We start from the raw sequence: 72,089 nt of genomic DNA, 5'->3' as shown, positions 1-72,089 counted from the left end.
TTTAACGCCATGAATCGTTTTATTAAAAAAAAAATATGTTCGCAAAGCTCATAGAGTCCGGGCGGCAGCATTGGACTTATTTCTTTCGAAATGAGGAAGGAGCTATCGTACGGTGAAAGGCGGACGCTATCGAGCCGTGCTGGCTGATTTTGTCAAAAATTGGACTGATCGAACAGACCGAGTACTCGTAGCCGCCATGGGCATTAATTAAAAAAATTCCATAAAATTATCTAGCAAATTATATTATAAAAGAAAAATTCCATTTCACAATATTTCAGCATTTTATTTTCAGTCGAAAACCTCCAAGGTAGGCATGAAATGCCGCACATCTCTTAACGAGTTGGCTGAGTAATTTCACCTAAAGGTAGTTGAAGGTAACTGTAGAGCGGATGAACTAGTGAGACTCGGCACAAAATTGACCGATGAGTACATAAGCAATGACATAGGGATACCCTTACAAGCATGCAAGCTACTTATCCCTGAAGAAATCGTAAGAGCAGCGAACGAGAGATGGAGTAATGAAACCACCTGTAGAATCGCCCGACAACTGTCGCCCTCTCATTTCAGTTTAGCATATTTATTTAGCATTTCAGTTAAGCACACTGATTTCAGTCATAACGGGGCACTGCCTAATAGGTAGACACCTCCCAAGGGTGGATGTGCAAACACATGACCTATGTAGGAGTTGTCTACTGTGCCCCTGTCCTGCTCTATCCAGACGTAGGCTTACTATTCTAGGTAAACAATTTTTTAATGAGTTGGACGATCTCAGTTCTGCAGAGAAATCAGAAATATTCTAAAATTTCTGGTTTTAGGAGAATCTCTCCTCGCGGCATCACAATGGGCTATGAGCTTGCATGTGTCCCACAGGACAACCGCTTCAACTTAACCTAACCTAAGAGAAATAAAAACACAAGCACGAACGAGTCAACCACGGGCACAGCAGCAGGGGCTGCTGGAGGCGCACGTAGCATCGCCAGTGAAAATTCAAATCTAATGTAATATGTTGCATGTGCCACTGTACGTGTGAGCTTTTTGTTGGGTTTTCACTTCTGATTGTGCAAATGGAACAGGGTCGCGCTGACGTGACAATAGCGTCAGCACAGTTCTGCGATAAGTGCGAGTACTCGGGCAAGTGCGAATGGATTTTCCACGTACGTGCAGACTTAAACGAATATCTACGCACCCAAATTGAGACACTTGTGGCACATAGTACATACATATATGCATTTGTTTTTGTGTGTGCAATTCCTGACAAAAGCCTATGTTACGACGGATACATATTTTCTATTTTGTGCTTTTAAATAATAGCCACACAGTGCCTCCAGCCCTCAATGATTTAGATACACAGCTCAAAACAGGTTGGAGGAAGTGTAAAAAAAAGTCATGACCCGTATATAGAATACCAACTGATGCATAAGTACCGATTGACTGTTGTAATTCCGCTACTTGCTACAAAACTGCGCACGTGTGTAGGTCGCCCACGCGGTGGTAATCACTTACAGCTGCTACCTGACTGCCAACTACAAACACGTAGCTATATACTAAGTTTGCGGGCGGCTGGTGATGCCGAGGGAGATGCGAAGGGCTGTAGAATGCATGAATTAAATACATAAAGGGTGATTCATTTAGTGGTATCGGATTTTAAATTGAAATAAAACAACGAAAATTCATATTAATTGGGTCCTGATTGATTCAATCTTTATTGTTTTTGTGTAGAGCCATTCATGACATTTGTTTTTTGAAGATATTCGGTATTTTTTAGGTGATTCGACCATCGACTTTGGTCGCTATCTCGTGAATAACTTTAGTAATGTTGGCTTCCAATGCCACAATCGAAGCGGGTTTATCTACAAAGCATTTAGATTTTATATACCCCCACAAATAATAGTCCGAAGGAGTGATATTACACGGTCTTGGGTGCCAATCCACTGGTCCGAGACGAAAGTTTAATTACTCACCGAAACGACGACGCAGTAAATCCATCGTATCGATGTTTCACGGGCACGCCTTGCTAGCGTCTTGTTTGAATCAAATGTTGTGGAGATCACGGGCTGCAATTTTCGGTGTCAAAAAGTCGTTTATTGCAGCGCGATAGCATTCACCATCCACTATTAGATTGACGTCAACCTCATCTTTGAAGAAATATGGGCCAATGATTCCTCCCGCCTATAAACCGCACCAAACGGTTGTATTCAATAGATGTAATAACTGCTCTCGAATGGCTTCGTGTTTCTCTTCAGCCCAAAGACCGCAAATTTTACTTATTGACATAGTCAATAAGCCAATAATGAGTCATGGACCTCATCGCTGAACACCTTAAGTTCGCCCGATAGCACGATGAACACTTTTCACAGAGCGTTGATTTTCGTATACAATTATACGATATGTAAACATTGTTGTGGCGTAAGTTTTTCTTTGATGATATGTCAATGAATACTGAAAAAAGTTATGTATTTAATTAGACAGTAGTCATGCTTGATATGTCAAAGAGACCCTATTAGAAAATGCCCCCAATCTCATCACCCTTTGCAGACATATAAAGACTTCAAAAGATCCTCTCTGGCCTGAGCATCAGAAGCTTACAAATGTATTAACAAATATAAAACGCGGACATGTGCCACGTGGAAATGATATGAGTGACTACAAAAAAAACATTGTTGTACGCATTTCCGCCACGCGCGCTATACTACAAACGTATGTGACGTGCCTTACCATGAATTTATTTATACACTCGTCAAAGTGTATGTGGGTAAACATTCTTGCAAAGACAACAATAATTGTCAGCCACAAATGTTCCAATCATTGCTGGTATCGACATTAAATGCGCCAACTTCATTGACTTCACTAACCGACTGAATGATGTACTTAAAGTGGGCACATACAAACATACGGTACATACATGTTGGGGATGCCAATTTTTTTTGATTTTTACGTTAACGGAGTTCTCGGAATCACGCTATTATAATCCCGAGATGCCGGGATCAACCCTGGGATTTAGTTATTCGTTGTTTGGCAAACAACTTAACTCGAGGAAATATCTTCATCAAAATTATTGGAAAAGATCTTCTACCATAAATAAATAGATAATAAATTTATTATTATCATTACTACTATTGGTTTATAATCAAGTTGGAGAAACCTCAGAAAAACAACTCCACAGCACTGCTGCTAATTTCTGAAGAGTTCCTGAAGGTACTCGAGGAAAAGCAGCACAAACTCCGTTTTGGCCTCAGGACGGCCAAACTTAATATCTTCCCCGCGTCTGGTGATCCGGATGGCGGCCTGGACGGAATAGGGGAAGTAGCTAATCACCTCGACGAACTACGGACATCTGCGACGGACGCGGTACCCGAAGCCAAGAGCTCCATGAAATTCTCGGAGCTTGGGAAGGCCATAAAGCAGGTGAGCATCCTTTAACAAAAGAGTTACCCTTACTCAGATTACCCTTCGCCACGCTAGTTTAGCCACCGATAACCTCTGTGTCATCTTCAGGAAGGAAGATTTAGATATCTGCCTGATCCAAGAGCCGTGGGTTCGGCAGTCTAAGATCATGGGCCTCCAGAGCAGACACTATGATCTTCTTTATGTCCAGTCGGAAGATAAGCCCTAGGGCTTGTATTTTCGGTTACGGTGTGGGACAAAGAGGCACAACAATTTTCTTCTATTCCCATCTGTTCTGCATTAGTCTCTACGCTTCATTCCAGATTAAATTCAAAACGCGCGTTTCCAAATCAAACAATCGTCTCCAAGTGTTCAATGGGCATCCTCGCCCAAAGCTGCCTTGGAGATTCTATATACTCGAAAGCGGCTCCTGTTAAGTCATCTAACTCCATTTTTTTCTGCAAATCTCAAGGAGTTTCAGGGTCTGCAGAGTTGTTCTCCACAGATCAGTATTCGAGATTGTGTTTCGTCAGAAGATTTTCAGGATTTTGCGAGGGCATCGATTAGTGAAAACTGGCAGTGCGTTTAAATCGGCCGCTGTTGCTTTTCACGTTTCACAGGCATAAAGTAAAGATGATTTGACATGGGAATCAAAGATCCTCAGCTTTGTGCGTGGCACCATAGCTTTCCTGTACGTAGGGAGCCTAACGTTGCTAGTTAGTTTCAGTAAAGCCATCCGCTACTTCAATGTTTGTATATATTTTGGTCTCGCTTCAACTTAAGCACTTTTTTACTTGTTGCCTTATAGCTCAGATTTTTCTTACGGGGGTGTGCGAGAGAACTCATAGCCATATGCATATAGGTATTTACATACATATGTATGTATGTACGTTAATGTAAGCAAATACGGCAACACATTATTTTATGTTTTTGCAAAGCTTTCTTTACGAGTAAATGTTTGTGCGAGTATATGCATATTTAACGCATTTTGCTTTGTCTTTCATGATTTCCGCACGACCGGAAGTTGTATTTGCATACAAGATGTACCTACTTGTACGTTCCGACGCCGACGATTTGCAGTTGCAAATGCAAAAACCATATGCGTATACAGTTATTTGTAAAATTGACCAGGAATTTTTGATGTTAGACAAAAGCAAAAAATCGTATTTCACTCTTTTTATGGAAGATTCAAATAAGATAATATTTTCTTGAGAAAATCTGAGATATACCCAGCTTGATTTCTGAACAATACAAGATTTGAGTTTAAACATATAAAAGTGGCGCAAAATTAATCACCCTATCTGAAGATTTTTAATTTTTGCAAATGGCTGTGACCGTCTATCATATTTGACACTTGTGAACTCGACAGCTGTACTATACAAACTGAAAAGCAATGGAGTGCGTAAAGGTTAAAATAAACATTTCCATCACTCAAAATATTTTTTATATACAATAATAAATAAAGTAATCTCATAAAGCTACAAAATTTGCAAAACAAAATTTTCAAACGAGTTAACTGTGACATTAAACTGCTTCAAGGAATCAAACATCAAAATTAATACAGATAAAACAATACAAGTAAACTTCACTAATTAAGTTTGGCAATTCCGACGTGCATATTGACACCAAAGCTAAATATCTGGGCAATACGATCGACTCAAAATTAAACTAACAGGAGCATATAAAAAACGAAATAAAGTAAAAATTATCATTTGAAAACAAAGTTCTCATTTATCGAACGACAATTGCAACGATCTGGAAATATGGAATTGAGGTTTGAGGCTTTTCTGCAAAAATTAAACCAAGTATACTACGATAAGTCCAGTCTAAGATACTTAGAAACATGATTGGTACATACCTAACGCAAATTTTCAACACAACCTTCATATCGATTCTATTGACGAGACAATACGAAGCGCTAGCTGAAGACACATAAACAGACTATTGACGCACACAAATCCCGTGTTGAAAAGGCGCTCAAATAAAGAAAAATATACCCAAAAACAGCTTAACCATCAAACAAACTGATGGTAGCAGAGGAAGAGGAAGGCCTTGGAAAGACCAGGTGGAGAAAGACTTGGCGCGCTGTGTTAAACTCGACTAAAATCGCGTAAGCGGTTATCGCGCCAATTAAGAAGAAGAAGAATCATATTTGTCATGGTTTGTTAGTCACTCGTTTTAAATGCTTTGAATTTTCTTCTAAAGGAACTAGAGAGCCTTAGCCCTCCAATATAACTCTCATTCCATCTCGTTGTAAATTAAATTACTTATTGTCTAATGACAGGTGTAATATTACGAGTATATTTTATCACATAAACAAGTGAAAAACAAGCTTTAGCAAAAAAGTTCTTTAAAAGTATTATAGGGTGATTAATTCCCGCCAACTTGTAAGTGAAAAATATTTTTTCAAATTTTTTTTCTACTTTTTTTGGAAGCAAACAAAAACAACAAAAATTGTAAAAAAGGTCTTAAAAATTGGGTGATTAATTCTGCGCCACCTTGTAGGTGAAAAATATTTTTGTTTTTAATTTTTTTCCTACTTTTTTTCCGGAAGCAAATAAAAAACAACAAACAAATTTGTGAAAAAATTCTTCAATTCTTCATTTTAGGGTCTTTAATTCTGATTAATATTTCAGAATAATATACAAATTCAACATTTTCCTTAAAATTTTATTTAAATAACTTTTTCGGGTAGGACTAGTAGTTATCGAGATAAAAACTCTTATAAGAAGGCATTTCTTTTGAATTTAAAATTTTTCTTTGCCAATAGCTTGGAAAATCAAAAATTTCGCAAAATTGTTTAGTACAGTTATTTAGCAACCCAAGTACTGCAAATGGAAGTGCTCACAAGCATGTGAGAGAAATTCAAAAAAAATCATTAGGTTTTTAAGGTTAGGTTTGGTTAGATGAGTTGCTCTTAAAATGAGTTCACTCAGTGACCACAACAGCACATTGGGGGTGTACTGGAAAGATATTTTCAGTCTTATACTTAAATGTTTTTAAACCATCCCAATTTTTTCGCAAATCCAATTAACTCTTTGAGTAAAGTTGAACCTTATTTGTCTGGTTGCTCGAAAACATGGTTCAACAAATATCTGCAGCGCATTTTTAAAATATGCTGAATGAACTCTAAGTCTCTTCATCACCTCTACACCCATCGTTATGCTTTGCTTCGAACGCCTATATCGCTGATAGTCGTCATAGTGCCGCTTGGATTCCAATGATCAGCTTTATGTCTACTTTTTAGAGTTTCAGTGAAATCGGGTTTCGTTTCTACTAAAGAGTGGACTAAAGTGAATATGATACTGTACAGATGTCTAAATTGCTGTAAGGAGCTATTCCAAGCAAAACTAACCATCAATTTCTTTTTTTAATAAATTTTTTACTGAATTAAAAAAATTGTTTGGGTGATGGAAAACTTTATTATAAATTTTACGCCCTTCATTGATTGTCTGTTTATATACTGATGCTGTCTAGTTCAGTGTGCCAAGTGTCAAATGCGAATGACATATGGTGCCATTTGCAAAAATTATATATCTTCTATTTTTTTTGCACCACCCTGTAGTCTCTTTTTCACATAGTTCTATCTCAGAATATATGTATGTAAGTTCCGGAACCCAGTACGGATTAAAACTGTGTTTTTGAAGAGAGTGCCATCTTCGTTATCCTTACATGCATTTCGACATTTCCGTTACCGATCTAAGATTCTTGTTTGCAAAAAAGTTGCTATGCCACCAGGCCAAATTGATTTTTTTTTCGTTTCCATTAAATTCCTATCTCTGATCATAAATTTTTTGTGCGACTGTACATCATAAACGCATACATACATAGGTATGTATACACATGCATACATACATATGCTTGCATTCGCATTCTTGTTCGTGGCATATGAGTAAGCACTAGCGCCAAATCAGTCATGCAGCAAAAGCTACAATGTCTGCAGTAACACTACCGCCGGCTTTTAATGGCCTTTTGCAAAAAAATATGCAAAACACATTTAACATAAATTAAGCAGAAGTTAAAATGCAACGAGATTCTTATTTGAAATTGACTTGGCAAAATAATATTTATATTTTCTTTTATTTTACAACGACTTATTTGCTGTTTGGCAAAGGCTAAGCATTCATCCGATGAACTGTTTCTGTTCTACAAAACTATGTTAATTATAATTCTGAGTTATTTAATTTTGTATTAATTTAATTAATTAAATGGAATACCCAGAAAGCAAAAATCAACATTTCCGACACCTGTTCCGATCATAAAACGATTCTCAATCAGCTTCATTCAATGGGACTTGCCTAAAAGTTAGGAGCCTGGGTGCCTCACGAGCTCAACGAAAAAAAAAAACAAAGAAAGTCGCCTTCAAATTGCTTCTCAGCATCTCGCCCGTCATCGGGCAACACGCTTTCATAAACAGCGCTTCTTGTACCGAATCACCACGAAAGATGAGAAATGGTGCCTATACATCAATATGAAGCAGAGAAAGGAGTGGGTGGATCCAGGAGATACACCAAAGGCGAGAGTCAAGCCGGATCTTCATCCAAAGAAGATCATGATATGTGTTCGGCGGGACTGGGAGCACATGGTGCAGTGGGAAATACTCGAAAAGAGTATGCCATGGTCAACAAGGTGTTCTACATTGCCCAGCTACACCTAGTGAATGAGGCTCCAAGAGGTCCAATGGAAGGTCCTTCAGCATCCGCCATATTCTCCGGACCTTGAACCGATTACTATATTTTCCGCTCCCTGTCAAACCATATAAAGGACGTTACCTCCGATAACAAAGAGGTCCTTAAAAACTGGTTCAAGAACTTCTTTCACACCAGACAAGGCGGTTCAACAAATTGGTCGAGAGGTGGAAAGAGGTTGTAAACAGCAACGCCGAATATATTATTGATTAACTTAGGACATAATTATTGTTTTTAGTTTAAATAAAAGTCTTCGGCAAAAACGCTGCGAGTTTATTCCCCAACCCAATACATTTAAATGACTATATGGAGATGCTCAGCAGTATCCGACTCACTGTAATAAATTTCGTTGCATATTTTCGATGATTTCGGTCCCTATTAAGGGCCTCAATCGATTGTTGAATTATTTAGTGAACAATTTTTGATTTAAAAAGAAATCAGCAGTTCTTCCAATATTTAGGTTAGGTTAAAATGGTTGCTAATAAAGAGGGCACACTCAACAAAAAAATCGTCCTTTGTGATACCATTGTAAAGAAGATAGGAAGGCTGGGAAGAAAGGAAAGAGGAGGAGGGGATGGCCGATTTACGGTGGTTTTAGTCTCTTCGGACTACTGATGAAATTTAATGTCCCAATCTTTACTTTTAACGCATTATTTTATTATTTTATTTTCTACACAAAGAAATTCAAAATATAATAGAAGTAAAAAAATGGTAACTAACAGTAGTTCAAAACAAAACTGGTACAGCGAACCAAAACAGTATTAATTTCTGTACTATCATCATTCTCTCTTTCGTTTAACATCTTCTACGTCCTGTAACCATCATCGCCGTGGACGGCGTTTCTTTCACGCCCCTTCTGGTTTCGCTTCAAAAACTTTTTGGTTCGTTCTTTCGCTGTTCATTCTTATGATACCAACGCGTTACATTTCGCCCTACAATTTCAGTGTTTTAGTTCGTGCTTATCCGTATACGGTACAGGGCCGAATATATTCCTAAGAACTCTTCTTTCAAATCGTATCAGTAAATTCACACCATTAGTTTTAAAGATCCATGTTTCACAACTGTAGGTTAGAACCGGTCTTACGATCTGCAGTTTTTGTAAATTAAACAAAAGCGTTGGCATTCAGTCGCCTTGTCTTACGCCGCATTTCATTTGATATTCTTCTGATATTTCATGATTCGTTATTATTTACGTGTTTGAGTAGATGAGAGTCATATTAATCACATTTATATATTTTTGAGGTATACGCAGTATTTTCAGGTATTTCAGTATTTAATTTCTTTATTGCATAAATAAAAATCTAAACTAATACATAAAAAACTAATAAAAAAAAAAATGGTTTTTAGGGATGGAATTCTTTATTTTGGCTTTACGCGCTCTATTGCTTGCCTGTTTGTATACTGCAGCTGTCGAGTTCACAAGTGTCAAATACCATTGACCTACGACATCATCTGCAAAAATTATAAATTTTTCGATAGGGTGATTAATTTTGCGCCACTTTGCATAACAAAAATCTTGCAACATTTTATAAAACAGTGTGCCTCCATTTTTTTTTTTTTTTTTTGAATATATTGAAATAAAATAGAAACTCGAACTATATGCGGAATTTTTTTGTATGTGTATGTTAATATGTATTTGTGTGAATTTTATTATTCCCAATCATTCGGCATCATTGGCGCATTTTTTTCATACAAATTTTATTCCATTTGTTATATACAGGAAATGCGCAAAACAGTCAAGGAAAACATTACAAAAAAATAGCGTGATTTTTTAGCAACTTCAGACTTGCACTTTTTATACAAATTTAAAAACCTATAAAACTTCGTACTAAAATTCTTTTTAGAAATTTTAAATAAAATACGAGAAATTAAGTTAAATCTGAAATAATAATATAATAATAATAATAATAATAATAATAATAATAATAAGCAATAAAAAATAAAAAAATTGTCAAAATATTGTTGTACTATCATTTGTCGTGGGCTGTACATATTCAGCTCTAAACGCTCTCACTGCAGCTAAGAATGGCAAAGATGATAGATTACTACGTGTGGCCAATATTTATGGTGAGAAACAAAATTGTGAGGGGAACTGCGGCTGCCGCGTAACGAGGGCGAATTCTGCACGATCATTTCGCTCACATTTTATATACACTCGTCCAATCAGTCATTGTCAGATAGTAAGGAAACAATTGTGCGATACTCTGTTGATGTTTTTTCGTATATCACTAACACATTCTTAGTTCTTTCGTAAACAAACGATTGTCATGACTCCGGTTACTTCAGCCAATCAGCTGATTCTTTCAAATTCGCTGAGGGCCAGTTGAGGTCTGTTCTTGAAACTATTTTCACCATGAAGGACGGGACTGTGCTGGTGTATGCATCACATGATTGCAGTTGTAAATACATATATATCATAATAACTACGACCTTAGGTAGGTAGGTAGGTCTGGTGGCAGCCAGTATGACACACTTGGACCTGTCTTTGGTCCGTTGTGATATCACTGGAACTTCTTTGTTATACTATGGGATCCCTTTTAAATTGTTCTGCGGCTTTTATAAGCGAGATTATGGAAGCTTCTACAATAAGCGTAGTATGGAATTCCCAGCCTTCTAGCATGGTGGCAATCCACGACCTTACATTATAAGCAGACTTACTTATAAGTACTTCAGGTGGTTTTCTTGGTAAAACTATTAATTTTCATCCAGCTCCAATTTTCGTTCACTCTTCCGTAAATTCTCCTTAAAAATTACATTTTTTTGGACGAAAATGTTGCAGTTGTTGTTAACTTATTCGCGGAATACTTAAAGGCGAACTTTGTTCATGTCAATGCAGACTCTTGCCAAGTTATTCTTCAAATATTGATTAACATTGTAATTTTGGCTCTTTAAAGCTATCTTCGGAAAATATTCATCATCATTATCATCGGTTCCTGTTTCTCCCCCTGGAGCATAGGGCCTCAGTAAAACACCTCCACCTAATTCTATTTTTTGCAAGAAGCTTGATTTCATTCCAAGTTTTTCCTGACGTTTCAACTTCCTTCTGGACGCTTTTCCTCCAAGATATTCCACATGGATTCCAGTGCTTGACTAAAGATTTCATTTGCGTCCTTGCGAAGCGTATGTCCAACCCACCTCCACTTTCGCAGTTTTATCATGTTAGCTACGGCTGGATCTTGCACCTCTCATAGAGATCGTCGTTATTTATGGTGTTGGCCACCACAACTTCAATATCCTGTGTAAACATCTGTTCACACAGCTTTGAATTTGGTTTTCTATCCAATTATTTGTGAGCCAGGTTTCCGATCCATACAAGAGTACTGATACTACATATTATATATTATTATATACAGACCGATATGGATGGTTTATATTTCAGTCCTTATTTGACGACTCAAAATTTTTAGATTTCTAAATCGGTGTGATTTGGACGCATAGCGATGATAACTTCTTCTTCTTCTGAGCTTTACAGTCGTTGGTGAACCATTGTTTCATTCAAAACCTTGCACCATCTGTATCTGTCTAAGGCTACTTCCTTCTATTTTTGCTTTCTAAGGTCATTGGGAAAATTATTGGCTTGTGATTCTTGCATTACTGTGAGACACAACTACTGCTGCGTTCTTTTATTCGTCACAACAAAAAAAGTATCTCACAAATACAAAACGAAATAGAAAATGTATTTGAAATTTAGGACTTCCAAGAAAAATATCCACAATCAGCCAAACAACAATAACAACCCAAATTTGCAGTCGTAATTCTGCTTTGATGCTGTAGAAATCTAATCACAGTTGCTCCGAACTGTTGTGTGCACAGTTGCTCCAAGGCGCACAATCACACACACACAAATAGGCACATACAAAATGCACCACATGCACTTGAAGAGGATGCAAGAGACATTTGCAGCGGTGGTGGCAAAAGTGGCAAGTTGCGACCCTCGCTTGCCGAGCAGAACGGACCAGCCTCTTCCGTTGCACTACGCACATTTTCAAACTCATGCACATCCAAACAAACATATGTACATGCATAGTAAACAATAACAATGCGAATGCGGTGCAGTACATCGATGGTGCAAAGCATTTCAAGTGCAACGGCATTTCGGTTGCGTCAGTTTGTATGTGCGCGCATTTCTTTATGTGAATGAAGAGGGTAAGTAAGAATTCAACGAAAAACGCACAAAAATAAAAACCCAAAAATGCGAAAGATAAATGAGAAAAGTAAAAATTACATTTATATTTTTATATACATAAGAAAAAACAACAACACAATATGGAATTAAAAACAAAAATAAATAATAATATCTTGCCGGCGTTTGCGCCCAAAGATGTACTGGAAGACAGAAGAAGCAGCAAACGGAGAAGTAGCTCAAATGTGGCAGCCACATAACAGCAGATGCAATAATTTCCGGTTCTGAAGCCGACGTAGCGATTAAGACAAGAACGACGTCAATCTGCTCGACTGAGCTGAGTTATTACGATTGAAGCTGGTGGCTGCTGCTGCTGGTGAAGGCGAAGGTGATGAGGGTAGTGGTGGTAGTTGGCAGTGAAACACCGCTCCCGTTTTAAATGTACTTCATGATGAGCTGTGCTATTTGTGTGTGTGTGTGGGGGTATGCATGTGTTTGGTTATTACACATGTCCTCTGTATTATCAGCTGATATTCTTGTTGCAGTTGCAACTGTTCGGCTTAACAACAGCAAACGATTGGACGTAGCCGCAATAATGAGACGACATTGCCACACGTATCTATACGAGTATACCTAAAGGCATACATACATACATACGTAGATATACATATATGTATTTGTGTATGCATGTCTAAGTGGCTCCTTTTTCGTTGCCGCCAATCAGCTCCTTTGTCGTTGTCATTAAGTGTCCAATTTATGACTAGGAAACCTAGAATTATCAACTTCAACGGCATTGAGAAGAAGAAAGTTTCTCACCTGTAATCGAATACATTAAAAATGGAAAGAAATCGACTTAATGTGAAATATATTAAAAAACAATTTTTTTTTTTAATTTTTTAATTTTTATTAGGTGCGCAACTAAGTTCTCGCTGTTTTTTTTTTTTTGATGAAAATACAACTTTATTCTGAAAAAATGGTTACAAGTGAATCATTGAAAGTATTGCCCATCGCTGGCTACTATTTTTTCCCTTCTTTTTGGTAGATCTCGTATACCATCGCGGCAAAACTGTTCATCTTTTGAGGCTATTCGCGGATCAAGCCATTTTTTCATGTCTTCATATGTATGGAACTGCTGATCAGCTAGACCAAGTGCCATAGATCGGAACAGGTGATAATCGTACGTCGCAATATCCAAAGAATATGACGGGTGCGGTATGATTTCCCAGTTCAGTGTTTCCAGGTAGGCTTTAAAGGATTTGGCAACGTGAGGCCGAACGTTGTCATGCTGTATAATTACTTTTTTATGCCTCTGCCATGATGGTTTCGCTTGGCTTTAACAGTTCATAATAAATAATACCAACTTGGTCCCACCAAATACATAGCATAACCTTCGCAGCGTGAATATTCAGAAAAGGCCGGGCACTCCCCATGACTTTCTTTTCTTTGGATTACTGCAATGAATCGATTTTTCATCACCCGTCACGATGTGATGAAGAAAACCCTTTCTATTTGGCCGCTGAAGCAGTTGTTCACAGGCGAAAAAACGACGTTCAACATCCCTTGGTTTTAACTCATTAGGAACCCATGTCTCCTGTTTCTGAATCATTCCCAAACCATGGAATCGCTTGGAAATGGATTGGCGGGTAACTCCAAATACTGAAGCAAGCTCTTTTTGCGTTTGACATGGATCCTCATTGAGCAATGCCTCCAATTCAACGTCTTCGAAGGTTTTTGGCCTTCCTTCACGCGGACGGTCGTCAACATTAAAATCACCGTCTTTGAAGCGACGAAACCAATCTCGGCGCGTTGTTTCACTTAAAGCAGCATCTCCATAAACTTTTTGTAGCTCTCGATGCGCTTCAGCCGCCGTATTTTTTTTGAATGAAAGAGGAAAATCAACACTTCCCGCAAATGACGATTATTCGGCACAAAATCAGATATTTTCACAAAACTAAAAGTATATGATACCAAAACAAAATCACTAATGTGTCGAAGCAGTTTGTTTCCCATACAGGGTTTGATTCAAAAGTAATGAGCCTTATTTTTTTTTTACGCAGTTTTATTTAACCTTTTGGCTTATACAACTAATATTCTGCAGGAAACATTTATTAAACTCATCCGCCGGAGTCGCGTTCACAGTTTTTTTGATCGCTTCGATGGAGTCGAAACGCCTCCCCTTCAGCTTTCTTTTCAGGCGCAGGAACAAGAAGAAGTCCGGAGGGGACAGGTGTGGGCTGTAGGAAGGGTGGGGAAGCACCGGAACCCCCATCTTGGCCAATGCAGAGGTGCAGAGGAAGGCGGTGTGCGCCGGCGCATTGTCGTGATGAAGGGTCCAATTGTTGACGAGGTCGGGCCGAACCCGGGCGACGCGGTTTTTCAGCCGAAGGAGCACTTCTTTGCAAAATGCCGCGTTTAAAGTGCTTCCTGGAGGTACAAGCTCCTTGTGGATGATGCCTCGAGAGTCGAAAAAGATGATCAGCATGGTTTTAACCTTGCCCTTGACCTTGACATGCGCGCCTTCTTGGGTTGTGCCACCGTTTTACCTGGGCACTGGACAGAGATTGGTCCCCGTAAGCCTCCTTGAGTAGCCCAATGGTTTCGGTACTCGTTTTTGTTAGCTTTACGCTAAATTTGATTGAGTAACGTTGCTCCAACGATCGCTGCATTTTCGCCACTGCAAAATCCTAACACACTTTTAAAACAGCTTTCACGCGCGGAGCGATGCTGACTGCACCGCTGTTGCCAGCGAACTGGGATCGATTTCTAGTGGATGGGGAAGGTCCAACGATCATTTCTTTTTGCCTTTCATTTCTGATTTGATCTGTGATGCAGTTGACTGGCTTCTCGAGAAGATTTTGTTTAATATTAAGCCCAGACCTGTTCGTAATTCGGAGTTTTTCCATGTTGGCCTCTCAAAATCTCTTTATGCTCAAAATGCTCACATTACTAGAGGCCTTAGTGAGTTTAATAAAATCTCTAAATTTGTTGAAATGGATTTTTTATCTACAAAACATCATCTATTGAATTCTTTGAATATTTATTATATAAGTAAGTACTTATAGTTTAATAGGACTTTTTTTTAACCCTTTTAACCTTTACTTAGCCTATAGGAATCTATTATTTCCTTGGCTTAACAAATAAATCAATTAAAATAAAAACTTGTAACTGCTCTAAAGTGTGTAAACAGTTAAAAACATACGAAACAAATTTCTTAAAAATTATCACTTCTTTCATCTCATCAAATTCACTTTCATTCTCACTTTTAGCCTCTTCATTACTCACCCATGTGGTATTCTATCATCTTTCATTACACTCACTCGGTGCAGTGGCTTCCATCAGCATGCAAATTGTTGCTTCTAAATAAATACGATTCCTCTTTCCCATGCTTTTTGCAAGAACAAAGCAAAAATAACAATTAGGCCCCAGCATTGCAATCAGCAGCTGCATTCGCAAAAGATTGACACATTCCAAAGTGCATTTTCGAATTTTCGAACACTCTCTGTTTGGCTGTAATCTCTTAACGTTGGCGCTCGCGCTCTTTATTTCGAATTTTCCTATTGCCTTCACGGTGCCTACTCTTCTGCTGTATAACAGTTTGCTGGCATAAACATCTGCCCGGTGACGCCTTTGTTTATGCCTGGCCGACATATGGTAGCAATTTGGCTTCTGTTGTTTTTATTTTTGGTAAAGTAATCGACGTTAGACGCTTGTTTGTTGGCGAGTTGCACAATACACAAATAATATTAGTAGCTGAAAAGATGTGCGTCTACTTAGTATATAAATTTGTGTGCCTAAATAAAAAATGTTCATTCATAAAATGAACCATGCAAAGTGTGTTAAAACATTCATACATACATACAGACATGTATTTAAATGTGTATTATTGGTTATTTTATTCCTAATGGTTGGTGTATGGAGTATTGGACATTTGGAGTATACACTTAATTTATAAAAAAAATATATATTTAAATTAAATTTGTGTTGAAATAAAATTTATGCTTATTCTTATTAAATTTTCGTATTAATTTAAGCTATTAAAAACTTAATTTGTAATAAAAATAAACAAAGTATGTTAATTAATTAAATATTCAAATTAAAACTGGATTACAATTTTTTTTTGCATAAATAATTTTATCCCATTACTGAGCGCCTGAGCTTCTGCAGTAATGTGTGCACGATATACAGTGTGTAAGTATGCACATATGTATATAATATATAAAAACAAATATTTTTTCTATATTTCTTCACGAACCTCAAAATCCCAAAAAAAATGCCTTATTAAGTACAAAATTATCGTGTAAGAGAAGAGTACATTTTAGAACTATCCCAGTCCAACTGTGTATTAAAATTTCTAAGTAATCTTTAGGTTGCGTGTAGCTGGATACCGAGTATTGTACAAAATTATGTAAGCAAAGTAAAATAAAGTATGGCGCAAAATTAAGCATCCAATTTTTTTTTTGAATTTTTTTTTTTCTAAATAAAAATAGAATTATTTTGAGTGATGTAAACCTGTAAATTTATTTTGATCTTTACACGCTCTATTGTTTGTTTGTATACTGCAGCTGTTTAGTTCACGCCATTTGCAAAAATTATGTTTTCCCCTAGGGTGACTAATTTTGCGCCATCTTGTATAATAGCAGACTTTGTTACACAACAAAATCAACAGAAACTGTTAGTATTTAATTTGAAGAAAACTCCACAGATGGGCTAGACATATTTGACTTAGGTAGGTAGGTAGGTAAGGTGGCTGTCTCAACGACACACTTAAACCTTTCGTAGGTCCATTGTGATACCACCATATCTGCCTTAGTGTCTGACACATCTACTGTTTATTGATTCTTTTTGCCCAAATTTCAATTTGAATTTTTATATTTTTTGTACGTAATTATGGATTGAATTTTCACTGTACAATACTTTTAATATTTTATATATAAACATTTTTTTTTGTAATAAAAATGAACTGTTCGTGCTTTGTAAACACTTTCGTAATATGGAGTGCATTATTACTTTTTTGTACGGTTTTTTGTAAAAAATGCTTAGCGTATTTTCATCTTAGTCCCGTTTTACACACACCCATTACATATATAAAAATGAATAATTTAATTCATCATCATCATAGCATCACAATTCGTTGTGAACCTTTGCTTCCGTTACAATTCGTCTCCACTCACTCGGTCTTCAGTTTTTCTTTTGACATCAGATATGCCAATAGTCCGTACTTTTGTATTTTTCTATATATCACCTCTCCATCTTTTACTCGACCGACCTCTTCTTCTGTCGCGTTGTGGATTTGTTTCAATAATCTTTTTTACATCACACAATCATTTAATTGAAAGCAAACTTAAATAAGCGTCGTCAAATAGGCGAAGATATCTCTTCGGTATAAAAAATAAGAAGTGCTATCGTGAATTGGGTCGAAGATGGGTCAAAGCTTGTGGATGGTAGAACTGGTGCAGCTGTCCTTGCGCCGAATTTTCAAAGATCGATACCCATGGGCGGTTAAACCACAGTCTTACAAGCAGAAATCCATGGCACAAAAGTCTCTGGCAGATAATGCCTTCGAGGAGGCACAACTTCGAAGCTCAACAGCATTTCCTCAGACAGTCAGAGAGCCCTCATTAGCTCTGCAGTCTCACACAATAACATCCAAAGTCGTTGAGGAATGCTTTTTCTTCAATACCCTGTGAGCAAGAAACACCGTCTCGCTGAATTGGGTACCAGGATATGAAAGGCTTGACGGCGAAAAAGTCTTGACGAAAAAAAAAATTCTATAGAATGGATCGCTTTTGCGAGCTTACCGGTAGTTGTTAACAACTAAAAGACAAGACAATCATGCGACAATGGATTGAGATTATCATAGAGAGGCAGGGAAAACTATGCTTCATTCCTTGTAGAGGCGCGTGAAGTAATCTCTTAAATCTGGATAGAGAAGCCTTATGAACTCTCACTAGATATTATATGGGACATGAAAGTGTCACAAAGGAATGAAATTGCAGACTCTTTAACGGACTCCTTTCGTAGGTCCTGAACCTTTCTGCGGGGTAAATAACAGCTTCAAAAGTGCCTATCTGCGTGAGCAGAAACAACGAGGCCTAATCGATTACTGGAGAGCCCAATCGGGCATGCGGCAATCGAAAAGAATCATAGATCCGGAACGGATAAAGGCAGAAGCAATCCTTGACCTAAGCAAGAAGGACATAAAACTTTACAGTGAACTACTAACAGCATCAGTTTTAGAATTTATTAACAGCCTAAAACTGTTCGAGTAGGCTACATGGCTGCACAATAGATCTCTTCAGGTCGCCAGCATATTTCAAAAAACAAAAGGTCACCTGAGATGGACTGATTTGAAAATACCTCTGAGCTCTTTTTTATTAATAATAATTAATAATATTAGCTTTTAAAAATATTTTCCCAATAAATAATGGCATATAATAAAAAGATTCAGCTTAAAAGGTGTGCAAGAAAAGTATATCAGCGAAATCAAAATAATGAAATTGTTTATGCTATTTTTAATTTTTGATTGGTTTTTTTTTGTGAAGATGTAATTAGAGTCCCTGAATATTAAAGTTAGCACAAAAACTTATGTTAAATATTTCTGTATCATTGTTTTGTTTTCGCCACTACTGTACTGTGCGCTAAGAGCGCACTCATCCAAATACTAAATTTCAAGAGCATGAAGTTCCCTACTAACTTCTCACAACGTCGAAGTCAATTTCGAAAATCGAACTTGAAATCGAATGAAGAGAGCGCTGAAACCAAACAAACAACCAACCTCCACCACCGCAGCAACAGAAATGCAAAGCAAAATTGCCGAACAATCGAACAGTTTGAAGGCATCAACTTCCCCGTATGGTGGTGTACAACGGATAAAGAATAAATGGATAAAAAGTATCAAAGTGTCTAACTAATTGAATAATGCAAAAAAATTTATTTGGAAAACCAATGTTCGAAAAAAAAACAAATAAAAAATGCAAATATTAACGCTAAAGGAAAATAAAAGTTTGAGTAAAAAAATTAACTAAAGAAAAGGTGGTAAAAAAATTGCCCTTTAGCTCTAAAAAAATTGCAGTTAATTGTAGGTAATAAGCAGTGGGAAAAGTGAAAAAAAACAAAACAACAATAGCGCTGTACGGTGTTGTAATAGCAGCATAAATAATAGAAAAATGGTGAAAATAAAAAACGAGTGAGCACAAAGAACAACGCTCATTGTCAGCCTGTTGCATATTGAATGTACCCGCATGCTCGCATATACACATACATACATACAGATGTACTTGTTTACCCGCTGTGCAGTGCCGTGTCGCGATTCAGCAGCAAGAAATTAAAATCGAAATTAAAAAAACCCTATGTTTTTGCTGTGAAAATAAAGAAGTTCTGCTAAAAGCAGCATAAAAATAGTGAAGCATAAAAATAGACACGTCTCACCAAAGCCAAAGCATACATACATACATGCAGGCATATCAAGTGAGTGTATAAATAAAAAATTTGTACAAAAATACGCAAATGAATATCGAAGTACAGTGATTAGTGGATTGTGAGCGCATTTACGAATTGTTGGCTCAATTTGCTTTGTGTGTTTTTTTCTATTTTTTTAGCCGCTTGAAATTCCCTCCAAAAGGAGAAGCTAAACGAATTAGCTAAAAATTGTGAAAGCAAAAGGTGGAATTTATTGCATATAGTGGATAGTGTAAACCAGTGAATTCTATTGAAAAGTTAATAAAAATTATTAGAGAATAAATCGCGCATACATACAAACATATGTGGCAGTAAAAAATAAACGAAGTGAATGTAGGAAAAGGCAAAACTCAAAGTCGAAAGTTCTCGCGCTTAAGCAAAACAAAAAAAAAAATACAAAAAGTTGCACAACTACAAAAATTATATAAAGCAAATTTGCTGAAAGAAAATAGTTTTTGCAACATTTTTAATTTGCAAGCAAAAAGCAAAAAGCTCCCGAATTACAAAAATTATATAAAACAAATTTGCCGAAAGAAAATAGTTTTCGCAACATTTTTAATTTGAAAACAAAAAAAATATTCAAAAATTATTAAAATAATATTTAAAAATTTCAAACCGCGCTCACATTGCAACGGTGCTCCCTTAACAATTCAACTACTTACAATACAAATTTAGTGCATTGATGCCCGTCATCATTTAAAAAATTATACCCCAAATATTTCAATTTGGAAAAAAGCCTAAACCAATGCATTAAAATTCTGTCAACCATTCTGTCATTTGAGTTGCAGAAGTTGCCATCAAAGTCTCGTCGAGAAATTCCCCAAAAACCGACGTGCTCAGAAGTACTAATTGTCTTACGAAAAAACAGAAACAAAAAACAGTCAAATATCCAGCCAGCAACGTCGACTAAAGAGGCGGCATACACACATACACTCATACATATCTACCCTAAATCAAAAAGTCAAACTTGTCTGCAACTTTGTGTCTAACTCAGCCGCAGAAGCAGACAACTAAAAATTCACAAGAACAAAAGGTGCAATAAGCACGAAGAAAAGTCTTAACCAAAAATTCAATATAATAAATACGCAAATCGTCAGAGAGCCAAGAAAAGGCCAAGCATACCCAGAAGAAGATCGAGCAGGCAGACACAGACAGGCAAGTCGTCAAAGCAAGTTCATTGCATTCATTGACGACATTTTCCTGGAAATAAAAAACAGCCAAAAAAAATACAAAAAAACAACAATAAAACTAAAAAAAGTAACAACAAAAAAGCAAGAATATTGGTAGTGCAGTGTAAGAAGCAAGAATAGCTATGAAATGCAATAACCAAATTGTGGAAAAAAGTGTTTGCATACAAAACTAAGAAACATACACACACACACGCACATACACAAGAAATCGGAAGGTGTGAAAATAAAATAAAAAAAATAATCAAAGAATTGTGTAGTGCCACAAAAGCAAAAAAAAAAAGATACAAAAACAAAACAGAAGTGAGCAAACAGCGCCAAAAGCAAGCGAAAGAACACAGCGAAAAGCCTCAACAAACAGATAATTGACCGCAGCGCGGGTTGTGTGTGTGTGCAACAACAAACAACCTGTGTCAACGTTCGACGCCAAGTCAGAATATCGAAGTACCAAAAAACTTCATTTTTTGAAGTCACACTGGTCACTTGCGGCTAAAGTTAAAATTTGTATCTTCTCTTTTGCTGGTCACCTTCGCGCCATCACCGATTAATGCCAACTGCAGCGCCGAACGCATGTTTGATAAATATTAACATTTCTTATTGGTATGTAGCGCCCGCTGTCCTTTTGGTCTGTGTACTCAAATACATTTTTAACCATTCATATGCCGCTTTTCCTCACTTTTCTGTCAATTTTTCTTATTTCCTTCAGTTATTATGGAATTGTGTGGAAATGTTAGAAAGAGGGAAGATAGTAGACTGCAATAGGAAAATTGAAAGCATTATTACTTTTTTTTTCGATTATAAAACTTTTTGTGGTTTTATTGATGGTATATAGTTTTATAAAACTGCATAACCTATAAATCGGAGTAAAAAAATATACAAAAAATCATCATTGCTGTGAATTTTCATTTGCTCAGCCGAGCTTCTTTGACTCTTGGCGGAGTTGAACTCCCCGTGGATATGCGTTAAGATTGAACCATAATGAAAAAAAGTCAAACTTGAAACTATTTTTTAGACCAGTCCTTAGACTACTTTTCTTTGCAGTCAAAAAACCCAAGAAACAGTTCATCCAACTCCTATGTAAAATCGGTAGCTGAGTATGAAAATTCAATTTTTGATATGAAAAATTACATATTTTTTACGATACCTGGAATAGTTTTAACATTTAAGCATTTGTGAAGTTGACTTATATTGACCTTATATTTTTTGGGATTTCTTATAATTTTTAAAAGATGCTGTGCTTGCGATCCTTTATTTTTTTATAAAGATATTATAAATATGTAGTTTTATAATTGAAATTTATTATTAATAATACTAACTGACAAAGGTGTAAGCTTTGTTGGGTGTTTGGCCGAGCTCCTCCTCCTATTAGAAAAAAACTTTTTTCTATAATTCATTCATTTCCCGGCTTCGAACACAACTCTCACAACTCACTTGCCAACGCCTTTTCACCCAAGGATGATAGATTTACCAGCTTTGGTCATTAGCTATGGTGAAAAATAAATTTGTGAGCGCAAACTTCGGCTGCCACGTTGCAGGGCCCTCGGGAGCCGATTTTTGCCCGCTCATTTCACGCATATTCCCACACTCTTCAAATCAGCCGTTGCTCAGACGGCAACGAAGTGTCATTGGTTGATTTTTTTCATGTCTCACTAACACAACCTCAGTTTTTTTATAAACATATCTCCTGCGACGTCAGCCTTTCAGCTGATTCTGTAAAGTTCGCTAGAATCTTTGCACTATGTATTTCACCACGGTGGCTGATGTTCTCACGACAGTCGGTTCTACGGAAGGACCCGTATTTATATCCGGGCAAGTACTGCCACTCCACCTACTTCTAAAGCAACAACAAAGTGGTGGTCGAAGTTTATTAAATTTATAGAAATTTATTAAATTATAATTTATTGCCATAAAGAATTTGTTATCAGGAAAACCAACAAATGATGCCACAAAAATCAATTCTGCGTTGCCCCTCGTTAAACTTTCATGAATATTTTTGTTCTCATGCGAATAATTTTGATATCTACTGGACAAGTTTTTGTATTTATCCTAAATTTTTCTAGTTATGTTAGGCTTAAAAAATTAGTAAAATAAAGATTGCCAAAATCTTTTTATTATGTATTTCTTGCAATAATAAATAAAAACTTTTCAGATTTTTGCAAAAATTTTTTTGACTTTCTGAATACTTCAAAAATCAGTTTCTTATATATAAATCGAAAAAAACATACTTATTACATAAATGGAAAATTTTCAAATTAAAAACAAAATTTTTAAACTTCGTGAATATTGTAAAATCGTTTTCATATATCAGGTCAGTCCATAAGTTCGTCCGTATTTTACCCATAATTTCACTTTTGAATGATTTTTGCATACAAAAAATTATTCGCGGAATATAACGGAACTATTTATTTTTTCTTTGATATATTGTGCATTCAACAAGTGATTTTAATCGCGGAAAGAATTGGATTCCGAATAGACTTTCCTTCGCCAACCTTCAGCAGAGAGTGAATTTGTGTTCTCAGCTGCTGCAACGGCTTGAAAATGAAAGTTTTTTGAACCGTATCGTTACTGGTGATGAAAAATGGCTCCTTTACAATAATCCTGTTCGCAAACGCCAATGGTTAGATAAAGATGAAACACTAGAACCGACCCCTAGAGATGGCCTTCACCCCAAGAAGATTCTCCTGTCTATTTGGTGGGATATGGCCGGTATTGTTTATTATGAATTTCTGAAACCAAACCAGACGATAACTGCTGATTATGACTCCCATCAGCTATCAAACCTGAATGAGGCACTTAATAAAAATCGACCGTCTTTAGTGAATAGACGCAAAGTTTTGTTTCACCACGACAACGCAAGACCTCATACCGCAAGGCAAACATTAGGCAAGCTGAACGAGCTCGGATGGGAGCTAATGCCGTATCCACCATACTCTCCGGATATTGCACCTTGTGATTATCACCTTTTCCGTGGACTTCAATCCCATATGAGTAACAAGAACTGCACCTCAAAATAAGCTATAAAAAGGGATATCGAAGCGTATTTTGGCTCCAAGGACACACAATTTTTTGAGCAGGGAAATAAAAATTTGCCTAAACGTTGGAAAGGCATTGTAAATAATGAAGGAAAATATATTATTGATTAATAAATACTTTACACATCTTTTTTATTAATTTTAAAACCACCTTTAAAAAACGCACGAACTTATGGGGGTAAGGGATAAAAATCGGTTTGTTTTTTTGCATGTTATTGTAGTAAAACATTTCAAAAATACCGTGTTAAAATTTTAAGTCAATCCGAGCAAAACTTTTTAAGTTATAGAGCATAAAGCCGAGCCGCCTCAAGCATCTGCCGAGATAACTTAAAACTTTAAACGCGGTTTTCTCGAACCTTTTTTTTTAAAGTGCGTAGTCATTGGCATTTGAAAACTACTCAACCGATCCTTTTGAAATTTTGCACACATATTTTACATATAAAAAGCCTCCCCCCAACGTTTTTTCCGCCATTTTTTTTTTATATTAAGGTGGTTTTACACCTACAAAATGGCGGCATTTTTTCGTCAAAAATCACTTTTTACTTCAAACGACTACCAAATGGCTGAAAATGAAAATAAATCGTCAAAATAAAGTTGGGGGGAAGTTTAACTCATACTTTAACTAAATTATTCGATTTTTTTGATTTCAGATGATTCTACGCTGAGATCTGCTGACTACTGCAAAATGTATTTTTGAAAAGACGTCTACGTAAATGTGCTCTCATTCGCTCATTTTGCAATATTTTTACATGAAAATTTTATCAAATATTCTTGAAATGTTACTTTATAATATGCAACAACTTTTAATAAACTGACTTGAACCGTTTCGCTACAATAAATTCATTAAAAAAGTGTTTTTTTTTAGCGTTTATCCCTTAAATAAGAATACAAGAACATTTGTGTGACATGCATGTCTAATTGATCATTTTGCAACTGGTACAATTCTAGTCACTCTCGTACTAGTCTGACTTTTGCCATCAAATACCGGTTCAGCAACTAGTTGAGCTGACTTTTTCAGACTTCTCTTTACTTTTGCACGAAATTAAATTCTTTCTTACACATCCTCCTGTTGAAGTCTTCCCCAAATTTGTGGATGTAGCCAGTTAACGCTAGTAGCAGAGGCAAAAATAAAAAATAAATTAATTAAAAACAAGTAAATTAATTAATTTTTTATATAAGAATAGCTGCCATTTACGCCTTACTTTTCATTTCCTTACACTTTCAGTTGACATTTTATTACAATAGTTTTTTTCTTTTTCTTCTTTTTTTGTCTCTTTTTTTTAACACTGCTATTTCGCTTTCCGCTTAAAAGATAAATACATTCTAATGAGGCTGAAGTCGGTCGGAAAAAACAGGCGGCAAACCAGAGGCAAAAAGATATACTTACATATATTTCTATGCATGTATGTCTGTATGTGGGTTTGTGCTTATACGACATTTGTTTGTAGGTATTAATGAAATTCGCGCTTTAGCTTAGTTTAAATGTCTTTCTGTTGCGTACATTTATTAATAAACTTTATTTAAATTTTTTTTTGTGTTTTATTTAAAATCTGGTTCGCTAGCAGATATGACATCATCCGCGCGTTTAAGAGACTTGGCGGCATCTTTTTGTCTAAACTTTGTATTTATATATGCGCATACATCTGTATGTAGGGATGCATGAATGTATGTTAAGCGCTGAGCGCACAATTAAAAGGTTTTTGTTGTACTCGAATAAATTTAGCAATGAATGCCATTTTTAATTTGCATTTAATGCTAACCTGAGTTAAGAGACTTTTTAAAGTTCAAATCATTTTACTAAGCAATTATAGCATACAGTGATTAAAGCGGCATTTAAGATCATAATTATTGTTGTTATTATTATTGTAATATTATTATTACTACTAGGTGGCACCCGCGACTAAGCTTGCTTGTAGGATGACAGATTTACAGATGTAATAAATCTCTCACCAATATTGAGTTTTTGGAGCGTCAAGGCAAACCAAGTTGACACTTGTTTTTTATAAGATTTTTTACATAGCTATTTTTTTAGAGTAACTATGGATATACATCTGACCACTTCAATATAATTATTTGCTACCTCGCCTGCTGGGGGCGCAAAGTGCCAGTACAAATAAATTCCGATGGGGTCGATTTGCAGCTTTTGACTTTATCTGCGACGAAGTGAGCGATTCGTCAGTTGTCGTGAATTCGTCATACAGGCTTCGTCTCCATGCTCCTTTGGGCTGTGATCTTCGGCGAGTGCGTTGCGGATTTCAGTCTAGAGTCAATCTGCTGATATCAGTCGTAGATTTACGGATTGTATGGCTTATCCATTTCCACTTCCATCCGTGTATTTTAATCTCAACCGGCCTTTGTTCGCATCGAGTAAGGAACGGTTCATAAAATTTAGGAGCTTTTTTGTTGTTGAAACCGCGGCAGACCATGTTTTGCTGTCATACAGCAGTACAGGCTTCATATTTGAATTGAAAATCCTTATGGTCTCGGGAGACGGTCCAGCATGCTTGACTGAGCTTTGTGTGTGTTAGTGCAGTCGGGTGTCGTCGTGTCACACATACTTGTTGTCGGCTTTTGAATGATGAAAATCAAAAATTTTAGATATTAGCGTCAATCAGCCGACACGCACACATATAAAGTTCTTGTCAAACAATGCTTGCCTGTGGCCTCTGGTCCATTAGATTTGTTCTGGGAGTTAACTGCTTAGTGTACCATTTGCTTTGAAGCATAGCGAAGGTTGATCTGGCTTTCGTTATTCTGTACTCAATGTCAGTCAGGGGTGATTTGGCTACCTAAGTAAATTTGTTTACACTTTCGATGGGTTGTCTGTACACTGTGAATAGTCAGGTCGAGTGCCATTAATAGCCATAGACTTCGTCTTTTCGATTTTAATACACAACTTAACGCTATCTGCGCAGAGTTTAATGGAACAAAAAAAAAAAAAAAAAAAAAAAAAAAAATGGGAAGAAAAAAGAGTTTAGCCGTACACCCCTGAGCTTGAAGTTTTTTTTTTAAAGTCGACGCAAGGCATATACATTTTTCGTCATATCTTGTTCTTTTACTGTCGGACCTTAAAGTATGAAAGCTTTTGTCTCTGATGTATGGAGGCTGGTGTGGTTATTAACCTCAAGTACCTCTTTCTAGTACATATACTTCCCCTAACCACTAGTAATTCGTACATCTACGATTTCTTCTCTTTTACATCTTGTAACAAAAATATAAACACACCACGATTTTTATTTTTATTTTTATTATTTAAATTTATATTTTTATAATTAATTTTTTTCCTTGTTCACTCCTCTCGGCAGCATAGGGCCTCGACAACACATTTGTCTTGCATTGGCTACGTTAATCTATTTGATTTTTGACAGGGTAGGTGATTAGCCTGCCGCTAATAGTTAATTATTATTTATATTTTTATAATAATATAATTATTATATGACAGCAAAAAACATATAACGTAAAGTCTTAAACTTTGTATGAAATGTTTCAAAATTTCATCAAAACGTTCAAATTTTTAAACAGAATTTCTCTGGGTGCACAGTTTTGTAACCCATAAAATTTAAGTACAACAAAATTTTAGTTTCAGGTCTCTACAAAACACCGTTGATTTTTGACAATTTTTTTTCGCTGTGGTGTCACGCTTTTTTTCCATACAAAGTCCTTGATCGAATTTTTTCATATGGAAGAAAAATCCTAGTAGCGTATTAATTAAAATTTGATTTTTCACTTTCCCAATCATAAACTGCGTGCACATCCTAATACTTAATTCATCTGTACTGTCATGTATCATTTGCGTCTTATGAGTGAGGTGGCAAGGACATGCACCTATAAATAAAAATAAATTGAAGCTTTGCTCATTATTTTGAATGACTTATCCTAACTTCTTATTAATATTGTTAAAAATTTAAATATTTTCATTAAAATTATCTGGCAACGCCGTAAAATAATATTATAAGATGAAAGCTATTTTTTCTTGATATTGATACAAGTAAACTTTTTTTCATAATTGATGTATTTTTGTATTTAACTAAACAAAAACATGTAAATACAAGCTTCAAACTTTGCGCAAACCTAAAAAAATTCAAAAATTTGTATCAAAATTTCACAATTTTTAGCAATATTTCGTATATTTTTATTATATTTTGATTAAAATCTCATAATTAAAAAAAATGTAGAAACATTTCGAGTATGCAGTTTTATAGCTTATTGAATTGTGAAGTGCGATTTCCAGATGGCACAAAAACGGCGTGTTAAAGATTTCTGTGTTAATTAGAGAAACATATTTCACTTTTATTTTTATCAAATTAGATTTATATAGTATGACACATATTTTTCATTTTATATAAATATTTTCTTAATCTCGTAAAAGTGTTACACATTTCGATGGCAAGCAAGTGTTCTCTTTATTACTAAGTTTTATATAATAACTTTTTTATGTGCACTTCTTTTAATTCCTCAAAATCCTTGCGAAAGTGCCACTCAGAAGCCTGCGATAAAAGCCATTATTCTCTGCTATTCAAATTGATAATAGATTTAAGCCAAAAAAAATATTGGTTCTCCACCATTTCGTTTTTACGAGGTAAATAATTGCTGCAATAAAACTTGGACATTGAAATAATTCCCATTCATGCCCTGCAGGAAAGTGCTGATGCCGCTCTAGCGAAATGAGAACTACACTTTTTTAGGCAGCACTTCAGAAACTGATACAAATTTATTTCAAAAGAGTTAATTGTGCTTCAGAAAGCAATGGATATATGAAATTCATAATAGACATTTTTTTCTTTAATAGCTTAAAAGTTTTACGACTCTAATCGCTTCAATCTCTAACCACACTTCAAATTGTTGGCTGTAGTTTAGAGAGCCCTTAATATGCCTCAAATTAGCAAATTGTGCTTCAGAATCCAGTAGGTACAATCCAGAAAGTGTTAAAAAGCGTCAAATGTAGTTACAAAGTTTTTTTAATGGGTTACAAAGTATAGCCAACTTTTCTATCCTCACAAAATGTTTTTTTTAATTTTTTAATTTTACAATTTATTTTTCTTGAAAGAATCGTTCTTGAGAATGACACTTTCTCGAAACGTTTAATGGTTAGCGAAGCGCTACTCACTATACGGAAGTAAATGTAATGCTTTCTTAGGCCACATGACTATTTTCTATGCTTTTAATACTTTTTGAAGCCTATTTTACATTTTCTAAAATATAATATATTTTATATCTCCTGAATTACAATATATTTTCCATTCTCTGAAAATTATTTTCTATTTTCTGAAATATATTTTCCATTTTCTGAAATTTATTTTATATTTTCTGAAATTTAGTTTCCATAATCAGAAAGAATCGTTCTTGAGAATGACACTTTCTGACTACTTTGAAATATATTTAACGCTTTCTTTAGATCAAATGATTACTTTAAAGAGTATTTAATATTTTCTGATACATGTTTTATATATTCTGAAATATATTTCACATTTGCTGAAGTAAATTTTATATTCTTTTAATTACATTTTATATTTTTAAGCATATTTTCCATTTTCTAAAGTATGTTTAATATATTTTAAAATATAGTTTTAATTCCTAAAGCTCCTTATATTTTCTGAAGTAAATTTTATAGTTTTTGAAGTCTAGTTCACATTTTCTGACCTATTACATATTTTTTTGGTATAATCTATATTTTCTGAAGTATGTTTTAAATATATTGTGAAATGTATTTTTCTCTTTCTTAAATGCATTTTACATTTTCTGACATATATTTTACATTTTCTCAAACATATTTTATATTTTTTTTTTCAAGCATATTACATATATTATGTTTCTTCAAGCATATTTTATATTTCCTGAATTGAATTATATATTTTTTTAGGGTTATTTCACATTTCCTGAAGTATTTTATTATTAATTGGGGTATAATCTATATTTTCTGAAATTCGTTTTATATATTATGAAGAATATTGTATATTTTTTTAAGCCCATTATATATATTTCATTTGTTCTGATATAGTCCAAATTTTCTGGACTATATTTTATATGTTCTGAAATATATTTTACATTTTCGAAAGTAAATTTTGTGTTTTTGGAGTATATTTTATAAATTTTTTCCTGTAGCTTGTAATTCCAGAAATATATTTTATATTTTCGGATCAAATTTTATATTTTTAGAAGGGAGTTTTATATTTTCCAAGTTTATATAATTTGTATTTTCTGAAATAATCAATGTTCTCTGAAGTATGTTTTATATTAACTGATTCATATCTCACATTTTCCGAAGTGTATTTAACTTTCTGAAATTAATTTTACATTTTCTCAAATTTATCTTACATTATCTACAATATATTTTCTGATGTATATTTTAATTTTTTTAAATATTTTTTACCTTATCTACAATATATTTAATATTTTTATGCATATTTTACAATTTGTGAAATAGGTATATTTAATTTTCTGAAATTAATTCTACATTTTCTGAAATTTATTTTATATATTTTTTAAGCATGTTTTACATTTTTTTAGGTAAATCTACATTTTCTGAACCATATTTTAAATTTTCCGAAACATATTTAAAATTTTCGGAAGTGATTTTCGCGTACTTCATCTTTTCCAAGTCCAAGATGTCCTAAAAAGTATTTTTTCGTCACTTAGTTAAAAATGTCCTTACCTCACCAGCTATTACGCTTATAATCGAGTACAAAGGAACACCGCTGCTTTCCCTACTGGGTGATTTGCCATTGACACATACACACACGCATACGTACAACTTTGTCGGATAATCTTTGATCACTTTGAGGAATAAGAATAATTACCCAGCATCAATTTTTGCATTGTTTCGAATGCATACATAACAATTTAGCACATACAACTACATACATACATACACACACATACGAGTATGCGCATATACAAAGTGGAGCATTAATTAAGACAACAACAGCAATAATAACGAGTACGAAAATGAGACAAGTAAAACAAAAACACCAACAATGGAAAGGCAAACAGTAAGAAAAATGCTTCAATAAAAGTTGTGCACAAAAAAGCAGGAGCACCACACTTTAGTGGCGATAAATTGAGCTTTGTTTTTCTGTGCTTGTTGCTATTGTTGTTTGGAGTGCCCCAGAGAAGCAGCGCTTATGAAAATGGTTGCGAATAAATGGCGCACAACGAATTTGTGCTAATTTGCCAATTTGCATGAGTGCTGGTACAATTTCGCAAACCATATTTTTTTAAGCTGCTCTCCGTTTATTTTCTTGTACTTATTCAGGAAAAGTAAGAATATTGATTATCTGTGGCGCAAGAATTGCTTCGAGTGAACAGTAGCTTTCTTCAGTAAATAAGAAAAGAAATGTTAAGAAAATAAAGCTAACAAATGCAACGGCATTGAATTCTTTTTTTTTTATTTTTTATTTCTTTTGTTTTTAACTGGAGATAGTGGGCACAATCATTTATAAAAAAGTCAATATGAAAAGAAAATGAATGCATTTTCGCTCTGTTTTCCCTCTATTTTCCCTTTACATTCGACTACCGAATTCTATGTATGGATGTGGTTAAATATGTATATAGCAAATGCATATGTTTGAGCGTATGTGTGTGTGTGTACTCACACATACATGACCTTTTCCGTGACGGTTGCTTTTCAGCTAGTGAGCCAGCCATCCAGTCAGCCTATTGCTTTTCACTCCGCCACTGCAATGCCATGCCGCTATCGTCAATTTTCATTCCGTCATTGGTTTTTCAATTTGTCATTTATCTCACCACAGATCACCATCGACGACGACGACGACGATGTGGCACGTAGATATAAATATTCAATATACTGGTACCTTATGTTTGAATGCGCGTTTATAAATTTCAATTTATTTGTTAGAAACCATCTGTGCGTGGCGAAGTTTGCATTGAGGTGGATAGTTGCTTTATTTAGAATTTCTTTTTTCTTTTGTTGTTTGAATTTTTGTGTATTCATTTCATTTTTCTGCTTTCAGCAATTTTCTATGCAGCACACAATTTTCTAAAGCATTTTTCTTCGCTATTTCCTAGTTTTACTACATTTACTCAAATATTACTGGTTTTCCATTCTTTGTGTGTGCGAGTATGTAAAATTGTGGAAATGCTCCAAACTAATTAATCTTTGTTGAGCACAAGAAATTAACTGCATTCACATATACATACATACATATGTACATGTATGCTTATACACATACATGTATGTGCTTTAATAGAATATATATGCATACTTGCTAGGGATGCCAATTTTTTGTTTAATTTTATTAACCCGATATTTTCGGGATCACGGGATCCCAAAATTTAGATATTTATTATTCAATAATCATATGTTTGGTAATAAATACGAATTCTGAAAATTCCGGAATTTTCGGGACGGAAAGCGACCGGGATCGCGATATCTCGGGATTGGCATCCGTAATACCTGCACTCATATGTTTCGTATTAAATGACAAATCCCGCAAATTTCGTAATAACTGGCAAAATTTCGAAATATTCGGGACTTGAAGAGAATCGGCATCCCGAGCTCCCGGTATTGACATCCCTAATATTTACTCATATTCTTGCTGATGTATGCATGTAGGTAAATGCTGCAGTTTGCATATGCCACCTTGGCCTTTGCGCCTGCATCTCATGGGATTCTGGCTTAATTTTCCGATGCATGACGAAACTGAAAGGCTTCGCTTTCACTTCAAATCCTATTTCCCATAAACTAATCCATCAATGGGCTCCCAATTGCATGGCGCGCAATTTCTACTTTTTTCCTACTTTTTGTTTTGGTTGTTTTTTGGTTTTCGTTTCTTTCGTTGTTTTTTGTTTTTTGCTTTTTGAGAATTGTTTAATTTGTTGAAAGCTTGAACTACTTCCCTTTCCAGTCTGCAACCGCTCGCCCTCTCCTCACGCCACTTGGGTCATATAATATTTTTCTAATTCATAGCACAGTAATTGCATTTAGTTCTCATTTCTTACCCGCAACGGATCTATTTTCATGAGTATTTTGTTGTTGATTGATGTGTGGCAGACGCAGACAATTGTTTAACGATGATTATATATTTTTGTTGTTGTGCTTGTTTTCTCTATGGATTACATCAATATGACTTTACTCACTTTCTAATTGCTTAGTCGCACATATTTGCTTAATTCTTAACATCTACTTGTGTCGTCGTGTTATTTGATCCCTCGAAAATATTTGCCCAACATTTGTTGTCTCTGAAATTCTCCGACTTACAGGGTGTGGTTGCACATTCCTAGCATTTTTCGAACATAACACTTCATAAATACCTACTTGTACCACAAAAATGTTTGCACATCCATTGCTCACTGCGACAAATTTTCACGCACGCACGATTAGTCGTTTTGTCGGTCCTCCTCACTCCTCGTTACACTTGAAATGCAATCTTCTGTGCGTGTAGAAAATGTGAAGCCACACGTGGAGTATGCATGTTTGTGTCAGATAATGTGAAACAAATGTTTCAAAAAGATTTTGTGGTATTTAAAAGATGTATAGGATTTTTTTTTTATTGGTGCGCCGACTTTAAACAGTAAATTAAATTTTTTTGCTTGCGAGTTGCAGTCTTGTGGCATGGAAATTTTATATTCGTTTGGAGACAGAAAGGATATAAAAAACGGCTCAATAATTTTAGTGCGAAATGAAATAAGAGGTGTACCTTTTCAAGAGGTTTTTTTCTGAATTATTGCATTTCCTGGGAATTGCCTGGAGCGAAACCACACATAAAATCCTAGAAAAAATGTAAATTTCTCAACGAAGATTTTCGTTGTTATTTTCTTCGGAATTTAAAAACTAACTCAATATATTATAAATATTTAAGTTGTTTGAGAAGACATTGAAAAAGCATTTGATGGAATTATGCTATGCAAGATCTAAAGGATATTTGCTCTCATGCGACTGGTACCGAAGCAGATGGAATGAGAAACCGCAAAGCGGTCGCTTGACAGTCAGTTTTATGTTATCGGGATTTATCTATTTCCGACAAAAGACTAACTCCATCATGTTTGGGGAATGTTTATGCTGTTAGGACTACAACAACAGGAACTTTATAAGCCTTTTAATAACAGATACATGGCGCGTTTGTTGGCTAAACACCATTACCCGAAAACATTTCTAAATAAGTATGCAAAAGCGATTGCCTTTGCTCTGTTTTACGCGTCATAAACAAATCATTGCGATATCTATTAGCAGTACCTGATTAAATATAATTATGTATTTACTTTGCTGCGGGAGGCATGGAAAATTTGAAACTTTGATGCCGCACGCATTTTTATTTTTTTTAGTTATGAAGTTTTTCCAGCAAACGACCGATATTTAGAACAACGCGAAAATATACAACAATAATGGCATTTTACACAGACCTGCCTTCAAAATAATTCCATGTCAAGTCATCCAAACAGTTTGATCATTGCCAGAAATTTTCCTGAAAATGGGGGCATTTTTTGGCTTGAGTACTCGTATAATAAGAAATAAACTGAAAAAATTAAACAAAAATTGAAAATTTTGAGATTTATTTAATGATGAAAAGTTTGATGAGTTTAGATTTTTTGAGATAGAATATACTTTTGGAAATATAATTTTTTTCTTTAAAACTGTTTTTACGTTAATTTTTAAGAAACGCACAGTCATATAACAATAAATATTCGTTCTTAAAAAAATGTGTACCTAATAAAATAAAAAAAAAAAATTGTACCTAAAAAAAATGTTTGTTTGTTCAACAATTTTTTTGTTAATATTTAAGAAACATGCAGTTATCATCATAAAAAAATACAATTTAGTTCTTTTAAAAAAAATTTTTATTGAACAATTTTTTTTTAAATAAAATCTTTTTGTTCAAAATTTATTTTTTGTTAGTTTTGTGAGAATTTACAATTGTTGTTATGTTAATTTTTAAGAAACACACAGCCATATTCATAAACAATAAAATTAAAAAAAAAATTCTACCTAAATTAAATAAAAAAAAAATTTGTTCCTAAAAAAACATTTTTTTGTTGTTAATATTTAAGAAACATACAGTCATATTCATAAAAAATACAATTTAATTCTTTTAAACAAAAATGTATACTTTTTGGAAAACAATTTTTTTTAAATAAAATTTTTATAATACAATTTTTTTGTTCAAAATTTATTTTTCGTTAGTTTTGAGAAAAATACGTCATATTCATAAACAATAAAATTTAGTTCTTTTAAACAAAAATTTAAACTTTTTTGAAACAATTTTTTTAAATAAACTTTTTTTGGTTAAAATCTATTTTTCGTTAGTTTTGAGAAAAACACAGTCATATTCATAAACAATACAATTTAGTTCTGGTAACTCGTTTCCCCTCGATTCGAGCGTATTGTGCGAAAGATTGAAGCTCACCATCAACCAACGATCTCATCAGTGTGGCTTCACTCTTGGAAAATCAACAAATCACCAACTATTCACGAAACGCCAAGACCCAGAAAGGAGAACCGACACACTCTCTCTTCGTCGATTTTAAAGCCACATTTGTCAGCGCGAAAAAGAGTTGTCTAATTTCAACGATGTCTGAATTCACTATCTTCTCAAAACTAATACCGTTGTGTGACATAAAATGACAGCCAGAAAAATTAGAAGTACCAGAATTGAAAAACAACTTCCGAGCGATTTGATACACAACGAAGTTTCAGGCGGGGTGACTATTTGTGCGACTTTTTTAACCTGATGCTAGAAGAGATTGCGCGAGCCGTCACCATTTATTGTACGAGCATACAATTGCTGGCGTACGCCAATAATATTAATATTACCGACCTTAAAAAATTCGCTGTTAGTTCTGTTTTTCCGGGCAAAGAAGCAAAGCGAATGGGTCTGGCGGTGAACGGGAACAAGACAAATACCTCTTGCAATCAAACGAACAGTCGGTCCACTCGCGTATCGGCACCCATAGCACTGCTGACATTCATGATTTTGAAGTAGAAAGAGACTTCATTTCTTTAGGAACTAGCATAAACAGCAATAAAATTGTCGACCTTGAAATCTAACGGAAAATCTCTCTTGCCAACAAGTGGTACTTTTGATTAAGTAGGCAGTTGAGTAGTAAAACCCTCCCTCGACGAAACCGCAAAAGCGTGGCTGATGACAATATCCGATGAGGCGTCCTTTGGAGTGTTTGAGAGAAAGATTCCTTGGCTTTGATTTGAAGATCTTTTGGCCTTTGCACTTGACTGTATGACCGTTTACGGCGTCATAGACACATAGCAGCGAATAAAGATCCCACGTTTTCGTTGGCTGGGTAATGTTGTCCGAATGGTTACAAATGGCGCTGATACGATACCTACTGGTAGTAGCAGAAGAAGAGCAAGGACTCCTTTGTGTTGAAAAGGGCAGGCGGAAAAAGACTCAGCTTCCCTTGGTGTGTATAATTTGCGCCAGTTGGAAAGAAATAAACGATTGGGGCGCTTGGTTAAATTTGGCCAAATAGCTTAGGCTCATAGCCCATTGTGATTCCGCGTGGGGAGCTTGTCCCTATCTCTCCTAAGCCCAGCATGTGCTTTTCAAACATTTTAGAATATCCCTGTTTTCTGAAGAACTGAGGTCTTCCAATTCATTAAAAAATTGTTTACCTAGAATAGTAAACCTACGTCTGGATAGAGCAGGACAATGGCACAGAAGGTGCAAAATTGTCTCTTCCTCCTTCTCATCTACAGAACTTTTACAGAAGTCATGTGTTTGCACACCCATCAAGTACTCGTTTACTCATTTGGAATTTTTTAAATGGGAGTCAGTGTTCAATGCCAAATCTGCTGTAAAAAAAAATTCCCTTAGACTTAACACTTGACTCAAAGTACTCGTAAGCTATGCCTCGTAATATTTCAACAGAGACTCCTTTATTTAAGTTTCATTACAAAGTTTGTTTATATATTAAAATGGCAAAGGCAATGGCAAAAAAGGGCGTCACTGTTCATAGGTAAAATTAATTAAAAGTAAATATGCGCCCATAAAACTAAAAGCTATTTGAAAAAATTCACTCAACCATCTGGTTGGTAATAGTTGGTATTTCAAGAATAAATATGTATATTCACTAGCAACAAAAAACAAGGCTGCGTCAGCCAACCTATTTTTATGGTTAAATGCACTACTTTGCATAAAAATGCCTATTTTCGGTTTTTGGGTTAATCTCCTTACATAATTTGTGTAATAAAATTAAGCTGAAAATGGCCCAAATAGCAGTGAGATGTTTGCACTGACAAGGGTCAAATTGTCGGGACGCTTACGTAAGCGAGCTAACACTCGACAAATTACTTTTGCTTCATTGCATGTGTGTGAGTGCCATAAGCATATGCAACATCTTCTTACTGTCACTCAATTTCTTTTTTGTTCAATTCGTTGCAACGAAAATCAAGGTTAAATGCAATAATTACATCATCATGCAACACGAATCATATGAATGTGTGCGTGTGTGTGTGTCCCTTCCAGTTGCGCCGATAGGCGTTGTATGCACTTACATATGTGGGTATTTTGACACTTGAACTGTCAGCCAGCGCAGAGGCAAAGTATTGCAGGAATAAGTATTGAAAAGAGCTTAGTAACCCCTCCCCCCACATTTGCTATTCAAATGTGTTGCTGACGGCTTATCTAGGGAGTTGAAGGGTGTCCAAAAGGCCAGGCGACCAGCTGAATAGGCGATGAAACAGTCAAACAAACAAACACACAGCCAACGTTGTTGACGAGGGGCTAAACCCATTCAAGCGGCACTCAAGATGCGTACAAAAGCCATGGAGTTACGATTGCTGGGCGGCCCAACTACCCTAGATTGCAGCTTAAATAGATAATAGGACAGATGAGTTGAATGCAACGCAGCTCGTAAAAGAAAAAGGCAACCTCGTCGTGCCTGCCAATGGCTGCTTTGCACTTTCAAAGTTCAATTTTCTAAGCCGCTTTGTGTGGCGTGCATTCGCAGCAATAACAGCAATAAGAGAACAACAACAACGCGCTCGCACATTCACAAGCCTACACTCAAGCACAGAGAGCCCTTAACACGCACGCGTAGATAAATTTTTAAATGATTGCGTGCTAGTGTGTATATGTGTGTGTGTAATTAGTGGAATTGCGTATTGTTGATCTCTTTTGCGTTGAAGTTCACTTATCGCGCTTGGCCCTAAAGCTGCACTTTATCGTTCGCACTTGCGTTGCGCGCCTCCCCAATATCGCGTGTATCCCAGCTTTGCTTGCCTTCCAATCGCGCCAACATTTATTGCTCTTGAATGTTTATTTATTTGAGCATTTTTTTATTTTTTATTTTTTTATTTTTTATTTTTTTATTTGGCCATTGTATGTAGAATTGTATTAAAAGTAGTGCTGCTTAATCGCTGCTAACACCAATACGCCATCATCATCTTTATTACTGTTAGTGTTGTTGCCACATGCCAGGAGCGTAGTCGGGTGCGGTACAGTGAGGCCGCAGTATTTTATGTACGCTAGAAATGTCCACGAGATGTGGGCTATGAGTATTTGGTTGAATTTAGTGAAATTAATTCGTTAAAGTAAGATCGACGTGGTAAGTTAAGGTTAAGGCAAATTATTAGGTTAGGTTTAGTTAGGTTAGGTTGTGGTGGCTGTTGAAAATTCGACCATTTGTGTTATCACATGGTTGTAAAACCCACACTTTTACTTAAAAGAGTCTTTGGAAAAACAGAAAGCTGAGCAGGTGACGCATTTTTAGTTGAGTCGCGAAACTCAGTTCGGTTCAGAATCCAGTGCCCATAAATCTTTGCCTTATCGTACACGGAGCAAAGCTCTAAGGCTGTTCTCTACTTGATCAGGTTGAATCACTGCTTCTGAGAGGAGGTGCTCAGTTTTCCGATCTGCACACACTGCCCTCTTTTTGATCAATTATAATCATTAGTTTTGAGGTGAGGTGCCCAAAAAATGGGAACTTCAAAAGTTAAATTTTATTTCTGAGAAAAAGAAAAAAATTCCAAAATAGGGTTATACTTTTTACTGAAAAAATATGAACCTATAAGTGATGCACAAAAGAATTAAACTCAGACAAATGTTATTATTTTTGATCACAAATTTCAAAAGCTCAAAATAGTGATTAAATACCAATTGGTTTGAAAAAACTCGCAATTATTTTGGTCCTTGAATGAATCTAAGGGAAGAAAGACTAAAGGCAGAAAATGGCACGTATCTTACTCTGGCATCTTTCTAACGCTCTGGCATCTCCTAAGGCTTTCTGCACTTAAAGATATCACGAAAAAACGCAAGTCGGAGTGGAGTTTAGTTTTCGTATTTCTATTTTCAAAACTCAAAGCCTCAAAGCTGGATTAAAAATAACTCAACAAATTATATAAATAAAATAAAACGAAATGGAATAAAATCAAATAAAATAAAGTAAAATTAAATTAAATAAAAAAAATATATAAATAGTTTACATTACCCTTTTTGCGTGTTTGCCCGAGAAATGGAATAAAAAAATAAAATTAATAAAAAAACTATTTCCGAATAACCTACTAAATCTTTAATAAAAATACCCCTATTCATGGGTGTGTTTTCACATAATAAAGAAACAAAAATTGAAAATCGGGCCAAGATAATTAATTCCTAAATCATTTACGAGCTTTTTCAGAAAAAAAAATTTTAAATCGGTCAAAAACTGCCTTGACTAGGATTTTTCAACAAAATATGTCAAAAAATCCCCTTTCTGTGGCTCAACGATTTCCAGTAATTCATCAGTATTTTCAAAGATGGGCTCTAGCATAACCTCCCTATAACCACAACGAAAACGTTGAATCCTACGCTCTACTACCGCATTCATTACTGTATTAGGTCCATAAACAACACACATTTTTGGGATCTGCTCTGGATTTTCACCTTGGCCTTAGTGACTCTAAAAAATCGATGAATTTTCCCGTTGTTTTATTTGTATTTTAGCACTCTGTAGATTACCAAACACAAAATTGTCAAAAAGTTCTTAATGCCACTTTTGAATTGCCATATACAAAATGACCCGTACGATATACCAAAGCATAGGCTTGAATTTTTTATATGGCAGAAAAAGCGTATAACACAACAAAAATAATTTAAAAAACAAAAATGCCAAAAATCAACGGTGCATTTTAGTGAGATGAAACTTGCACGTTGTTGTACTAAAATACAATGGAAATAAAAATTTTGATTAAAATGTAGAAAGTTTTGATGGAATTTTAAAAAAATTTTCGTGTTTGCAAAATTTTGAAGTGAAACTTCTTTGACGTCGATGGACGCGCGAGAATGGAGAGTAAAATTTCAAGGCCATGAAACGTTTTGGGCATTTTCGTTCCGCGAGAGAGAAAAAAGATGTAACCTAGAGGAAAAGGAGAGAGAGAGCTATACCTTATATATATCTTAGATACACTTAAGGCTATTTTTCCTGAGGTTTTCCCTGTGATTGCAAATTTCTAGTGAGAAATAACACTGCCTACTTTTTGGCGGTTGCTTGCAAACTTGTAGGAAATATATTTTTGGTGCCTACTTTTTAGCGCTTATTTCCGTTTCTTGGTTAGTGCTTGTGCGTACTATAAAGTGCTATCCATTCCGGCGTGTTGCCTTAAGGTAATTTGTGCCGTTACTGCGGTCCTGGAATCGCTGCGCTTGTGCGGGTGATAAATGCTTGGAGTAGTGCGCGTTGTTGACCAGTCGAACCTTTTCCGTTTTTTATAAATTGTGTCTATTTGTATTCTCTGCAAATGTTGTGAATTTATTTAGATATATATTCTCTCTCTCTCTTTTTCTCGTACAAAGTTTTAGACCTTGCGCTATATGATTTTTGATGTAGTTATAAAAATACAGAAAAATACCAAAAATTCAGTGGACTATAAAGCTAAGTGCCCCAAAAAAATTCCACAAATTCTGATTAAAAAGTACAAAGTTTTGATGCAATTTTGAAAATATTAAAAAAAATTTGAAAAATTATGAAATTTTTTTAAAATTTGAGTATATGAAAAATTTTAAAAAATTTTTTAAATTTCGTACAGAGTTTTAAACTTTGCGCTATATGATTTTTGTTGTAGAGGTGTGTTTATGGGAAAAACTCGTAGAGGTACGAATTAGTAGTGGTTGGGGCAGGTATATTGTGCCTAGTTCTCTTGTTCTTGCCATGATTAGTTTAACGCATTTGCTTCTTTTCGATACGGCCATATGACTTCAGCTGTATCTCTCTTCCTCATGTGCTTCCTCTACTCTCATCGGTCATATTGAGCAAGTAAATATTCACTAATCACCAAAGCGAGTGGGCTGCCTAATCACTTTAAGGTTAATAAAGAGTGCAAATGCAAGGAAAGTAGCCTTCTTTCAAGTTCATTCGCTTCTCCGGTGCATGGGACCTGGTATTTTGCTATGCCCTGGTACATATGCCGTATGTAGAGCGAACTTCTAGAGCCGCAGAGTTATAATCTTTTTTTTCATCACAGTGAATTTAAACAATGAACCCATTTTTTCGATTTTTAACGATCTTCTGTAATTTATTGATCGCTTTTGTCAGTTAATATCTTCTGTTTCTACGAATTATGCGGTCCTTAATCAGCGATGCGTACGACACTGCCCAACAGCAAGCACAACCACATACACTTACAACCACCGCCACCGCCACCACCACTGGCTTTTACCAATATAACATAGTCATCGCCACTTGAGCTCATTAACTTGCAATTTATTTTCCGCCGCCACTCATCCAATAAAAAGTTCACATGCAGCGATCACCGCCGCTTCGTATTTAATCGCCTTTATCCGCATGTCTCAATCCCGCGAAAGATGCATAGACACATCTGCCCAGACTGCCTCCAGCCGCGTTTAATAGGAACACATAGACAGGGCGGCCTCTAATAAAAATCGCTCAGTAGTAAAATTAATTAAAGACTCACATTTTCATAAGGGTGAAACATGAAAATGTATTTTATTGTGTTATGGCGTATTTTAAGTGTGATGCTTTTCATGTCACTTCCGATATCTGAGCGGTTCACGGCTGCGCAGCGTCGATGTGACAGCGTGGGAGCGCATTCAATGCTGCACAGCGGAGGTTCTTGAACTGTATATGTATATGTACACATGTGCTTTGCTTATATGTATGTATGTATGTATGTACAAAAAGTATAAAGATTAAAATGTCCATTTATGTTATTTTGAAAATTATTTTCGCTATTTGCCATTGCTTTGTTCTCTTAGTAATTTTGATATTATTTGCATGGCGTGGGTACTTGCCACTTATGAAATCTTAAATCCTAAGCTAGATTTGTAGTTTAAGTATATATGTACATATGTATGTAAAATAAGCACATTCGCAAACACGTAGTTACATACTATACATACAAACTTAGCTATTTGCTTGGCCGCCCGCCGGTCTGGTTAACTCAACGAGCTTTTATTGCGACCGTACAGTGTCATTACTGTCTGTACGTGATTTCACATATAAATTTGCTCATTTTCTATGCGATTCTTAGAAGTCACCGTGAAATGAAAATTTTCGCTCAAACACTCAGATTTTCGCGCATCAGATAAGTAAGTATTTTGTGTGGCTGTTCAAGTATTTTTGCATTCATTCGCTTTTTTTTGTTTTTGTTTGTTTTATTGTATTGTTCAATTAGTGCACGGGTAAAAGTTTCAGCAGTCTTATTTACTTTGAACCGGTAAACACTTGTTTGCTTCACATTTACCCATGCAACCTTGTTTCGACGTTTGTGCATTAGAAGAGACATGACTAATTCGTTCGGTTTGTTTGTAAGTCGTATTGTTAAACTGTTTTCCAGCTTGTTTTATGCATATCGCTTACATCAGCAAATACGAGTTGTAAATGCCGCCGACAAAAGCGTCGCTTGATTAAGAAGTGTCGATATTTCACAAACTTTAACAATACTCAGTCAAACTGACATAATCTGCCCAACAACGTCAGTCATTTGTCTATTGTCTCACACAAAAATAACACAAATATGCGGCCGTTGGAAATAATTTTTGACTTAAACTATACTTACACAAGTACATACATACTCGCCTACAGAGTCATTTATTCTAATTATTTATTTTAAAGGTCTGTGACCTGAGCTTGAAGTTTGTATTGTAATTTAATTTAATTAAAATAAATTGAAAAAAAATTAAAATAAATTAAATGAAATACAAAAAAGCAAAAAAAAACAAAATATTTAGTATTTCTACATTGAGAGGTCAAAGCCGGATTAAAAATAAAACAACAAATTATAAAAATAAAATAAAATGAAATCAAAAAAATTATAAAATTAACAAAAAAAAATTTTATAAATTGAAATAACTTCAACTATGCTAAATAAAAAATTAAATTAAAATAAAATAAGACAATATAAAAGAAAATAATAAACTAAATACAATACAGCAAAATGAAATTACAATAAAATAAAATAAAATAAAGTAAAATAAAATAAAATAAAATAAAATAAAATAAAATAAAATAAAATAAAATAAAATAAAATAAAATAAAATAAAATAAAATAAAATGAAATAAAATAAAATGAAATAAAAAAAAAAATAAAATAAAATAAAATAAAGTAAAATAAAATAAAATAAAATAAAACTCGGATTTGGAATCTTTTCCAATTCCCCTCACATCAATCTATCATTTAGATTACCCGACTACTGTAGTGTATTCCAAGCGGAAGTATGCGCTATCTGGTATGCTGCGAAAACTATCTTAGAAAAGAGAACATCACTAGAGGATATCCGCTTTTCCACTGACAGTCAAGCGGCCGTTCGAGCACTCAACTCCTCTTATACCCACTTAGATGTGGTTCCTGTCTCTTATCTCTTAACGAGATAAGTGTTCAGAATTCTGTCCAAGTTATCTGGATACCGAGTCACAGTGGATTCGAAGGTAACTGCAAAGCTAATGAGTTCGCGAGAGCTGGAGCTGCGCAATCAAATGGTAGTAACTTACCCACAATCCACATTCCGCTCTCAACATGTAAAATGATCATTGATCGAGAATTTCACAGCATTGCTGATCGGAGGTGGCGAGTGGAAACAACTCGCGTTACGACCAGACAGATCTGGCCATTCTACAATCTGAAACAGACAAAAACCCTTTCGAAACACGAACTATGGCATATAATATCTCTTATCACCGGCCACTGCCTTTTTGGCACTCACGCACGTCGGCTCGGGGTTCCTCAAAACGACTTGTGCAGATACTGCGAGGACGAAGATGAGGAAGTATCGAGAAGGCATTTGCTGTGCAGTTATCCCGGTCTAGCCAGAAGTCGACTCGCTCTTCTAGGCGCTCCAACAATTGACAATCTTTCAGTACTCTCGGACCTGAAAATCGAATCTCTCATCAAATTCTCTAAACGAATTAATATCTTTGACCAAAATCTATAATAAAAATCTCCGTTAGGTGGGGAAATCATACAATATAATGAGCTCTAGGGCAACACAACGGACCCAACTTGCGGTCTATGTGGCACTCCGATGCGGGGTCACCCTTAAGCCAACCAACCAACCAACCAAAAAAACCAAAATACAGTAAAATTAAATTAAATTAATATATAATAAGTTAAATTAAATTAAATAAACTAAAACGGAAATGAAACTGAATTAAATTAAAGTAAGTAATATTAAATAAGATAACATAAAATACAATAAAATAAACTAAAATCAAATATAAATAAATAGGAAAATATAACTTAAATTAAAATAAAATATAGTGACTTAAATTAAATAAGGAATCAATTAAAATTAAAACCAAATTACAATGAAATATTTTAAAACAATACCGTATTAAATTAAACTAAAATAAAATAAAACGTAATAAAACACAATAAATGAAAATAAAAGAAAATAAAAGAAAACTAAATTAAGACTTGTCTTGCGTTGGCTTCGTTAATCTATTTGATTTCTGACAGGGTAGGTGATTAGCCTGCCGTTATTAGTAAATAAATCAATAGTTAATAAATAAGTAAAAAATCACCAAGTAAACGTATGACATAGGATATACTCAAGCTTGATAGATTTACCAGGTTTTGCCAATAACTATGGTAAAAAACCAAATTGTGAGGGGAACTTTGCCTGCCACGTCACGGGGGTGATCCCCAGCCGAGTCCTGCTCGTTGATTCCACATGTAACTCATTCTTAGTTTTTTTTTTCGTAAGCAAACAGGATTTATTACCCCTGTAACGTCAGCTCATTAGCTGATTCTGTCAAATTCGCTGAGAGTCGGCAAACGGTCTCATACTGGCTACACCATTGAAAATCTTTTCACCATACCACCAAATCTTTATACCTCATAAAACTGATATGCAACTCACTATTTTCAATGCTGCCAAATCTCTTTCAAGAGAGATACCATCATACCGCGTTTATGCAGGTAGACTTTTGTTGCTTTAGATTTCCGAATTCACCTTTAATGTTCCCGTTGTGTTCATTCACCTTTCAATTGTTAGTTTTTAGTCTACACAAAGGGTGTCGATAGAGCGTCATAAGTAGCGAGTTGAAGCAACAGACGTTTCCCTGTATTAACGTGGTCTTACTAATACTCATTAAGTGGTTCTAAACAAATGCAATTTTTGGAAGCTCTTTTCTGGCGCTACCAACAGACCACGTAATTTGCAGAAATTATTATATAAAGTTTCAGATAGGATGATTCATTTTGCGCCACTTCGTAGAAATCCAGCCTGAAGTAACGGCTGCCCTAATAATCATAACCTCAACAAACAATTTCGCTCCGATTGGCTGGAAATTGTGACACAACATTCTAGAGATATCTAAAAAACAAAAACATGGAGTTTTTTTTATAAAGAGATTAGTTTCTAAAAATATTTTTTTCAAATCAGCTCAAATTGTAGTAAAGTTTGAGTTAATTTGGACAACCGCATGGAAATTATGGCATGACATAATTTGAGGCGGATAGAATACTTTTCCAATGATACCCTAGAAATTTGTAAAATTTGGCTGAGTTATTCAAATTTTTCTTTAACTTATATTAAAAAAAAACGGAAAAATAGCATAAGACATCTCATGATTTTCACTCCGTTGTTAAAATTTTTAAATATTTTTCTGCAGGCCTTTCAAGTTTAAACTTTTCTATTGTTTGTACATTTTTAATTAATTTTACTTCCGAAAAATCGATTTTGGATATATTTTCAAACCGGTCTGACTCACGTAAATATTAATAACTTTCCGAAGAAGTCCTAAAATATAATAAATTTTGTAATTCGGTTGGAAAAACAGCAACTTTTTTTTTTGTTAGGCACCCTAATGCGCATACATACATCAATGCGGTTATAAGTAATGTGTTTCTCTTGAAGTGGAACGCATCGATAACATGAAAGTAGGCTTCCATTCTTTGCTGCTCTGTGCCAGAACTATCAGCCGCCACAGAGTATCAGCAATAATAGCGGCAATTGACTCAGCAACAATTGCAAATGACAAGATAATTACTTGAAGCTATTTTGTAATGCATACCAGATAGTAAATAGTAGCAAGTGATCACACAAACAAACATAGCCATTAAAGCGCCATTGGACGCCGCACTTTGTAGAATCATGATGCGAACAAAGAACAACAAGAAAATGAGACATTGATCATTGTTCAAACAGGAAGATATTCGTAGCAAAAAAGCGTACATCAAATTGATCTTCTAGCAGCAGCGCTAATGGCCTTCCGATACAGCAGGGCAGAGTGATCTTGTTAGACATGTCAGTTGGATTGTTAAGTCAAGCTTGTGACACAAAAGAATTTTATAAAGAACATTAAAACGTATGTATGCATGCAGTTTGCTGATGTCAAACGTTGTTGGTTGTGTGGTGGCAACCATTAGGGTTCAAAATTTACTTCGATCGATTCGACAGTTGCTAGCAAACAGCAGGTAAAATCTGATAAAATTAGCTGTCTACCTAACTTAAAAATTACTGTTAACTGACGCTGTCATTTTATATTTATTATAATGGAGGCAAAATGTGATCGCACTGGCATTGTTGTTGTCTGTAATAGACCTGGAGGAGCAAAAACGCGTATTAGGTAATATTTTCGGTCATAAGAAGTGTACAAACGAAGAAAAAATGCACACCGAGAAAATTCTGTATTCAGCTAAGCATCAATTATTCATTAACATATTTATTTTTACTTATTTCTCTTGCTTCCACATTCTGATTCATTAGTAGTCATTGTTGTACAAATTACATCACTGCGCTTTAATTTCCAATACCTCTACCTTCTTAGTTAGATGGATTCCACATAATATGCCATCTTTACCACCTGTACTTTAATATTTGTACAACGAAATTCTTATTTTAGTAATATTTTGCCCAGCCGTGATTCATCGCTATTCTAACCAAATGATGAGACGTTGCGCGCCACAGACATCATCAATCTTGCATGCCTCACTTAACCGGCTATCCGCATTCCTTGGACCGCCTCCAATGCTTTCTAACCGAAAAAATAAAATAAATAAAATAAAACAAATAGCCACAGCCACTTCTCGTTAACTTAATGTCTTCGTCACCAATATACGTACCTACAATATAGGACAAAAAAATAAGAACCTTGCCACAAAACAATACAATTACTTTTGTGCTAACTTTTGTACGCTGCATCGCGAGAATTTAAAGAAAAAAGTTTTGAAAGCAATTTTTTTCAAAATCTGAACTTCGAATCCACAGTAAAGTTTTTTGGAATCGGTATTCAAAACAGAAAATAGTGCAAGGTGGCGTAAAATTAATCATCCAATTTTGGTTTTGAGTAACTTTTTTGCTAAGTCACAAGAAAAAGCTGATTTTTAGTGATGAAAATCTTTATTTTGACCTTTACGCGCTCCATCGCTTGTCTGTTTGCTTACTGCAGCTTTCTCATTCACAAATGTCAAATATGATTGACGTACGACGTTATTTGCAAAATTTATAAATCTTCCAATAGGGTGATTAATTTTGCGTCATTTTGTACTATTGAATGTGCTATACAAATAATGAGATTTTTTAGAAAAATTCTGAATTAAGAAGTTACATACATCCAGCAGCGCCAAAAATGCGCTAAAACGAAAACTATTTTTAGAAGAGATATCAGTAAAAATAGCTTTTATAGCTATTATAGCTTTTTAGCTTAAAAAAAAAATTATTTTAATTTTTCTTTACAAAAATTGGTATATAAAAAGTCACGTTACCCAAAGTACAATGAAAAAAAAAGTGTTCCACGGTCTGCATCACTTCTCCTTGAAATGTTGCTGGACCTATAAAAAGTAAAAAAAATCTTGTAAAATAAGGTTGTAGTTATAGTTTCCCGAGCCGGATTTTAGAATTTGAAAAAAGTATGCGTTTTACGTCATAAATGTCGCACTTTAATTATGTGTATACAATTTTTTAATAAAAATATCAAAAATCAAATCTATGGAGAAAACTCGTCCGAATATTTAAAAAAACCGCATCAAAAAATTTTAAAAACTGTATGAATTATTATGCAGCCCTTGCCGGAAGAAAGTAGTTTCGAGAGAAACGAGTTTAAAGTTTCAGGTATAGGAGCGCTCGGACCGCTCTCTACCTAGTTAATGGGCTGTAGAAGCTATAATATTGGGAATTTCCACATGAAAATTTCGCAGTATATTCTCAAGAAACTATTCTTTCGAAATATCGAAAAAATCGATTTTTTTGAAAATTTTGGACTTATGTAATCCCATAAAATCTGGATTTTTTGACATAATTTGCTAAATTTTTGTGAATTTTCAAAAACGTTTGGAGTTTTGAGTTATAATGTTTTTGTTATGCAAGCGCTATACTTTTTTAAGACCATTAAAACGAATTACTTACAAAAAAGCTAAAATTTGGTAATTCATTGCGCTCCCATTATTTTGTGCACTGGTGTACACATCATTTAATAACCCTCTAACTGTTACTCGTCAGAGCGAAATGAACATTTTTCGCATAGTGTCGAGTATACTCGGCCTGAGGATAAAAAAAAATTGCATTCTTATTATTATTCAACGATTCAACTGAAATTTTTTTCCCTGAAAAAGGTAAATAAAGACCCTTTAAAAAATATACATTTTAGAATATTCATTAGTCTGGGCACCTTATTTATTTCAATTACTACACAATAGTTTGTATGGTACTCGTATTAAGCTCAAATAACAAATTCTGGGGAAGTACCATTACAAAACGATACCTTTTTCAGTTGATTATACGCTGAATTAAAAATATACTTTCTCTAAAACCAACACGCAACGTTTGATTTTTAGTCATAATTGCGTACTTTTACAGGCGGAAATATTTTGCTCTGCTTATATCGAGAATACTCGTCTTCGGTGGAAAATAATGAAGCAGGCAGAAACAGTTTTTCGGTACAAAATTAAAAATTCAAAGGGACAATATGATTCCAATAAATTTTTGTTAATTGAAGAAATTTCCAGCAACATAAGCACGCCAAAAATTACATTTTTCCACGCTAGTGCTTTTTTAACGAACGAACCCAATTCCAATATTTGAGACCAACGGTAAAATCCGGTGGTGGTTATGTTATGGTTTGGGTATGCATTTCGGCATTAGGAGTTGAAAATTTGAATTTTAAGAAAGGAAATTTGGATAAATGAATGTATTTTGAGAATTTTAAAACAATCTTGATGAGAGTACTGCCTTTTTGAGTATTTGGCGCAAGTACTAATTTTTCCAGGTCAAAAATGCCTAACCTCAACATAGTAATATTGTAAATATTTCAAAATATCCCTTAACTAAAAAAATAGCTATTAAACTTTGCTCTATATCAAAAATGAGCAAAAAATAGTCCTGTGTACACCAAAAACTAGTAAAGTCGATGTTGCAAAAAGGTGAACCAAAAAAATATTAACTTCATTCAACTTTTAATTTTTAAAGTAATTTTTATTCTACTACTTCTTAATTGGCACGATAACCGCTTAAGTGATTTTAACCGAATTTAATAAAGCGCGCCAGTCGTTTTTTTCTCACACTAACCGACATCAGTTGGACATACCAAGTGAGGGCAAATCTTTCTTCATCTGAACTTTTCGATGCAAAGGAGACCTTCCTATTCTTCAGGTATAGCTCGAATACTTTCAGAGCCGGATCATTTGTAACCATTCAAACAACATAACCTAGCCGGCGGAGCGGCTGGATCTTTACTCGCTGCACCATGTCTATGCCACTTAAACAGTTTCAAGCTTCAAACAGTTTTCAAGGTTTGCTCTTTAGCTATGGTGAAAACCATATTATGTGGGAACTTTAGCTGCCACGTCACTTGGGGATTTGGCAGCCAAATTCTGCACAATCATTTCACATGCATTCACACACTCGTCCAATCAGTCGTTGTTCAGACGACAACGAAGTGTCATTGGTTGTCTTTTTCCGTATATCACCAGTACAATCGCAGTTGTTTGTAAACACAATCCAAGTGACGTCAGCCCATCAGCTGTTGCTGTCGAATTTGCTCAGAGCCGAATAACGGTATATTAAAGAGCTCACTCTTAAAATCGTTTACCCATTCATTGTTCTATCGCCTGCGATACTCGTCGTCGCTAACGTACAAAGATTCAAAAATCTTAAGCAGAATCTTTCTCTGAAACACTCCAAAGGACGCCCCATCGGGCACTGTCATAATCCACACTTTTGCGTCATACAATAAGATAGGTATGACTTATAAAATTTGATATTTCTTTTGCCAATACATACCTTTTCTACTCAATTGCCTACTTAGTTCAAAGTAGCACTTGTTGGGAAGAGAGATTCTGATTTTCACTGCGGGCTTTACATATGATTTATCTATTTTTCACTAATTTTTCTATCTCTAATTGTAGTAGTATTTTTTCTCTTTACTTTGCTTGAGTTTATTTGCGCACTTAATCAATAAAAAAAATTCAAAGAATTTTGAGTTGATACTATTTTTATATTTTCCAAAATGGCAACAATATTGAAGTGTATTATTTCCATTACGACTCACTGTACATAAAAAATAATAGTATAAAACTCATATACATACATATGCATACATATAACCATAAAATTCTAAATAAAATTCATCAAATACATGTTTAAATAATTTTCAAAAAACAAGCCGTTCGTTTGCTTGGAAAATGTGGTAACTCGAAAAAATAATATTTTGCAAGTAAGTATGTAGAAATGGACATCAGGTCTGTTGCTGTTGTAAGAGCATACAATTACACATAAATGTACTGGGAATGGTGCTGGAGTGACAAGCCTTGGCCGGATATAAACCCGGGTCACTCCGGTAACGTAGAACCGATTGCCATGGAAATGGGGCACCAGATCTCCTGCTATGCTGTGTAAAAAATGCTTGCCGATATTCTGTAACTGTAGGCGTTTTCGATTCGCCACTTCCATGTTCGCTATCTCTGGGCTCTGCTCACTTGACGAAGAATTTGCATATGAAAGCAATGGCAAAGTTATTGGCCAAGATTCGCCGCTAGCGAGTACGGTTTTACCTCATAAAATTGGTATAACTCGCTATTTTCACGAAAGGAAACGAATGTAATTTTTAGCAGCTCTTTTCCAGCGCTACCAAGATATTATAGCAGTTGTTTCATCTATTCGCCACTTGCGAACGCATGGCGAAACAAAGAGGCTTAGTGCTGAGTTTTTTCTCTTCACGTTGGGAGGCATAGCAAATTTGCAAATTTTGAGCCCGTTCTTCTCTAACTTTTGGTTTTTTTTAATTTTTTGAGTTATGACCTTCTACCAGCAAACGGGCGATATGGCGAATAAACTTTTTTTGTTCCTTGATAGTGGATTTTTGTAATTTAATACTTTTAGTATACTAACCTATTTTTCCACGTCTTTCTCCCTTTTGCAAGCGAGCCCTCTAATGGGCAACCACATGGGTCACCCTAAAATTCTTACTCAAATACAGTACATAACTCGTAATTTTATTTATTTCTTTTTGAGAGTGAATTAAACTTCTTAGGCCTTGTGTTATAATTTTGCTACTTTAAAGTACTTACTTTATTGCGCCGTACTGTATACTTGTATACTTGTATATGCACCACCACCATATCCCCTAAAAGCGCAGATTATAAGCATTTTACCACTTATTCGATATTTTTCTATTATCCGTTTTTATATTCTCTGCTTTGCTTCCGTTTTCCAAGTGCCTACGTAAACTTCTATGAATACACACACACATATATCGGGTGTTTTTTTTTTGCTGCATAAGAACTATTGACATCGATAACTGTCAGCTGAGAATGGCAAACCGTGTTGACGTGTTGACGTTTCTGTTCAGTAAAGTCGGTCAAGTCAGCATGAATCCTTTGGCGTCACAACAACGCTCCCACATTGTGGGAATTTACTTAAAAAAAAATCTGTTCGCGAAGTTCATAGAGCGAAGTGTTGAAGAAGGCGTAATAATGTCGATTCGTCGACGTTTTCAGTTTGCTGACCTTTATTATTCGATTACGCGGAAAGTTTTATGTCAGGACCTTGGCGTACGTGCCAGACTTTACGTGCCTATAAAAAACGGCTCGTGCAAGAATTGACGACAAATAACCATCGTTTGTGTCGCATGATCGTCGCTGATTGGGCTCATTTAGATAGATGTTTTATTAAGATTTATTGAAAAAGGTAGTTATAACTTGGACTGACCGAATGGACCATGTAAATCGTTGCCACGGCGGACATAACCGGATATCAATATTCCAAAAAATATATATATTTATTCCTTTTACTCCATAGTGAAGCATAGGGCTACAACAAAACTCTTAAATCTGTCCCTGTCCAATGACATTCTTTTAATTTCATTCCAGTTCATTTCACTTAATGTTATCTCCTTCTCTAGCTGTCTTCTCCAAGTATGCGCTGGGCGTCCCCTTCTGCGTGATCCCTGTGGGTTCCATTCAATGGCTTGCCTCGTGATATCTTGTGCGGGTTTTCTGAGCGTATGGCCGATCCAGTTCCACTTTCTTTTCAGAATATTTGTTTTGATGAGCGTATGGTTCGTCAGCTCCCACAGTCTGTCGTTGGATATAGTTTCTGGCCACCTTATCTTTAGTATACGCCTAAGGCAACGATTTGTAAAAGATTGCATGCGTTGTATTAGCCGTGGCGCAGCATTCCATGTTTCACATCCGTATAGTAAAACGGATATGACGTTGGAATTAAATATTTTTAGTTTGGTGCCACGCGACAAGAATGAGGAGCTCCAGATGTTTTTCAATTGACCGAATGCTTGCAGCGACTTATTTATTCTGTTTTCGATGTCTTCCGCCCAGCCGCCAGAGGTTGAGATAATGCATCCTAGGTAGCAGAAACTTTGAACTTCCTCTAAAGGTGTTGAGTTTAGTAGGAATGGGCGCGTGTTGTTTGCATTTATGCGCATGGCCTTGGTTTTAGAGACATTGATGTTGAGTCCCACTTTCGATGCCAGTGTCGATATCGATTTGAGTTTTCGCGCAAGGATGCAAATATCGTCGGCGTAATCGAGGTCGTTTAAGGATCCACGAAGACCCCATGTGATGCCTCTCTGATTAGGAAGAGCCTGACCTAAAATGGCGTCAAGGACAATGTTAAAGAGAGTTGGAGAGAGCGGGCAACCTTGTTTTACTCCAGCTTTAACAATTATTGGCTCGCTTAGCTGTCCTTCATGTAGGATTCGGCAGCGTGCGTCCGTATATAAGTTTATAATGAGATTAATCATTCTTTCGGGAATGCCTTTACATCGGAGCGCGGCCCAAATAGCGTCGTGACGAAGAGTATTGAATGCCTTAGCAAAGTCGATAAATATTAAATAAAGCGGTGACCGATATTCCACGCTTTGCTCCACTATTACCCGAAGGCTGTTTACGTGGTCAACACATGATCGGCGTGGCCTGAAGCCCGCTTGTTCTTCACGAAATATTGATGTCGAGTAAGCTTCGTGGATTCGTTTATTTATAATATGGGCAATGATTTTATTAACGCTGCATATAAGTGTAATTCCTCTCCAATTAGTACATTGCGAGAGATCGCCTTTTTTTGGAATTTTTATTATAACTCCTTCCTTAAGCTCGCCTGGAAGGTGCCCGTCTGACCAGAAGCGTTCGATGATAGGTTGAACGAGCTTAGCGCTAGTAATTGGGTCTGCCTTTAATAGTTCTGGTGCGACGTTATCAATGCCAGGCGCCTTATTGGCTTTTAATGTTGTTATTGCATCTGCAATTTCTTTCATGGAGGGGCATTGCGCCCGAACGCTATCGTTATCAGCGTGTCTATCGCAATTGCATTGTAAATTGCTGCTTCCATCAGTGTTGGAAAGTAGAGTTTTGTAAAAGTTTTCCCAGATTTTGAGTTGGTCGTTCCAAAAAATAAATGCCGCTAAATTATCTACGAGATTATAATAAAAAATATTTAAAAATCATCCCAACAGTACTTCGATTTTGTAATATCATTTTAAATACTCAAGCTCTTAAAAAAACACCCGAGACATATATGAATTTATATATAGAATATTTCCTTTTATTATATGTATTTATGCATTATATTCTTACTGCTGGCAACTACTTACCTACATATCTTTATCAATCATGTTTTATTTATGCCACATCATCAGGGCACAGGTAGAGCGAGAGAGCGAAAGAGGTAGCGCGCCCGCAAAGGTGTTGAGTTGAGTAGGTATGCATAAACTGTCGTCTCATCCGGACGGCATCAAGGCTTCTATAAATCAGATAACTTTACTTAAGCATGTACATACATTCATACATACATACACATATCCATTTATATCCCACAACGTATGCAACTCAATCGATTGTCGACTGTTTCCTTTTGCGGATGCAAATTCCTTCCACTTAAGCAAAATCACAATTTATTGATTCTATAAATATTTTATATCAAATTAGACCACATATTTACATATACATATATATTTGTTTTTTTTTGTCGCAAGCTCGCCGACGTAACTCTGCATTGCTTTTCAGCTGTGCTTCAGATGTTTCCCTTACCTCTTTCATGCCTTTTTTTTCAAATGTTATGAAGTTGTCACTTTGCCTCATACATTTTCAGCCAGTTGACTGACAGACATACTTTTGTACTGCGTGTCAGCAAATATTGTTTTGCCTATTATTTTTGGTTGTTTTGTGTTTGTATCAATCCATAGTCATGACTTTATTATGGGCTCTTCATTGATGCCATGTTTTTTCTAATGTGACATTGTTGACATTGAAAGTTTCTTCAACCTTTTGTTCGTATTGTTGTAAAAATATTATTTTTATCTGCGGCCAGTGTTAAGTTATTGCATTTTTCAGATTTATTTATCTTTTTTGGAATATTTATGTAAATGGAAAAGCTTCCGTAAGCCGCTTAGCCTTGCATAAATTATTGTTCTTTTTTTTCATTACTCAGAGATTTTGCATTTGAATATAAAGTAAAATGTAAGATTTAGACTTCCTACGTTTTCACGACAGTCGGTTCTACGTTACCGAAACGACCCGGATTTATATCCGGCCAAGGACTGTCACTCCAGCAGCATTCCTCGTATGTACAAGAACAACATTAAGACTTCCTTGCCACGATTTATTGGTGTACGTAAATTCTGTGAATTTAGAATTATTGTAAAAATATTATCTAACTGAAAATGAGTGCTCAAATGTTTACCTGAAAGTCAGAGGCGATAATTAAAAGTTTTTTTTTTCATTTCTACTCGTTTTTGTTTGGCCTTGTTCTCAATTCCGAGTGAGATGGAAAAGAGAAACTATGTTTTTATTTAATTTCGATAATTAGTTGTTTTTGTTAGTGCTTTCTGAGGGGTTATCTTTAGTTGTAGGATCTTGACGCAAATGCTTTCAAGTGGAATATTATCACATATTTCTATAAAAAAAAAAGTTTCCAACGCCAAAATTTTTTCAAATATTTATGACGCTTAATTGGGAAATGCAAATAACTACATTTAAAAAGCTGCCTCCGCTACCGTAGCATTTTCGTAGCCCTATCGTAGCTTATCCGTCAGTTCAGCAGCTTATTTCCACCATCCTTATTGCATTAAATTGTCTCAACCTTTTCTGGATGATATCGATCTTTAACGGCGCCTCACAAAATGAAAATCGGACGTAGTGAAAACTTAGCTCGAAGAAGGTCAACTGGCACAGTGGTAATAACTGCTTATTAACATACTTTTTTTCTATTTCAAACGTTTATTAACAAAAAATGGTTACAAATTTAATCTTCAAAATAATAGCCATCGCTAGCGACACATTTTTCCCATCTTTCAGGCAATTGTAGATGCCGCGCCAAAAAAATTGGCCGTCTTTGGCCGCAAACAAATCATCGAGCCATTTTTTGGCTTCTTCGTGAGAATTGAAGCGCTACTCGGAAAGGATTGCACATCTCTGTTGCATTCTCCGTTGACTGCAACGTATTTGCCGTCCTCATTTTCCAAGAAAAATTAGGCAATAACGCCATCGCTCGAATAACCACACCAGTCAGTCACACACTCAAGGTGAATAACCTTCTCTATGACTCACAGTGGTGACAGAAACATTATTTTAGTGGATCAATTCAGGGAAGTTAAGTTTCTACAAATTTGCAATAGTTTCTTTAATACAACAAATACAATTAATCAAGACAAGTAGTACCTAGTAAATTTGGCTGCGGCCTATCCATTCAAGTTTTCCAGTTTTCTACATTCACAGGCTTTTCGATTGTCTTCTCTGAAGTAAGTGGCGTAATTAAAAGAACGCAACATAGTCATAATTTTTTATTATATGCATTTTGTTTTTGCAAACTAGAATAATTTTAACTCTTAATCACCTATTCCCTATTTTTGTCCCACAACCACCTACCCCCCGTCTAGGAGACACCCACTTAATAACGCGCGTGTGTGCATGGTTTAACAAGTTTAAAGATATTTTGGGACATTACTTAGTATTTATACAGTATCAGGTATTTATTAAATAGCATACTACAGGAAAACTTCTACTGATTGTTTCTCCAACTCAAATCTCTTCTTAAATCATCTTGTTTTGACTTTAGAACTTTCGCTTGGGAAATTAAATAAAAACAAAAAGGAACGAAACGTATCAAGAATTTCTTATTAATATTAGCTTATGCAATATTTAAAAATGCTGAAATAATATGAATTTCTCAATAAAACAAAAAAAAATTATAGATCTTCAATCGATAGTTTTTCGCGACAGCAAAAAAACATTACACAATTGATTTGCAGCCTTTAAGCAAATTAAGTTCTTACATGCAAAACCTATATACTGGGTCTTCCGTTTCTTTTTCGAGTCACAAGTCAATCATGTTTTCCTTACTTCCAGCTATTCCTCGGCACTGCAGGGGCTTGGAAATTATGGTTAACTGATTTCCTTATTGTGACGGCGTGTGCGGCGAATAGCGATTTTGAGGTCCCGCTGAATGCTCCCATCACTTTCACGGCGCTCTCGATGTGGCCTTAGCAGCTGCTGAGCCAATATGTTCATAAATTTTAATTTGGTTTCTGTAGTTACATTTTTGCTAGAACCCTCAATGGGGGAAATGCGGCGCATCATGGCCTGAGTTGGCTTTCTTAGGCGCTGAAATTTAGTCCATTCGAAACGGATGAAATTTGTGCATCTTAAGGTAAAACCTGAGACTGATGCAGCATATTCGAATTTTCGTGTTCAGACAGCTTTTAATCATCCTCAATTGCAGAATCCAATTCACAGCTTTCCTCCTACATTTGATGTGGTCCAAAATCTGACTCTATTAGTATTTACATCACTGCATTCATCATTTCGCAAGTCTTCCGCGTCTGAAATTTGTCCTTCTAACCATCTTTGGGCAAGCTCATCATATTCACTAAAATAATGACATTACCGTCATTACCCGTCTCAGTGACGGTGAGTGGAAGTTTTTTACTTACCAATTACAAACGCACATACGTATGATCTTGCTGAGTGGTTAGGGGGTACTAAAGTTTGTCGCACAATTTTTTTGGTTAACCATTCTTTTGGCCTATTTCTTTGTAGTAAAATAAGTTGCAAGTTCTCACTGATTTTTGATCATTTTTCCCCCTTGACTTGACGGTTTGCGAATTTTCTCCATACGAAAAACTTGTTGTCTGCTGATGGCTATTTGCCGGCAAAATCTGAGTAAAATAATTAAGCTTATATGGGAATAAGGAGTATCTAGGGCCTCGGTATTAATTTCTTATACTTATGAAACAAAAAATGAATATTTTTTCAGAACTTTAGAATTTTCTATCGAAAGTTACAGCTGTACAATTTCAGCATAACTGGTTGACCTGATAATACAATAGATAACTGCACAACGCAGCTTACAAATGCTTTCATGTCAACTTCCGTTCCACAGCATATACATACATACATACTTGCACATTTATGTGTATGTGTGTAGCTAAATAAGACTTACATGCTCATGCACATACGTACTTTTCTCTGATAAACTCCTTTGTTTGTATATACTACGTACCCATATCTAGATTAGTACAAGCAAAAGTTATCTAATTCCATTCAGCTATTTTTATCTATAAACATATGTACGAGTACACAATACCATATTTGCATTCATACATTTTTGTCTATTTGTTTAAGCGGAATCTAGAGGGATTGAGCTGGATGACAACAGCTGCTATCCGTATGGCACGGACTGGAGTGCCTGGGTTGAAATATTAGTTAAGTGGTGAAAAAATAGGGAAAATGCGTGCCTACGATTGTATGGGTACCCTCGGATTTCAATCGAAATTTCACATTGACATTTGTGCAATTATAAGTATTATCGGTGAAGCGCTGAGCGCATGCGCGTTAATGTGCGATACGCATGCAGGTGTGAGCACAGGTATACATACATATATATTTTTGTCGATATACTTGTACATTCATCAAATCAGCTTTGAGCTTTGAAAAGAACGCTTGTCAATGCGAATTTAGATTGAATTTCTGCTCATTTGATAGGCATTTTTGAAGTGAAAACTTCTTTAGAATCGTTGGGAGTGATTTGAGACTCGATGAAACGAAAAAGCGACACTACGAAGCGTTATATGTTGATATATGGACGTATATGTGTGTGGCTGCGTACTGCTGAGCCACGCTAGTATAGTGAGTATTGTAGTATGTATACTACACTGCCTATTACTTGCTTTGGTGTTTAGTTCAAGCGTCATACGTATATATGTTTGTATGTATGCTAGTACGTATGTGTGCGCGCCTGCGTATTACGGAGCCACGGTGAGCGAGAAGGCATTATGTATACCTATACTACACTACCTAATACTTGCTTAGACCAAGCGTCCTACGAATGTTTGTGTGTATGTTAGTACGTCTGTGTAATATACGCGTTACGACGCTCGTAACAGCAACGGCGTGAGCTGTATTGCGTCCGTATTTTTATATTCGTAAATATTTTCATTTTTAAATATTTACCGCAATTGCAGGCGGTGTTGCAATATACCACAATCAAAATGACGGTGCTCGTATTGTAACTCCACAGATAGATCTGAATGCACAGCAACTAGAATCACTGTCTGTTCAGCTCTCTAAAGTGGGAGAAATATGTGCATGCGAAACCAGATTGAGCAATGGAAAAACAGTTTTAATTGTGGCGATTTATATTTCACCGAATCAATCAATAAATAGCATCACGGAATTCATTCACGAAAATTTAATAAAGTATACACCAGAAGTATCGCGGATACTTAGAAAAGATTACGATAAAGTTCCAAGGATTTTAAGTGGCGATTTTAACGTAAATTTTGCATTGGACACAGCGGTTCTTTTAATTGACTTTTTCAATACAACATTCAATTTAAAAATGTGTAACAATCGCACTGAATCGACAACACGATCAAAAACAGCAATTGACGCGGTATTTCAAAGATATGTTGACAACATAGCATTTGTATCATATTTTAGCTATCATAAGTCACTCGTATCCTTTGTTGAAATTGAAAACATTGAGGATGAATAATAATTAAATGAAGAAAATAAAATATGAATTTTATAGCAATATTATAATGAATCCATAATTATCCCGCTCCTAATGCTGCTTTCGTCTCATTCTCTCTCAGTTTGTTTTACGGAAGGTTTCACTTCTATCGCGTCTAACCGTTAGACTGGTATTTTTTCTACATATATATTTGTTTTTCAACTCGTCCATGCCCGCGTTTAAGTGGAGTTCTACGTATGGAAATAGATGACACCAGCGTACATACGAATGTACATACTTATATATGCCAAGTAACGTTGAAGCTTCTGGTAGCGAGTGAAATAAGAAATATTCTAAATTTTAACTCAAAGGGCCACATTTGGTGGTGTAGAAATTTCAATAAATCGATTTTTTGTTTTTTCGATATTTCGAAAGTGTAGAATCTTAAGAATGCACTATGAAGTTTTCATTCGGAAACTCCCAATATTATAGCTTCTACAGCCCATTACCTAAGTAGAGAACGGTCCGCGCGCTTCTGTACCTCAAACCTTAAACTCATTTACCTCGAAACGACTTTTTTCGGTCTGGTGTTGTCAACAAAAAAAAAACAAAACTAAAAACTATTCAACCGAATCGTCTGTTGTTCACAACATCAATGGCTATCGCCAGTATTAGAATCATATTATTAATTCAATTGTTTCGTATTTTTTTGATTAAAAAAACTAAAAAAAAACCGATTTTTAAAGTGTCAAATTGATTTTTTTTATTCTATTATACTAGCGGGACATGGCTACAGTCACACTACTTTATATTTTTTTCGGTTTTTGTGATTCAGATAAATAGAAGAGCCAAAATGGGCAACAACCGTCCAGGTCCAATTTTTCGGGACGTTCAACTTCCGCGCCATTTTTTTAAGTATTAAAATTTAAATTTTTTTTTCATTTTTGTATGTAAACGAAGTTAAATAAAATGTCTAATAAATTTGAATATCGTTTTTCACTTTTTTATTCTTAAAAAAAAATTCCTGAAAATACCCTAAAGTTTCGAGCTTTGGACCACCACTTTGGTTCAGATCTTAGTAAATTTAATTTTTTTTGTATTCTCTCTCATCAAACCTAGTGTAAACTTAAGTATCTGCTCGCATACACCTGTGTTCAAAATAATAGTAGCGCTCCAAATTATCAAGTTTTAACTATTTTGCATTTTTTTAAGTTAATTTAATTTTTAAAATTTAATTTAATTTGTATTTTTTATTTTTTTAATTAATTTAATTTATATATTTTCATTTAATTTTTAAAGTATAACTTAATTTCTAAATTTTAAATTTAGTTTTTAAATTCTAATTTAATTCTTAAAATTTAATTTAATTCTTAAAATTTAATTTAATTTTTAAATTTTAATTTAATTCATTTTTTTATGCTTTCTTTAAAGTATTGATTATTCTATTACTATTATGCAAAAATCATAAAAATTCTTACAAACTGCTCGAAAATTTAACAAATTCCCAAAAAAAAAGGTTTAAACTTTTTATTCAGCATTTTTAGAACTTTTTTTATTTTATAGCCCACTCAATACTAGTAAAAGAAAGTGCAAGTTTCAATTGCCTACAAAATACCATTGATATTAATTTTTTTGTGGCATTGTGAGTTTTCTTCCATATAAAAGGCACCCTATCTTTCTTAAATGAATGGAAATTTACAATCATTTACTTTTAAAGCGGAAAAAAATGTTGTTCGTAATTATAAGCCGTTTCACAAGGTACCAAGCATCTCTAAACTGTTTGTAAAAGGCCGCTCTACGGCTACTAATCTTTTTCCCCTTTTAGCGAATTCTGTGACATGCAGGTCGTTTTCCAAAGGACTACAAGTTGATTGCATTTACACTGACTTCTCTATGGCATTTGACAAAGTGTCGCCGAAGATTCTAGTCACCTTACTTGGGCTTTCACTCCACCTTTCTGCAATGGCTTGAGTCATATTTGAAGGCCAGATTATGCGTGGTAAAAATCGATGAAGTTTTATCTAACCACTTTGTTGCTATATCAGGGAGCATCTCAGGGACACTTCTTTTTATCATTTTTATCAATAACATAAGAAAATGTTTTACCTCTGCGAAATTCTTGCTCTTCTCGTATGACTTAAAAATTGTCTCATCTGTTAGGGACTTACTGAATGCTTAGAAGCATCAATTCGACTTGAAGAATCTTCATTGTTGGTGCATGGGGTCGTGTCTATCTTTGAATATTAAAAAATAAATTCATTTAAAATTTTCGAGGCGTCAGTACATTTTTAATACATTTTTAACACCTACACCATCTCTATTAATGTAACAGAGTTTAAGGATCTTGGAGTATTATTCGATATGAAATTTTCCCTCAGTGGTCACACTCATTCTATTCTTTCAAAATCGTATTCGATTCTAGGCTTCATTCATTGCAGTACATCCGAATTTTCTGATCTGTATACTTATAAACTGCTGTCTACGGCTCACGTTCGTTCTCACTAAGCGTAAGCTGGAGACCTTACGACCAACTTTCGATAAATAAATTTAAAAAATATTTCTTGAGCAGACATTACATTCCCTACGATTTGAGACCCCTCTCCCATCTTACAATTCTCGGCTAAAGCTAATTAATTTAGAATCTCTAGAAAAGTGAAGGACAGCCCTTTCACTTCTGTTTATTTTCAGTATTGTTAATTGCATCGTCGACTCCAGATCTACTTGAGCGGATAAGCTTTGATATTCCACAAACAAGTATTTGCAATTCTTACCCTTTTTATGGGGAAAACTTCAAGCCTATATTTGGGAATAATGCACCCATTGCATGCATTATTATAAACCAAAACAAAACTGGTTGCGAAGTTTATAGAATACTGACGGAAAGAAATAAGGTCCTTTCAGAATGAGGAAGAAGCTGCCGATACGGTGAATGGAGCGCAATATATGGCCATGCTGACTGACTTTTTGTTTCCAAAAATTAATCAACTAAACATCCGCGACATTTGGTGCCAATGGTCGCGCTTAACAATCGATTTACTGCAATATTCAAGTTACCATTGACGCCATACACAAGATTTTTTGGAAAAAGTAATCAAAAATTGGGCCGACTGATATGCCGGATATCATATTTAACAAATGAATGCCAAGAAATTATCTTCCAGATTATAACAAAAAAATTTCTTTCCAAGCAATATTTCTGTTTCGTATTATCATTTGCAGTTCTCAAGCTCTTGAGCAAACACCCGATATAATCCGCTTTATGTGCAAGCATTCTTATATGTGTGGAACTTTATTTTGCAGTTTAATAGGAGAATTTTTTTGCTTTACATACAACTCTAATTAGGCATTTTGCAACTGGTACAATTTTAGACACTCTCGTAACTTCTAGTAACTAGTGTAATTTCTTCCATCGAATACCAGTTCACGAGCTCCTGGAATGTTTGCTGAGCAATGTGGCTTTTCACATATAGTTTATTAAAAAATAATACAAATTCTTACTGCTATGAGCTCACCATTTGAACTCGAGGGAGATTTTTGAAAATTTCCGTTGTATTTATTTTTAATGTCATTTACTAATTTATTTAATATTTGCTTTGCTTTGTTTTTGTTTTTTTTTTGTTGTTTTTATTAATTAAATCCATTTTTATTTATTATTATTAGCTATCATATTTCCATCAAAACAATTCCCAATTGCATATAATACCAGGCAATATTAGACGCTAAAGCAATTCGCTGATTGCCTGCCCATGTCACAACACAGTTCAGTTGAGTTGTCAGTACAAGTGTCATACATATGTACATATGGACATGTATATACATGTACATATATGCACTTGTGTGATATTAAGTATTTATTGTGGAGCGCATTTGATTCACTCTTATTTTATTAAACCTGCAGGTTTAAAAAGCATTGACATCAATACTCAGATATACCTGTTTATATATGTTTGTATGTTTGTATGTATGTATAATAGTCAAAACAAATGTATGTATGTATGTGATAAGTATGCCGCGGTATGAAATATAACTAGCACACAAATAAGTAGTAACATAAGCGAGTGTGAAGATATACTTTTACTTCTGATGAGTACATCTGGTTTCGAAGCGCACGCCAATTACCGACGTGTGTGGCCGGTAATTATTTTTATGCGCTTTTTGATCACTTTAGAAAAGCTAATAATCATAGAATAGTAGAAATACAAAGTATTTTACATATATGTATTTTTTTGGTTTTAATATCCGTGTTCACGATTTTATCAAATACTTTAATCGCATTATTGTCAATATCATCTTTCGCATGCCTTGTTATGTATTGACGAAAACTGAGAGAAATACATATGTACATTGGAGTCATAATTTGCACACTTTTTTCAAATAACATTGCACATGACAAACATTCTTCTAGACAATAAGAGCTTATGCCTTGTGCTATGCTGGGTAGCAGAATTGATATGAATTATTGGTTCCATTAGTTGATTTGAGGGCGAGCAATGAAAAATTGTAATTTCTAATTTTCTGCTACGAACTGCAACAAAAGTATTTATACTGTCATACTGCTGAATTTCGTCATAATAAAAAGCCAAGAAACTCTTCATTACTGCAATGATATTCATGGTATATGAGGCTCTATAGCTTTATAGCAAGTAGCGAACGGTTCGTAAATTTATGTACCTTACTAATCCGGCTCACCAAAAAAAAATTGCGGTTTTCTAAACGAATTATACTTATACTCGAATTTTTGGAAATGTATTTTCCCATCCTCTTCAATATTTCAGTTTTCCTATAACCGATCTTCCTAAAAAATCAAAAATGGCATAACAAATCTCATTACTTTCGTTCCGTCAGTAAAATTTTTCTCTCGGGAAAAATGTTTGAAAAGTGGTGCTCTCGAATGCAAGGTAATGTAATTAACCCTTCAAACCCATTTATCGCGAAATTCTTTTTTCATCAAGGTGGAGAAAAACAAAACGAAAATTAGAGGCTTATGCAGCCAGAACTTTTATATGCTAAAAATCATTTCTTAAATCTGTAACATAAAAAATTGATTGATAAAAATTTAAAAAATCGATAGCAAAAATAATAAATCAATAACACAAATAATAAAGTGATTAAAAACTATTATAGACATAATCGATTGAAAATCTTTTGCTGGTGTAGCGAGTAGTTTTCTACAAAAAGATAATGAATCGATAATAAAAATAGAAAATCGATAACATAAAAAGTAAATTGATAACAATTAACAAACGACTAAAAATCAACAGCAAAAGTAATGAACCAATAACATAAATAATAAATCGATAACACAAAAAATTAATCGATTAAAATTTTTAATCGATTGAAAATCTTATGCCGGTGCAGGTACTAGTTTCATACTAAAAATCGATCAAAAATCGATAACACAAAAATAAATCGATCATAAAAATAATAAATCAATTACACAAAAAGTAAATTCATAAAAATTACAACCAATTTAAAATCGATAGCAAAAATAATAAGCCAATCACACAAGTAGAGTAGTTTTCTACAAAAAGATAATGAATCGATAATAAAAATAGAAAATTGATAACACAAAAAATAAATCGATTAAAAATGGCGGTGTAGCTAGTAGTTTTATACTAAAAATCGGTTATAAACCGATAATAAAAATAATAAATCGTTTCCGAAAAAAGTAAATTCATAAAAATTTACAAGCGATAATACCTAAAATAAATCAATAATACCAAAAATAAATCGATAATACCAAAAATAAATCGGCAACACCAAAAATAAATCGATGATAAAAATGATGAATCGATAATAAAAATAATAAATCGATTACGCAAAAAAATAACTCAAAATTTACAAGCCATTCAAAATAAATAATAAAAATAATGTTTCGATAACACTAATAATAAAAAGATAAGACCAAAAAGGAATCATTCCCATGGCAGCCGGTTCTGCGTTACCGGAATAGCACGAGTTTTTCCCGACCAACAGCTGTAAACTAGCCCTGTCTACAGTGCCATACCTCACCGATAATATAATTAATATCGAATCGGTAATATAAATAATAGGTCGATAATATACAATAAAAAATGTATCGTTAAAAATTTATGAACGATTAAAAAACGATCGTAAAAATAATTTATCAATATCACCAATAATAAATCGGTAGCACAAAAATAAATCAATAAAAATGTTTAACCAATTTCAAATCTTAACCTTAAGTGTATTTAGAATACATTGATGCTTTCCATTTCAATTCAACCGGGCTGCTCGGGTCATGTTCTTCGATTTCGATGTAACTTAAATATGTTGCTCTCTGGTCAAAATAATGAGACACGTATTTTTTTGTTCGCCCGAAAAAAATTTTTTTCAAGAGTTATCGGCAATTTTGTTTTTTTCCCTCAAACTCGATTTTTTTTAATTATATAAGAAAAAAATTTTTTGAAATGCCCATAACTTAGTCAAAAATGAACCGATTTTAATAATTTTGGGTTCAAAATGATCGTAATTACTTACACAAGCGACTTCATGTAGAAACAATTGCAAAAAAGTAGTTGAAAATTTTTTATTTAGTAAAAAAGAAAAAAAATTTAAATTTTTTCAAAATTCAATATTTCAAAAAGTGCATTTTTTTTTTTTTTTATAACTTTTTCCAAATCAAAAAAACATCTCAAACTTTAATTGAGCTGCATGCCTAGTAGCTAAAATGAGTTGTTTTTGAGTAATGAATTTTTAAGTAAACACCCTGTTTCGCACTTTTTGTTTTTTGCAAAATAAAAAATTTTCAACTACTTTTTTGCAACTATTTCTACATGAAATCGCTCGTGTAAGTAATAACGATCATTTTGAACCCAAAACTATTAAAATCGGTTCATTTTTGACTAAGTTATGAGCAATTAAAAAAAATTTTCTTATATAGATTATTTCCATTTCAATTCAAAAGGGCTATTCGGGACATGTTCTTCGATTTCGATGTAACTCAAATATGTTGCTCTCTGGTCAAAATAATGAGACACGTACTTTTTTGTTCGCCCGAAAAAAATTTTTTTCAAGAGTTATTGGCAATTTTGTTTTTTGCCTCAAACTCGATTTTTTTTAATTATATAAGAAAAAAATTTTTTGAAATGCCCATAACTTAGTCAAAAATGAACCGATTTTAATAATTTTGGGTTCAAAATGATCGTTATTACTTACACGAGCGATTTCATGTAGAAATAGTTGCAAAAAAGTAGTTGAAAATTTTTTATTTTGCAAAAAACAAAAAGTGCGAAACAGGGTGTTTACTTAAAAATTCATTACTCAAAAACAACGCATTTTAGCTACTAGGCATGCAGCTCAATTAAAGTTTGAGATGTTTTTTTGATTTGGAAAAAGTTATAAAAAAAAAAAAAATGCACTTTTTGAAATATTGAATTTTGAAAAAATTTAAATTTTTTTTCTTTTTTACTAAATAAAAAATTTTCAACTACTTTTTTGCAATTGTTTCTACATGAAGTCGCTTGTGTAAGTAATTACGATCGTTTTGAACCCAGAATTATTAAAATCGGTTCATTTTTGACTAAGTTATGGGCATTTCAAAAAATTTTTTTCTTATATAATTAAAAAAAATCGAGTTTGAGGCAAAAAACAAAATTGCCGATAACTCTTGAAAAAAATTTTTTTCGGGCGAACAAAAAAATACGTGTCTCATTATTTTGACCAGAGAGCAACATATTTAAGTTACATCGAAATCGAAGAACATGACCCGAGCAGCCCGGTTGAATTGAAATGGAAAGCATCATTTATATAAAAAAAAACGATATCCCAAAAATTCAATAAATTTTCCGTGCAATCCTCTTCAAACAGTCTAATGCACAAGTAATAGTAAGAAATCACAGATAGATAGACAGATCAGTTACATAAAAGGGGGGTAAAAAAATATTTCTTAAGCACTCATTAATATTTCAGAATAATTAAATTCCTCTTTTCTTTGATCCTGCTCCTTCATGAATTAGTCGCATTTCCTCTCCACTTTTATAGCCCGCTTGACTCCTACTCAATGCCCGCCAAATAGCAGTAATGAGCACTGCTTATACTCGTAATAATTATACTTCCGTTCACTTTCCTTCAAGCATTCATGTCTGCTGGCTATTTGTTACCAATCTCAGTTTTCTTTTTATTATAAAGTACTGCCATGGCGGCAATATATACGAAGTTCACACATACATATATACTATGGTATCAATGCCAGTTGATTCGTTATTCGATTAGACTAATTTCCTTATTGATTTTCCCTTCATTGTGGCGCATCATTTTGCCTATTAGCGATTCTTATTAATTATTAAAAAATTGAATTGCTTTAAAGCACTGCTTTTGTATGCATTTGTGTGAGTTTGCAAGTGTCATTAGAAATGCAAAACGATAAACACACCACAATTTTTTGCTGAAAATATACCTACTTCAAACCACAACAAAAACCATTTCTATCTTTAAAAAATTTTGTTTAAAAATTTCATCAAAACTTTAATTTTTTAATCAAAATTAAGTTAATTCATTAATTAGAATTAATTAAATTCTTGGTATGCAGTTTTATAGCTCATTGAATTTTAGTATAACAAAGTGCAAGTTTCAAGTCACTACAAATTATCGTTGATTTGTGAGAATTTTTTTTTTCGCTAAGCTGTCACGCCATTTCTTTCACACAAAGTACGTGCTCGAATTTTTTTAAATGGAAGAAAATGCCTAGCACCACCGCGTATGGTATTTTACTTAAATCAACAACATTTCCTTCAATCAATAAACATTAGCGTCATTATCAACGTCATAAGCTTTGCGATGTTTCTCATTCTTGCCATTTCTACAAAGGTCGCTCATACGCCCCGCTGCAGCGCTGGTGTGTTTGTTCGTTTTTTTCGTTCCCATTTCTAAACAAAATGACACGAGAAAAACTTTTTTGGTTTCTTTATAACTAATCGAAGATGTCTTTTTGTTATTAGTCGCGTTTTATTGATTTTTTTTTTTGTATAAGTTACTTTTTATTTCCATTGTTCAAGTCTCTTTGACTTGTTCAACTTCTTGCCAGGCATTTCAATTCGTTCAGCTGGTCGTCAGGGAGAAGCGGTTGTTAGCTGATATCTACTGTCCAAAAAAAGAAGAAAAATTAACAATGGCACACGAATTGGGGTCAATGTTTTTCACACGTACATTTACATACACACCTCTGTACACAGGCAGTTAATTCTAGTTATATTGATTTGTGATTCTTCATTTGGCCACCTTAATTTTATGGCACATGCTTTTGTTATCCTCCAGTGCGTATATTTTCCTAATTTATTTGTTTTTGTTCAGCTAGCAGTTCGTTTGACATTTGTAATAAATTATAACGGCGCATACATGCACAATCTGCATTTACGTGTGTTTATTGCGCGACAATATTGCTATTGTGATTATACTAATTTTTTTATTGTACCTACGCCTTTGGATATTTGTGTCTTTGAAAAGCCAATGCGTTTAAATTTGAATACATTAAAGGGCAATAATAACTATAATAATAAGCAGTAATAATTATAATTGCTTTGTGTATACACTATTGACAGGTTTAAGTCGAGTTTCCCCTCGAGAGTGTGTTCGAGTGTATTTACTTGCTAATTGAGGAAAACACAGCTTTGGTTCAAATAGTTTCTTACTGATGATCGTTTTTTTTCTGTTTTCTGGCTTTTTTGATGATTGTTGATGGTTATTTAATTAAACTTTTATTTAGTTTTTAGTTTATTTGAATTTATTTATTATGCTTATAAATAAAATATTGCATTCAAAATTTTTTTTTACTTGATTTGTTAATTTTTTGTAAAGGGTTTTTCAGTAAGAGCGCTTCAACTTTTGAACTTTTTTGAATAAAACACAAACGATTTGACTTTTTTAATTAATTTTTTTTATTATCGAGTTTGAACATATACATTTAAGTATGAAATTCGATTTCTTTTGCATGACCACCGCGTGCACGTTTTACGAAGTCCAATCGTTGAACCCAATTTCCGACCACTCTTTTGCATAAATCGGCCGAAATTCCAGCAATTCCGCGTTCAATATTGGCTCTGAGTTCACAAATCGTCGCCGGCTTGTTACTGTAGACCAATGACTTCACATAACCCCAAAACGGGACGGCTTGTTAAATGGGCCGTAAAATGGCCGTAATGCTCTTAAAGTAGCAGCAACAGAACGATTATTTTCATAAAAAATTTGCACAATTTGCAATTGGTGCTCAAGTGTGTAGCGTTCCATGATGAAATGTATACTAATGAAGTTTACAAATGACAAGCGAAAAATAAAAAATATTGCGTCGTTCGCCCTCCCTATCGGAAAAAAGTTGAAGCGCACCTATTGAATAACCCTATATTTATTTTTTTAATTTTTTGTATTTATTTTTTTAATTTTTTCTATATAATTTTATGTAACTTTTTTATCATAATATTTTATTCTTTCTATATTCTATTTTTTGATTGTAATTAATATTTTTTTATAAACATTTTCCTTAAATTTTTCTTTTCCGAATATATGACCCAACGGGAAGGTCAGCATGACCCTGGAGTTTTTTTTTTTAATTTCCTGTAACTTATTATTTTAGTGTATTTTATTTTATTGGTTCTTATTTTATTTTATCTAATATTAAGTTATTATGAGCACCCCAGGGTCCTGACAAAATTTAATTCAGGGAATTTTTAAAACTCCTGACATGGAAAAATGTCTTTACAAGGCCAATGTGTGTAGCAAAATATTTTGCAAACTTGGATTATCCTAAGAAACGAGAGTTTGAGGTGTGAAAAATATCAAGAAAAACCTGCTTCAGCTCCTTAAGATTTTCGCTTAGTTTTCTAAAAGCTAGAAACTTATGAAAATTGAAATCAAATGTTTATTTTTGTTTTTCTATACGATTTAATTTTTTTATATAATTTAATTTTTTATTTTATATTATTTTGTATAATTAATTTTATATATTATAATATAGTTTTTGTTTTTTTGCGGTAGCTCAATTTTTTATTGCATTTTTTTTTGTATTTTTTTAATTTAATTTAATTTACAATTTATTTGATATTACTTAGAGCATTTTTTTTTTAGTTCATTAAATCAAGTTCAATATAATTAAATAAAAAATTTATACAACTTTTTATATTTTCATAGTTTTTTGTTGTATCTTATTTTAGTTTATTGTTTTTAATTATTTCTATCTAATATTATTGTATTGTAAGCACTCCATAGTCCCAACAGGACATACTCCAGGTAAATATTAGTAATTTAGACTACGAAAACTCTCTTTATCGCCAAATGCGTTCAGTTAAGTGTTTTGAGAATTCGGGATATCTTTAAGAAACGGGTTTTGAGATGAAATAATATTAAGAAAACCCAGTTTCGCCTCTTTAGAATTTGTCGCTGATTTTTCTTGAGACCTACCAATTTTTGAAAAAATAATTTTTATTGACTTTTTTCTATGTATAAGCTTATTTTATCCAATTTACTTTTATAATTAATATTGTAATAATTTCTTATATTTAATTTAATGTAATTTATTAATAATTTTTCTATATTAAAAGATTTAATTTTTTATCTAATTTACTTTTTTTTATAAATATTACTTTCCTACATTTAATTTTATTTAATTTTTAGTTTTCTGTGGTTAGGTTTCGGAAACTTTTTTTATTGTAATAGTTTTTGCTTTTACTTTTTAATTAATTTAATTCTGGATTTACTTTATTTATTTTATAATATCTGAAATTATTTCAGGTACCTATATTACATAATTTATCTAATTTAATTCGATTTTTTTTATCTCACTTAATTGCTTCTTAATTTATTTTATTGCTTTTGTTTTCATTTTAATTTAATTTTTTTTTATTTTAATTTTTTAAATATTTTTAAATTTATTGTATTTCATATTATTTTTATATTTTATATTATATACATATTTTGTTCTTACTATATTTATTTTATATTTCATTTAATTTTTTCGTTCTTTTAATTTTTTAATTTATAATTGATTTTATTTAACTTACTTTTGTATTTACTCTGGTTTTATTTTATATATTTTAATTTTATTTCATATTTTTATATAAATATTTAAATTTCTTTTTTTAATTTATAATTTATTTTATTTAATTTAATTTTGTTTTTTCTCTGGTTTTCTTTTCTTTTATTTATTTTATATTTTATCTTATTTATTTTATATGTTATTTAACTTTTTCATTCTTTTAATTTATAATTTATTTTATTTCATTTAATTTTGTATTTTTTCTTGTTTTATTTTATTTCAACTTTTTTAATATTTTACATTTTTCTTTGGTTTTTTTAATTTCTTATTTATACAATTTTTTGTATAGCATTTTTTTTTAATTTTGTATTTTCTCTTATTTTATTTTATTTTATTTTATTTTATTTTATTTTATTTTATTTTATTT

The sequence above is a fragment of the Anastrepha obliqua genome, chromosome 2 (assembly GCF_027943255.1).
Source record: "Anastrepha obliqua isolate idAnaObli1 chromosome 2, idAnaObli1_1.0, whole genome shotgun sequence".
In the NCBI taxonomy this organism is placed as follows: domain Eukaryota; kingdom Metazoa; phylum Arthropoda; class Insecta; order Diptera; family Tephritidae; genus Anastrepha; species Anastrepha obliqua.
Note: the sequence above shows the minus strand (reverse complement) of the source record.